The sequence below is a fragment of the Chaetodon trifascialis genome, chromosome 13 (genome assembly GCF_039877785.1).
Source record: "Chaetodon trifascialis isolate fChaTrf1 chromosome 13, fChaTrf1.hap1, whole genome shotgun sequence".
NCBI classification, from domain to species: domain Eukaryota; kingdom Metazoa; phylum Chordata; class Actinopteri; order Chaetodontiformes; family Chaetodontidae; genus Chaetodon; species Chaetodon trifascialis.
This window is the reverse complement of record NC_092068.1, coordinates 17,897,883-17,963,077: the sequence shown is the minus strand read 5'-3', so window position 1 is coordinate 17,963,077 and position 65,195 is coordinate 17,897,883. Positions and strand designations below refer to the sequence as shown.

The 65,195-nt window shown below is 41.3% G+C and overlaps 2 protein-coding genes across 2 annotated transcripts; both read left to right on the top strand.

Moving 5' to 3' along the window:
* Positions 1 to 22,068: 22,068 nt before the first annotated feature.
* On the top strand, positions 22,069 to 45,762 carry LOC139340990 (receptor-type tyrosine-protein phosphatase epsilon-like). Its single transcript, XM_070977177.1, has 21 exons — positions 22,069 to 22,368; positions 28,026 to 28,279; positions 34,564 to 34,635; positions 35,424 to 35,520; positions 35,965 to 36,038; positions 36,480 to 36,616; positions 36,790 to 36,880; positions 37,002 to 37,078; positions 37,156 to 37,192; positions 37,304 to 37,401; positions 38,021 to 38,140; positions 39,178 to 39,341; positions 40,009 to 40,144; positions 40,342 to 40,491; positions 41,018 to 41,111; positions 41,474 to 41,550; positions 41,689 to 41,823; positions 42,054 to 42,179; positions 42,342 to 42,493; positions 43,492 to 43,627; positions 43,757 to 45,762. The coding sequence occupies exons 3-21, from the start codon at positions 34,569 to 34,571 to the stop codon at positions 43,829 to 43,831; spliced, it is 2,043 nt and encodes a 680-aa protein (XP_070833278.1). The 5' UTR covers positions 22,069 to 22,368; positions 28,026 to 28,279; positions 34,564 to 34,568; the 3' UTR covers positions 43,832 to 45,762.
* A 349-nt stretch (positions 45,763 to 46,111) lies between these two features.
* Positions 46,112 to 47,113, top strand: gnrh3 (gonadotropin-releasing hormone 3). Its single transcript, XM_070977178.1, has 3 exons — positions 46,112 to 46,369; positions 46,539 to 46,619; positions 46,944 to 47,113. Exons 1-3 carry the CDS (start codon positions 46,232 to 46,234, stop codon positions 46,995 to 46,997), a joined length of 273 nt encoding a protein of 90 aa, XP_070833279.1. The 5' UTR covers positions 46,112 to 46,231; the 3' UTR covers positions 46,998 to 47,113.
* Positions 47,114 to 65,195: the final 18,082 nt, after the last annotated feature.

Here is a 65,195-nt window from a genome sequence, read left to right as displayed (position 1 = left end):
GCATTGTTATTGTTATTGCTATTCCAGATTCAGCTCTCACATAAATTACTAGTCAAACCAGGCTTCTCATAAACCAGCCAGGCATCACAGAGTGGAATTAATTGCCACTAACTTGATTCACATGACATGTGAGGAGTGTTAAGTGTCTGTGTTTTCACCCTACTAAAAAACTACTTGAAGGCCATTGGCTCGCCTGTGTCAGAGACATCTTTAAAGTTCCATCAGAGCACTCACTTCATTATAACCAGCACTGCAGTGTCTCCCTCATGCCATTGTTGCAAAGGGACCATTTGGAGAGCTGCCACATGTGACAAAGACCCCTCAAGCCCTTGGTGACTGCAGTGAATTAATAGAGTGAAGCTAATGTGAATGTCATTTGAATGTCATTGATATGCAGATTATGTTTATTCACATCAATTATGAAGTGTTGATATCTGGGATGAAGTTCCCTAAAGTCCAAACTTTGGATTTCTATGTGGATCTTGAGTTGGGGGGGGGGGGGGGGGGGGGGGGGGAGTCTGTAACTACAACTTAATCTACAAATGTGATATGTAATCACAGTTTACCCATGTAGTGTTTGAACTGGCACATATATATTAAATCTCAGTTTTGAGAATCCCAAATATGATTGCAGTGATATGTTAACCTTTGCCGGGATAATGGGGCTTGTGCATTAAACACAATAATGCTGCTTTTTGTTGTCAAGCCATTCTTCTAGAAATCCTATTTTAAAAGGACTAAACTAAATGTGCATGTAAGCAGCATATTCTGAATAAGACCTTAAAATGGAATTTATTACTGTCTTAGATACAGTGAATGCCAGCACTTCCACTGTTAAGCCCTGTCAGTGGTGCTGAGGTTGAAAGATGTTTATTTGAAGTCTCAATACCTGGCAGGACTTGCTAATGGAGAATAATCCTTTCACAACTTTCACATTCCTCTGTAAATCAAAATACGGGAGGATTTTTTTCCCATCACCCAGGACATGTCCTTATGTTAATAACTTGGTCGACCCACTTGAGAATGAAAAATGTCTTCAGAGCACAGTAGTGAAATGACATGGAGCATCATAATCCGTTCCAATTTGGGATTTTTTAGACCTTCAGTCTCTGAGTGCAATGTGTGCATTTCTGTGTGCGTGTCGTTTCTGTCTGCAATTTCTCTCTTCTTTTTCTTCTTTTAGCAAAATCATATATTTATTGTTTGCTAGCAGGGAGTCACTGAAGCTTTTAGCGTCTTCCCAAGCAGCCAGGTAACCTAAAGCCCCAAACTGTTTATGCAGCAGCTCGGTGACTAGCCCTGTAAGTATCCCTTTCACTTCTACATGGCTAATTCAGATACAGTAATCAGGTCCAGGATTCAGACGCTGCCTGACGTGACACGGTGCTTGAATAATGTTTACTGCTTTGCATAAAGTCAAACAAATCCTATGTGTGTGTGTGTGTGTGTGGGGAGGGGGATCACACCAGGTAATTCCAACACTGAGCTGCACCATCTTCAATCTCACCGCCCCGCTGTTGCCTTTGTAGGCGGAGGTGTGTCTGACAGGGGCATTGTCGGTGCATTACTGTCCATTGATTCAAGATGATCCATGCTGGATGAGGAGGATAATGTCTGAATACAGACTGGAGACAGGGCAGGTGACTGGTTGCTATATGAAATCACTGTTTTGTGTTTCTTTTTCTTTCTGCTGCATCAAATTACCTAGCGACCTCTCGGACAATGAATCAGTTGTTCTACTTCACCTAAGTGCAAAATACATACAGTAACTGCAGTGGAAAAAAGTAGCTGCCTGTGAAAATACTTCATTTATTATTACAGGCTAAACTGCACATGAGCAGCGGCATCTCAATGAAGCATAATGATAATTTTAAAAGCAGTGAAATAAATAGCATTGAAGCGAGAATCAATTACTTCTCTTTCTTGTAACTCTCAGGCTGTTACCCTTTCCCCCAGCTTTTCATGATGAAGGTTGGAAACAGAGGACACGTGGAACGGTGTTCCCCACGCTCGCTGGCAATCATTCATTGAGCCTGAGAGTCTATCAACTGAAGGTTCGTGGTGCATTTCAGACCCTCATTTTATCTAATGGTTCCTCTCACATGTCTTCGCTCAGCAATAACAAAACAGGTTCTTCATGTTCTTTGATATTTTCCAATAAATTTCTACCTTTCCATTTTTCTACTCCTGCGCACTAGATGTAGTTTGGTTCCCAGCTCTAACCTTGTTTCATTGAAATTTAGCCTACGTTAAACATTTATGTGTTTCATTTATACAAAAACAGGCATTTTGCACATTGCATTTTGTTGAATGTCTTCATGCATCATCTCCAAAACAGTAATATGAAACAGTATATGGAGGTAAAAGTCAGTTCATTTCATTATTAATAAACATTATTCAGGCTCCCATATGCTTTATTCACACAATGTACAGCGAGAGGGCTGCAGAAAGAGAGAGTTCTCTGCTAATGATGATTTTTTTCCAGTCTCAATTATTAAGAAAATATTACCGCATGAATGATATATGTACCTTGTCCTTTGATATAATATGATAAAATGGCCATATTGTTTGACGTACTGAAAATTGGAAATGTATCAAAACCTCTCAGAAGAATATCCTGTCAGGTACACGTTATTGATTTTAAGCATGATTCTGTATGGGATATCTGCATTAAGGTTTTGTGGAATTGAAGCATTGTGGTGATTTATTTGCTTAATATATCCCATAAAAGCAAGATTTATTTAAAAAACCTTCTCTCTCAAGGGTATGACTGAGGAGATATCTTCACCATATACTATATTGCAGCTGTGATTTGATTGTAAGTAAATTATTAATACTAATGTAATATAGAATGTAGGCTGTTGTGTTTCCTAGTTATTTTGGTGATTTACATCTAAATCCTTTTATCAGCTACGTTATCATGCGATGCCACAAACTGATTTGATGATGTGTACGGCCCTAGTGAGAATATAATGAATGTTCTACTCTGTTAAAATGAATATGATTGAATTATGTATTTAACTGGAATAATTTGTATATGGCTTTTATTCTGCTCTTTTTACATTTTGGTTACAATTATTTGGCACCAATGCTGATTGGAATTAGTGTTACTGTCTCTTGCAAAATAAATTTGCTGTATATCTCAGCAATGTTATCTGATTAAAATGTATACATGTCCTGCGCTTCTTACTCATACATTACAAAGCGGTCTTTTTACATTGGCAAAGAATAATAAAATATTGACGTGCAAATATTGGCCTGCAAATTTTCCAGGTTTTCTCCGTTAACTCCAGAAAGCATTTACAAATTGGCTGTATTTTGGTATCAAATTGGCCGCTGCCCTGTGACTTTTCGACTGACAACTCAGTTCGCCAAATAGGATCTTCCATGTCACATCCACAGCCTACAATAGCCAATGAGAGTTGAAAAGAAGAGCCTGCCCCTCTTTTTGGGGGGAAAGACTGAACCAAATATAACAAATACAAATATTTATGTGATGTATATAGTAATAAGCCCCTTTTTTGGACAAGACGTAGACATACCCATAGAAAAACATATGTAAAATATTCATTTTCTGAGGTATTGTACATATTCGGGCAGAAATTAAAACCTCCTACTTCAGTGTTTTCAAACCTCTATTACTCAATGCCAGTAGCACTGATAGGGATTCTGACTGCTGGGGATAAAACTTCAGAGCGTTACCTTTCAAAAACCCTGCATGTACTCCAAATGGTTGAAGAAAAGCTTTAAATTGACTTTGGGCATGCCTTGGATAGGTGTTTTAGACAGGGATGGGAAGACACACTTCAAAAAGTATCACTCTTTACTTTCTTTTTGGTTTTTATCTGCATTTTCTTGCTTCTTACACACTTCTTTCTTTAGAGAGGCAGAGTTGATAGAAGTGCTAATGTAACATTTAGGGATTCCACATGAGTCCTGTAGTCATTCCCCTTTGATTTGTGTAGTAGCTGTGATTCATGGGCAATTGTGCTGGCTGAATGTAAAAAGAAGTGGTTGTGGTTGGTGAGGCTGAGGAATCGTTAGGAATTAGGCCACTAAAGGTATGTGCTCAGTGTGCATAATGATCATGTAGAGTGCTGTGGGAATGTCACACAACTGGGAGAGAGAGCCCTGATTGCCTCTGTCGGTCATCATTTAAGTGCTGACCTCTGTTCAAGTGCGAGCTCGCTCAGCTTTGCAGTGGTGTAACACTGTTCTGTGGTTTCTTAGTTACTATAGGGCTTGCATCAGTGGTGGAAGAAGTGTTCAAATCCTTTACCCAAGTAAAAGTATTAATAGCACTCCATAGAAATACTGTAACAAGTAGACCTGCATGTAAAACATTACTTAGAAGTATGCAGGTAAACTAGGGACAATTACACAAAGTATTACAAGTATTCAATGCAGAGAAATGGTATATTATTATATATTATAGAATTAGATTATTTACTGATGTAGTTATTGAAATAATTCAGTGGAAAAACAAGAAATCATCACATTTGTGAAGCTGGAACCATGAAATGTCAAAACAGTTGGCATTTAATTTTTTATCAACTGGTTAATTGCTTAATTGAGTAGCTGATTTTGGTGTACTAGCAGTTGTGGTAGATTAATTTAAATCCAAACATCATATTTCATAAATTTTGAGTGCAAAAATCTTGTGAATTTCTTTCTGAAATGCTGTGGAGTAGAAATAAAAAGTGGCTCAGAAAGAAGAGACTCTAATAAAGTACCTCAAATTTTGCACTTGAGTACATCACTTGAGTGAATGTACTTACTGTAGTTACATTACACGACTGACTAACATTGTTTAAGTTGTGTGTGATGTTAGGTGTGAAAAGAAGCCTGGCGGGGTGGGGGTGGGGGGGGGAGCTAAAACTGTACATGAACAGACATAAATGTGTAATATTTTGATGTGTGTTTTTGTCTGTGCCACCTTGGGCTGAGGGAGATGAGCAGGTTTGGTATTTGCAAACTGAGCCCCACATGTCGTGATGTCCCACTGTGCAGGTAAAAGGGCCAGTTGTATTCAGACGCAAAAATGTTATGCATAATGTGATTACGGTCTCAGCAGAGATGGAATTGGAAACACGTCTCATGCCATTATTAGGCTCCCTACTCAAAATGCCTAGCCAGAATTATTTCTTCACTGCATAGCAAAGTGTTTATTGTTTTCTTTTTCTCTGGATTTCCATGCTGCTGAGAAGCTCTTCAGGGAGCAGCAGGTGTTTCTTGATCCCAGCACTGCAACTCCTGTTACTCACTGTGCCGCCTGTCAGAATGACACCTACCCTTGCTACTTGTTCTCTCTACTCTGGTCTATTTACCTGACACCGACTTTATAAAGCCCCTGTACTGTATCTTCACACCTGCTCTGAAAACCTGCGGTTGAGCCTGCTGTGCTTGAATTCCCCTTCCTGTTTCTTTTCCTCATAATAGATTTACAGTGAAGCGATTAAATGGCCTAGAGAGAAATAAATCTGAGTCTAATTTATACACTTACAATTCAGGCAAATGAATCAGTATCATAAAATGCACCGTGGAGCACCGATTGAAACGTATACTAGCCAGTAGAAAAACCATATTAGATTATTCTAGCAAACAATTAAACAGTTGCTTTAACCCTCCCCTAAAAAGCAATTATCCAATCACAGCCGAACAACTGTAAACACAGCAGGCCTGTCAAGCCACATGCTGAAGGAACAGAGATGCTTTGTTATTTAAGGGAAAGTGGTGTCCATTTTTTATCCTCTTTAAAAGCAAAAAAATAGAAAAGTGTAGGGAATGCATTAAACATTGTGTTCTGCTCTAATGAAAGCTGCAATTGTTAGCACGTCAGGGTAACTAGGTCACTTGGCCTTGCATTACTTCCAATGCAGAGGACCACGCATCATTTACTAAGTACATTAGTATGCAGGGTCATAAATTACATTATAAGAAGCCCCGCTCAAGACGAGCACACTGCACCACTGTGTAGTATTTCCCCAGTGTGTAGACACGGACCCTGATATTACTTTGTCACCGTGTAGGCTAACGTTAGCAGCTCTGTCCTTCTCTTTATTGGATTACACCCCAGCAACCCCAGCAAACGTTAGACTGACGGAGAAAGCAATATGTTTGCCAAACAGACCGTTAAACCTTTTCTCTTTTAACCTTAAAGGTTAAATCATATGGTCTAAAATATGAGCCCATCTGTAAACTACATCCAAAGAGGATTATGTAAGAACTAACAGTCTGTAATCTTATGCTTTCTTATCATTCTTCAAAAGGCCTTCTAATTAACTAGATCTACCCTGCAATAATGTCTTCTACATGGATCATCAGCTGGTGAGGATGATGACATTTTTGGGTGCAACATGCAGCTTTGGCCTCAGTGTTTCAGCATGATATCACGACGCCATTAAGTGCATATCTTTTGCTGACTCTTGTTTTCAAAAAGTCAGCTGAAGATGGCCGATGGAGATGGAGGGAGCTAACATTAGCTTATGTGTCTCGCCAGCTACAGCTGAGAAAATCTGCCAACAACAGTTGGCAGTTGGTTCAAGGCAGCTAGAAACAGAAAAGAGCCATAGTTAAAAAAAAAAAAAAAAAGACCATGAATTTCAAGTGGTACATCTTCAACCCATTAGGCTACTGTTGTAAACTGCTAATACGCAGTGCTTAAAGCAGTAACTAATGGAGGGTGAGGCTTAGCAAAAACTCGTCACTATCCCTGTCCTCGGTCTTTGGATCTCAAACCTTTATGCATACTGACAATAGCCATTTTGTGTGTGCGTATAGAATAAAACATGACAGTACAAATCCAGTTTGCTTGAATGTGTGATTGGCCAGTTGCCAAAACTTTCAGTGGTCAATATCTGCACTCATCATGGACTATTAAATGCACTGCAAGACAGCAGAGAGAGACTTCTACCTGATAAACTTGGCAGTGGACCAGTTCATAGGTTATTTGTGGAAATTAAATCTGAAGACATCCATTTTTTTTGCTTGATCAAGGAAAATATGCAACATTTATCTGTGGGTTTTGTTCTGCTGACTGCAGCTGACCTCTTTCATTTCCTCTCCAAGAAGTCCAATCAATATTTGATTGCCTTTCTCTTTTGTGTGAGATGTCTTAAGTTCACCTCAAGCGCATGACAAGGACTTTTGTCTGGATATAAGCTTCCTTCACTCCTTACTGAGGACCTAAAATATTAAGGTAGAGCAGTTAGTCAATTTCTCCTTCATCACGATTTCCTATTTCAAGTGAACACACTTACTGTATACTAATCAAGGAGAACAAAAAGCCAAAAAAGTAAAATATTTGCAGCTTATAGCTCACAATCCTGCCTGAGTGTTGCATTTTGGAAGCCCTGCAAAATGAAAGTCAGCTGTGTTGTTTGTGAGGCTGCTCCGGTTGACCAAAGCAATGACATCTAACTACAACAGCAATCCAAGTAACAGCCTTGTGATCAATAAAGCACATATTGTAGCTGAAGGGGAAATGGGTGAGGGTGGGGGGACCACTTGTACCTTAATGGACACGTGTTTTGAAAAATGTAATGGCTCACTAGGAGAGCAGAGAAAGGGATGTTCAGTCGAATCTCTCCAGATTTCAGCGAATCTGAAGCAGAATCCTTTTCTCCCTCAGCAGAGGACTCAAGCAGCATTATGTTGTTTTGCCCGAGTCCCCCCATATCCAGCGTCTCACAACCTTCTGACCTCAGCGCTTGCTCACTTGACGCTCTCAGACACAAACACTTGACCCATGCCCTCTTTCATGGTTTTCTTAGTTCTGATCGACTGTCACAGAAAGATATTTGACACTGTTCAAGGATGATCTATTGAATTCCTTTTGCAGATTAACAGTAGCCTGGAAATTACTTAAAAACCTCTCACTGCTCAGATGGAACATTAAAAGAATTGAGTATCCTCTCTCATAGGAAGTTTTTTTGAGATATCACCTTAATGTTAGGTATTGCAGGAATTTGCGAAATCTCATAAATGAGGAGGCCTTTATTTCCATGTGCTGATAAGTGACAGCTGCATCGTGCAGCGGTATAAAAAGAGATTTTTTTTTTCTCTTGGGAGACTGTAGTCTTGCCTGAGCTGTGGTAAAGCCGCACTGGAAATCCCTGCTATGCTGATGAGGGTTTAAAAAGGAATAGCTCATATAATGGGGTGATCCTGGGTGACTTATCCAAATCCCTCACTCATCTTCTTTTATTGCTGTTCACTTTGTCCCCTGTGGCCGCTCCGCACATGGTGGGTGAGCAACGCTGGAGAAATCCTCAGTGTACTGCCTGTTAATTTGATCTGCTCAGGTTATGTCTCGCTGGGATAGACAGCCACATTTTCTGAGTGATGATTTTGAATGCAAGTTTAATAATAACCAAAAATTTGATGAATAATGAAGTCTCCTGTTTGATATTTTATAACCTGTGAAAGATGTTCACGGTTAAATTATCAGCCCTGGAAGGACGACTGGAAGGTATGACAGGAAATGATGTCTGTATATACAGTGCTGCTAATTTGCAACAGCAAATATGTTTTGAAGGACATGTAACGTTGCCTGTTATTTATCATCATCATGAGGAAACATTAATTAACATATCTGGTGATATTTCCCAGCAAAATGTTCTTTAACAACTCTATTTTGGTACAACGTCCACAAGACACTGACTTAAAGCAAGGGACAGGACATGTTTACTTTATCAATATGTAGTCAAAACCATACTCTTGCCAAAGCACATTGCTTTAACTACGCAGAGGTGCAACCCCTAGTCCTCCTCTTTGGATATCTTGCTAATAGTTAAAACCAGGGACCCTTGTTGCATCTCATGCCCCTCTCGCTCTTCCCTTAGTTCTTGTCTGTGCTATCAGCCTTCCAATAGCAGCATAAATGCTAAAAAGAAAATCATTTCTTGTTTGTGGAAATAAAACTGCACTTATGCACAAAATTCAGGGAGCTACACAATACAATAATTTTACCACATGCTGGGCCAGCCAGGTAATTAAAATGCAGTTTCCAGGAACAGTGTTGCTACAGGTGATACACGAAGACATCAAAATCATTCATCTTCCGTTCCTGCTGCCTAACTGTGTTGAGCCTTCTACGAGCCATCTATGGCGATGCGTGTCGTTCTTTAATAGGCAAACAGACTCATTCCTGGGACCCCAATTTACTATTTTTGCAAGTCAGATCTTGAGAGATTAAATATTCATTTCACTGACGGCAAATGGTTTGAGATGACAGACACAAAGACGTCGTTAATGTTGTGAGCCTGATTGTTATGTTTGTGTAATTAGACTTTTGCAGGCATTTATCAGCGTGAGATGGTGTTTCTTCGTATCTCATTATATGCTGTAATTTCATGAATTAATCATTTTCACAACATATCTGCCTGATCCAATTACATTGTTCTTTGCATGACCAGTATTCAATTTCTCATCCTGACATTCCTCTTAGTCAACTTATAAATTAGACGCACAATCTTTAATGACGATTCAGCGACTAAATAGAGGACAATTACGATACCTTAATAGTATAAATTAAATTTGTCAGATTTTACCACCTTCAGGGCAAATTGTTGCATGTAAACATTCAAATTTAGAGTGAAAAAGACAGAAAAGAGAAGATGACGTACAGGGTAAGTATTATACCTACAGAAACAACACTTGACCTTTTTCACTCCGATATGCTTGTTAGCCATGTTTGAGTATCAGATGTATTTTGTATCGCTGATGATAATTGCTTTCATCATTGTCTGGCATGTTACAAAACATTTCTTTAAAACAATTATTACACATCTGGAACATTTGCAAGATGCACATCTTTATTTGTTTTGTCTCAAAGCTTTACGTGGTGCCTCACTCAGCTGCTTGGTCATGTCAGCCAGTTTGCACTGATTGCTACCGTGTTCCAGTCAATGGCTGCCAATCCATCATGTGATGTATTTTAGCTTGAAAATGTTGACCTCTGCAAGCAAGGACATAAAAAAAATGACATATGTTGAGTCACACTGTAACAGGAGAGGAGTAAACAAAGATTGTTTGACTTTTAATGACATGCTGTATATCTCTAAGCAAGCTGTAGCAACATGCTGCTGTAATGTTCACAATATTGCTGCTGTCAGCGGTGCTGAATTATGTTGTTCTTTACTTTTGTTTCTGCTTAAGTCTTATGTGTCATTGTTAAAGATGTTCTTATGTGCACCATTACATCATTTATATATATATATATATATATATATATATATATATATATATATATATATATATATATATATATATATATATATATATATATATATATATATATATATATATATATATTTATTTATTTATATATATAAAACAGCTGCAGTGGAAATAATACAAAGGTTTTATTAACTGTTGCCACATGAGGTTAACATGATGAAAGGCCCCGATCCAATCATTTCAACCGGGTGAAAGTCAAACATCACATTCAGCAAGATATGTGGAATAATGTTATCTGTAGACCTGAGTAAAATGCAAACATTACTGAAGTCCCGAGGAAGACGTCCCTTCGAGAAAGATTTGAATTTAAATGTAACTCCAAACTGGTTAGTTTAATTAATTCATCTTAACTCTGCGCTGTTACAAATATCAAATGACTTTGCTCGCTTTGTGCTCTAGTGAGAGTACGTGTGTGTGTGTATTTGTGTGTGTGTGTGTGTGTGTGTGTGTGTGTATGCCAGGGCACGTAAATGCCACTGTGTGTGTCTCACTGCTTGTGTGTGTATCTTATAAAAGAGACCTTTATTTATAAGAGGTACTTTGTAGCTGGATCTCTCAGAGGGAAGAAGACCGGCCACGTTTATAATGATAGTTGTCGATAGAGATGTTTTCTGTGTAAATAAATCAGTAAAGGTCAAAACCTTCCCTTCTCCAGAACTACAATTAGAGCTAGTCATGAACTCTGGGGTCTCTTGAGCACCAGGGCAGCGTGCCTCTGACCCACGCCCCCCTGTTTCCCACCAGCAGAGTGTCAGAAAACCAAGCAGAGAGACACTGAGTGGGAGGCAGATTCAATGGGATACTCTCACACTGTTTACCATTTTTCATACAACACAGAGACAGACTGGGAGTGAAGCTGACATATGCAGCGGGATTCTCTTCTGCTGTTAAAGCTTGGCTGACACATCCTGTATATGAGTCATGCATTGCCTGATAGTTACTTTATGGAGTTTATTGCATACTCCAGTGTTATTAGATGTGAAATCTATTCAATATTTAAAATCCTCTACAGCACACCAGGATCTGGCTGGCAAATATGGTCGTGATGAATAATTTAAAGGCAACAATTTACAAAGACTAGCCACAGCAGAAGGTTATGATGCTCTCTCTTTGTGTTCCTCAGTGGCATCCCTGTGATATGAGGGCAAGAAAGAGACCGAGGCAGAGGCTGTGCATGAGTGCTCATGTGGTATTGTGTCCATGTGCTCTAAAATATATGCTTACATATGCATGTGTGCAAGATAAATGTCTTATCCTGTACCATGGGGCATCAAGGGCACAACGGTATTGCTGCTGTTTGCTGTGAAAGCAATTCTATAAAGTGCCTGTATTACACAACAGTGAAATGGTGTTTTGTTTCTGGATAAATACTGATGAAAGCTGAAACCTGGGTGCTGCTTTGTTATCAAGATACCCAATGTCTTATTTTCACTTTTTTGTATTTTTTATGAGGTGGAATGATAAGACTGCTTCAGACTGGGTAATCGTTGTTTATGATACAGTGATGGTGCAGCTAAACATTTTTCAAGGTGAAATGCATATTGCAAAATGTTGTTTATCACAACAGGGGAAGAAGCTCTGCCAGATAGACACTGCTAACCTGTAAAATCTATATTCGTCTCATAACAAGCCAAGATATCTTGCTTGTAAAGGTTTACTGTAAAATGAATCTAAATGATGAAGGGAGTCACGGGCCAGCAGATTTATGAGAGATGGTGAGAAAGAAAGATTCTCTTATTGCTTTTCATGTCATTGATTTGTTCGCAGATGGAAATGGGAGTTAAACAGTATTTCATCAGAGTGATTAAAACTCAAGGGAAAGACTGAAGTCCTGTGTCTTTGTCTTTGCATATTCATTTCACATTGAAAGAATAATTACACATTGATTATCCATGTCCGACACCGAGGGCCAATCGTTACTGTGTGAGAATCTCTCGAAGACCACTAGAGTCTGCAGACCCCGAAAGACAATTATGTCTTTATCAGAAGAAAGTCTGTGATGTATCAAGTGGTGAAGATGGTAACAATGATTTTCTAATGAATATTCAGTGATGATTAATTCTCATGTTCACACTCAACCAAGAGTACCTACATAAGACGTCTTGCCTCAAGCAATCCGTGCAGTAAATAAAGTAGTAGTTGGTCAAAGAAATCACGTTGAAGAAAGCGGAGAAACATGAAAGCAGTAAAAAAGTAATCAAACCAAATCTTCTGTGTAAATGAACAAAGCAGCATTTAGTTTAGTTCTGAATAGCCTGGGTATGCATTTCACCGTCTTTTAGGCGAGGTGAGCCATGCTGCAATGCAAACAGCACGCTGATGTTAAATGCAAACTTCTGACACTGGTCACACTTCAGGCATTTGCAATTAAAAAGTTGTTTATCACAGCTCCCAGTCATTGTACTGAAGAGCATAGCAATGAGCTGCAGAGCTTTAATCAGACTTGTGCAGTGCTAAGAATTAAACTATCCGGGTGAAAGATGATAGCCACTGCTGCTTTTTACTATTAGCTTTATGACACCCGCTGAGCTCCACTGAATAATTTAAAGGTTTATTAATTACTATGAAACATTCCATCAGCTGTACGGGAAAGATTTCACCTGCGATGTTATTCCTGGCGGTGAATGAAGCAAAGGCAGGACTGTGGCGCCATAGCTTGAAGCTAGGCTGTAACATGCCTAAAGAATGAGCACAGTGAAGGGATAAAGACTCCTAAATTCACACAGCAGCATGAAAGGAATAGTCCAACATTTGGGGAAATGTGCTTAATCACTTTCTGGTGGAGAGTTACATGAGTAAATTCATACAACTCTGGTATCAGTTCATCAAATTTGAAGCTAGCACTCGCAGCTGGTTAGCTTAGCTTAGCATAAAGAATGGAAGCAGGGGGGAACAGCTAGCCTGGCTCTGTCCAACAGTAACAAAATCCAGGATAGTCCAGCACATAACTGCACATTACAAGCTTTACAGGTGGTGGGTAGATGTTGTCTCTGTTTCCTTCTGTCTTCACTCGTTGTGCTAAGCTACGTAACCAGCTCCAAACTTCATATTTAATGAACAGATATGAGAACAGTCTTGGTATCTCAAAAAACATTTCCCAAATATTGAACTCTTCCATTAAACTCTCACACTTGCTTTTGCTCTGTTTACCCAAATATTCTATAATGATTTACTTTGCAGTCTCTAATATTATTTTCTCTTTTTCATCTCCTCTCTTGCCCTCTCGGGACTTATCAGTTTACTCCAGATCTTTTGTGCAAAGCTCTGACTTGCAGCATACTTACTTTCTCTCACTTTTGTCAAGGACACATATGTCATCTGATGAGTGACTGTGTGCGTGTGTGTGTGTGTGTGTGTGTGTGTGTGTGTGTGTGTGTGTGTGTGCGTGTGTGTGTGTGGGGGGGGGCTTTCATTTTGTTTATATCCCTCCATTTGAGGATCTCTATTTTTAGTCTGTGTCGTTGCAGACTCACTTTGTCATGGCACTCAGCAGGGTTTTCTCTCAGCCAATATTCTTCATTACTTCAATTCTCCCCTGCTGTTTTCACCCTCTAGATATCTCTTTTTTCTTCTTACAAAGCTTGCCCTGTATTCCTCACCCCACCCTCTTCCCTCACACTGCGCTCACCTGTACTCCTTCAAGCTACAACAGAACGTCTGAAAATGCAGTCATTTACAGCTTAAACTCCTCGCAAACCCAAAGTGATCTGTCACTGACTTTCATTTTAATTAGCATAACATGTCATTTTCTGTAGCGCTGGGTGTCATTACGGCAACATGACATGAGACCAAAAGGGAATTGTTGGATTTTCCAGTCATATAAGGCAAAGGAAACTCACACAAGGCAAAGCTGTGCAGCTGACATCTTTAAAAAATGAAATAAACCTTAGTGATAGTTGATGCTGTGACTTGTGGTTCGCAATGCGTTTCAGCAGCAAATGTCTGCACATATGGTCATACTTCGTCCCGTTAAGCATGTGATAAAAACACTTACTCCTGTCGAGTTTTATGACTGCATAAATGTTTTCTTACTGGTGTTCAGCAGTTACGTTACGTTACAAAGCCGACAGCAACCCTTAGTTTAGCTCACATCTGTATTTGCTGAATACAAAATGAGTGCATCTCGTGTGAAGAATATACAGGTTTACATAACAAAAAAAACATCCAAAAAAACATTCTGCTTTGCTTCACTTCAAGCCGCATCTGTTACAGATGCATAAACATCAAGATTGTTCTGCCTTTTTTCAGAGGAAAATGTCAAAACTACAATGGAATGCGATACAAAGGTTAGAGTCACAGAGAGCACTTAGCCACACATGAACACCCACCCCCAACACACACACGCACAAACCTTTCCCTGCTATATTTAATTCATGCTGACTGAACAAACTGTCCAAATCATGCTGCACTTTGTTTATTTATGTGTCCTTTGAAAGAAAAAGAACAAAACTGGATGTGACACAGTTACAGCTCTTTCATCTACAGTCAGATAACACCAGATGTTGCGGGTTGTGGTTGTGTACCATATGCCCAGCTGCAAGTTTTTATCTTTTCTACTTTAATGCACACGAGACATCCATTCTACATCCATCTGACCGCAATACTGCAGCAGCTGCATTGTAGATGCAACCAAAAATGGATTCAAGCTGGAAAGTACAACACAAAGTTCTGACCCTGAGCAGTGCTGCAGCATTTGAAAAGCAAATGTCAGGGCAACAACTGCACTCAGGCATCAAAATCAAAGTGGTCTTCAGTGTGGACAAGCTTCTTCTCACAGGCTACTCTCAGTGTTACTCATGTAATAGGTTTAGGCCAAGCGGGCGACAAGTTAACTGATGGATGAGGTGATTATTTCCCTCTTTTCTCCACTCGAGGGCAGTCCCCAGTTCCTAATTGGTAAGAGAGCAGACGACAAGAGAAGAGACGTCTCCCTCTTCTCCCCTCTCCCCCTCTGTCCATCCCTTACTACTTCCCCAGTTCCCAGTCATTTAACTAATCTTGTTTTATCCCCATGTCGACAGGCGCAGGACTCAGGCAGTAAAATGGAGTGTGGTAGAGATAACTTGCATGGCAGGGCCACAGTAATTTAATGGGAACAGATGTTTCCTCTGCTAGAGTGACAGCAGATCCTTCTCCAGCTCCCTGAAGGGAGGAGCAGACACATTACAGATGGTTGTTGTGCCTGTGGTCATCATTACTAAGACCCAGGTTTAGACTGGGCTCCAATCCTGTTGAAGATATGAAAGCAGTGATCGACTAAAGAACCCCTGGATAAAAAACGACTTAAAAGGCTTGTGGCTTAAACATTGAAACAGAAGCAGTGATGCAAAAATATGGCAGATAGAGGAAGCAAGAGATGTGTAAACAGTGTGTGTCTTTGTAAGGGTGTCCTTGAACTCATTTTTCTGTGTTTTGTACTATATGTGTGTGTGGGCATTCCCGTATTTGTGTTTGAGAGTATGTGTGGGCATTTGAGAGACAGTCTGTATGATCTCATCAGCGGAGATGGCCTCCACAGACAGTGAGGCAGCAGACGCTGATCCACACGGGCATTGCACAACAAACAGAGGCAACACCAAAACGCATTAACACTCCCAGAGAGAGAGGGAGGAGAGAGAGTGAGAGAGAAGTGCCTGAAATGCATTCCTTCATGCCTTTTCTCTCTCTGTCTCTTCACAGTCAAAAGACGAATCCCTCTTTATAACCTTCTCAAATTGAATTCTTCTCTTTTATGTCACGCAAAAATGAGAAAACATTTCATCAACTGCTTGCCTTTGCATCATGCTTGTAATTCGAGTTGTCAGCTGTGCTCTGTAGGTCAACACCACACCACGTTTTCCAGGCCGCGGCGCTGTCATTTCTCCCTCTCACCAGAGAAATATCAATGTTTGTAAAATGTTCAACTTTTAATGGCGGCTGCGGATAACATTTGTCTTTTTCTGTTCGCAGTTTCCTTTCCATTTTCCTTGTGAATATCCCAAGTGTTTCTGCACTAAAAAAGGCCTGAGCAATGCAATTCATTTGCAATTCAAGCTCGAACAAATGAAAACAAAGTGTAAATTATAGGGATTGTGAGATGACATGCGCAAGAAAATATATAGAAAAAGCAGTCGTACTGTTATTTCTTTGATAAACATGATAGGAGTGAACTTGCACTCTAAAGCACCACTTATCAAGTGCAAAAATAGCATTTACTGTAAATCCTGTGGCTCCTGGTGAGGATACAAGTTCCAAATCAAACAGCCACTCGAGCCTTTTGTTTTGATAGTCCTGCCAGTTCATTCTGCGCTGATATTTCCCGGTGATTGCACATCCTAACAGTTCCACTGAAAGGTAATCCATTCAAGTAAACAGTGATTTTGGCAATCACTCCCTGTGCTTCCGTCCCCAGCCCCTCAGCAGAAATGCATTTTATGATACAATCTAACCACATTGTACAAAAGGAAACTGGGGATTTTATTGGTATGTACTGTGAACGCTATATTTTTCTGTGTGTCTCCCATGTGTGTATTTTGTCCTCTATTTTTCGAAGTTAATGTTCCAGCAACTCTTAAAGGCCAAGAGTTCTTATCTGGTTTCAAAGTGTTAACACAGTGAAATATTTTCAGCTTTCTACATCTTGTTGGCTTGGCATATTACATGTTAATGCAAAATAAAGCTTATATGTAGATCACCCAGCAAATTACAGCTTTAGTTGCTGTGCATGGCCATAGTTTATTCATTCTTCTACATGTATCTGTGTTCAAACTGAGGTTTAAAAATACAGTCTGGTGTTAATATTACATGACTCATATCTTTATTTATTCAACACACTGGACATTGAGTTAAACCATACATAGGCATCTATCAAAGCCATGTTTTTTCATGTAGCTGAAAGGCGAGCACAACGGGACCACCGCAAACTCTCAGTGATGCACCCGATGTCAAAAAGCGCCGCCATACTGATCGCACATTACAGTATGTTCTTGTTCCAAATACGCCAATAGGCAAAAAAAAGCAATTTATGTGCATATTAAATGCAAGATCACTCCTGGTTTTGGGAAAGAAAAGCTGTCATATTCGCAAGAGGATGTGCCAATTGGAAAGGTCACAACTGTCTATAGAGAACAAATGAGGCCGGTAATCGTTTTTCCTGCCAGGCTTCTACAGGCACATAAAAGACCAGGTGCTTGTCTGAATCTTGATGATCCCCTCTAAGTGAAATCATTGACGTGCATCCAGCTCAATTAAGCAGCTACTATGGTGAGCACGGAATGATCACATTCTTTAGTAGACAGTGAAAAAAGTCACACAGTGCCATGGCAGCATCATGAGGCTAAACTAAATTCCTGGTTATGATTGCCTGAAGTATGACTGACGACTCCGTGAGGAACTGTGGCGTTAAGAGAACTCTTTAAATCCTGCTTCAAAAATAACTTTTTCACCCAGAAAAGAGAGCAACCAGAGTGCGTCTGATGTTTATTATATCTCTGTGAGAACTCAGGAGCTGTTAAAACAGTGCATACTGTTACACCTCAAGGTCGTGTATGGCGCCGGGTGAAAGAGGATTACTGGGTCTAATGGACAGTGCTTGACTTTAATGAAGAGCCCTGATGAGGAGACAGATTGGACCCCATCGACAGATCAACCGCTGCCATTTCCATTTTCATGGGTGCCCAGATGTGTCACGGGGGGAATTTCACGGTGACTGCTGATCCCTGTGGACTAAATCTGCCTATACATACACACACATGCATACATGTGCAACATATGGGTGTGTCTGTGTATGTATTGGATGTATAGACCGTATGTGTCCACAGCTTTTGGGATTTTACAGTACCTCAGCTCAGACCGATCCATTTCAGATTACAGTGGAGAGTTCAGCCTGATTTGCCCCATTGAATTCTTTGATCCTGAGTCAGTATTCACACTCCTCCATGCCTCTAATCTCTAACATGTGCCACATTCAGAAACACAATGTACTGTAAATGGATTTCAGGCTGTGAGCCTGGCAGCCTTACACACATATGGCTTATATGAAGAGTAATCAAAAAGCTGTTAGCACTTCCTGATTAGAAAAAAAAAGGGATTTCTGACACAGCTTTTCTGTAGTGTGCAGAGCAACCAGGAACGTGAATTAGATTGTGGTTGAGTCCATGATACTTAATCATTTTCTTATCAGCGGCTGCTGTCAGAGCCCAGCTGAGGAATGACCCCAAAAGAAAGAGGAGAAATGAAGGACAGAAGGCGACTCATACTAGCTCGTCGTCTCCATTGAGCTCAGTCACACATGCCTATTGACACTGGTGCTTTATTCCACCTGAAATCCCCTCCTGATACCCACTCTGTGAAGGTTAATGGGGGATAAAACATTTTGTCATAAAGCTAGCAGCAGCACCTTTTCTCTTGGTCAGGCATTAGAGCCAACAGGCAGGGCAGAGAGAAAAATTTATATCACAGCCAGCGGTCACTAGTGAACAACTTGTCATCATGGCCTATTTGAGAACAATATACCCGCTAGTGCCAAGCTGTGGATGCTTCAGTACAAGGGCACAGTTTAAGATGTGTAGTGTGGGTTTGTCATTGGTTGCAGACAGGATATTTCTGCTCTGTGGTAAGCCTTAATAAATCAACTCGGTGTCATCAGTCACTGTATTGTAGTAGATGTGACGCAAAGAAAAAAAAAACCCACATAAACTGTCTTATTAAATGCTAAAACACACTTGAAGGATTCCCTCCCTCAGATGTGATAAAATGAAGTGATGAAGGTCAGATTGGGTTGTTTTTCAGGACAGAAGTCTATTTGACATGCAGGTGGAAAACATTTTCCTCCCTAAAGGTCTCCGCAGCCTTGAGGAAGCGAATACACCCATACAACATGGTGCCACACTGTCCATCCATGAAATGCCCTGCGCTGAAAGCCTCAGCGCTGTTTCACTGTGAAAACATGTTTGAATATTATGTGAGACAAAAGGAAAAAAGAAAAAAGAACTGAGTCACTGAGGGCCAAAGCAATCAGGTACAGTATTGACACACCGGTGCAACTTGTCAATTTGGAATTGAAGTTTGTTTGCTGCACAAAGCACTGCTGATTTAAACCTCAAACAATGAGAATGCAATTATTGTTGCTACACTGATGAAGGCAAAGATGCTCTTTGAAGACGTCACGTATAAGAGATCTTTTTCTTTCCTCTTTTTTTCAGCAGGCTTAAGTGTTTCTTCTATGGCAATTAACTTCAGCTGGGCGAGCAATCCGCATGATTCACTCACAATGCATTTTGGCTAATTGGAGCCGAGCATGACGCTCGGATCTCTTTTGACTTCAATATGGAGTGAAACTAAAATAACTCAATTATATGATGAGGTAAATTAGGTAAGTGATTGGGTCATTGTTGCACACAAACACACATGAAACTTCATGAATCATTAAGCAGTGTACAGCATGTGTAGATGTTTATGAAGTATTTATAGAGCAACACTGCCCCCAGCTGAAATGTGGTAGGTGCTACTGGTGCTACAAGTTCAGTGCAGTACACAAAAGGAAATTGCGCATATGTGATGTCCCCTAATGCACTACTTCAACATCCATATTTATGCAGAAATATGGTCCCTTTAAATGATTTCAGCCGATGACTGGACTATGTTTTGAAGCTGAAAACATGCCGGTACATCAAAAATATGGCTGAGTTTTAGCTGATAACTCACAACCAATGATGAAGCCGTGCAATAAATGGACTAGAAATTCTGCTTCAAACATTGTAGGCAGCTAAAGAGGGCTTACACTCCATGTTTGACTCTTTTGAAGACTTTTTCCAATCACCTGTAAGACAATACAGGACTGCAAATTATTTTCTAAGACAAATAGTTGATCATCTCTTGCTGTCCAAGCATGAGAGGCTTCAGCTGACTGTGGCTTGTAGAATCATATGTTTAGCAAACGCTGACAGACCCGTGCAAAACAACATATAATCACATCTAACAACATCTAATCATATCCATCTAATCATATCCATCATATAAAGTATGTTTTGTGATCTGTGTACTTAGCTCTCCAAGAAAATCAGCTCAGCTTTGTTCTCAATTAAATACAGGACCCTTATGACTTTGCCAACTGTCCTGCTCACTGCACTGTATTCTCCCACAGGCGTCCACCCCCGAGGCTCTGGGCCACATTAAAAGAAAATTCAAACTCCATTAATGTTAATAGTCTCAATCCACTTGATGTGTGCATAATAAATACAACAGAGTCTGAGTCAGTCTTTTTTTTTTTTTTTTTTCAGTGAAATGAGACAGTGGGATCAGTGTTACTGATTTATGACTTTAAATTGCATATTCCCTCACAGACAATTGTCTCTAAATCACAACAGAGTTAGTTAAAAAGCCAAAAAAAAACAACTGTGAAAATGTAATGTCATGCTGTGGTTGAGTGATCTAAAAAAGGAATAGAATTGTTCATTTTCAGGACTCAAATACTGTCAGCAAATCCTCCACATGCTAATTAAAAAAAAAAAAAAACTTGAACAAAGCTGAAATATCAAATAAAAGCAAAATAATACTGAACCTCCCACTCCCAAGACTGCACAGCTTGTGGATTAATCGGCTGAATAGATCTTTCAGTTTAGATCTTACACAGATGTCACATAATCGTTTGTCCCACCTCTTGAACGTATTTATTTGACAGCAGTCTATTCCCCCACTGTGAAGACCGAATCCCTCCATTAACTCGATGCAGCTTCCACAAGAGGTCAGCAAAAGCAGCACAGTTAGACTTCATAATTTGTTTTCAAGTGTCTGGAAAATCAATAAAACCCACAGAGGAGTGTCCCAGCTGTGTAAGAATCACATTTGTGTATGACATTTTATAACTGATATAAAACATGTTTTTTTAAAAAATGTATTCTTTGTGATGTTCAAGAGCCTCTGCAGACTTGAAATCCGCCTGCTCGGCTGCACGTCCTGGGAACAGAGGAGCTTTTATGCAGCTGCCCTTTACCAAAGCTGCCCTCAAGTTTTCCCTAAGAGCTCGTATTTCTGACTCACGCATGCAAATGTCACTTACTGCGCACAAGAATTTAATGGTAACAAAATCTGATTGTTTACATTAGTTGTGATGCAGCAGTAGAATAAATACATATAATTCATTAGAAATAAAATGTAAAATTTAAAATAAAGTAAAAAAATAAAGTTTTGTATTCTCTGCAACACCATCAAACATACACCTGTTTATAATATTACATTTGATTTATTTTTCCTCTTGAAATATTAACATGAAATTTCCATGCTGTTATTATAAGATCATGATCATATTTTACTCTTTGCTCATCCTATTTACAACGTTTTGTGAAGGTAGCATGGCAGGTTCATCATTGCCAGCAGATGGCTCTACTTACATCTAAGCTCTTAAAGTAATGCAACCTTTGGCCAGTTCACTGGAAAGTTTGTCCATATGAGTTTATGATGCACTGTTCTGAAACAATGTCTTTTTAGAAATTAAAATGAAGTGATCTACCCAATATGAAGCTCCTGGTCGAATACTAAAATACAGATTTGTTTTTATTTTATTTTTTCACATCATGTGACGCTACACACTTGCATGTTAGAGGGCATAAGTTTGATAAGGTCAATATAACCCCCCCAGGGGAACATTACAGCAAAATTACAGTTCAAAGCCTTTCGTGGCGTGTTGAGCAAACGTCATATGCTTAAATGTCAAGCGTAAAAACTATCACAGGAGAGAATAAAACAAGAGCAAACTGGATCTGTCTAAGCGCAGGCCTGCCCTTTATCGTCCAGTGATGCAGGAATGTGAAGGATGCTGAGTGTCCACCTGATACACTGCTTTGCGCCCGGGGGAGGGTCTCCAGTCTCCACTCTGGCTGCCATAACACCGCTCGGCTCAGGCAGGCAGGCAGGGGGAAGCGCATCCTCAGAGAGATCTGCTGGAAACCTGATCACCAGGGGAACATGAACGCATCCTTCGGCTTGGATCAGATGTTTCGACAACTTGGTGCGTCTTGCGTTATTCTGCAAAGGACATAACAGCCGAGGCAGGCGTCGGGTCCGCGCAGGAAAAGGCACAAGCCGACACCATCATCATCATCATCATCATCCGCTGCGCCGTGTGAGGCGAGGTCACCGCAGATTACCACGGTAAGACGAAAAGAAAAAAAACCCTCAGCGCTGAAAACCAACCGGGGAATCGCTCCATCCGCGTATTTATGCGTAAACACCGAGTCTTTTCTGTCGGTTCTACACCCAGCCTCATTTTTTTGCTGCCACTCAGTGCAGCTGTGATGCATAACGCTCCATGCATCTTCTAATTAGACCACAGTGCGTTTCGCTAAAAGCAGAAAATGCTCATCAGGGGATGGAAAACGATTGCAGGCCACGGACGCTGGACATGGTGCATATTTCTATTCAGTCTGCCATTCCTGTACACAGACATCATGGACTATAGTAAATATGGGTTAGTGGAGCAAATCCACCCGCCCTGCGACCACCAGGATGCTCCATGTGGTTATTTTTTGCTTTTACCAAATATTGTTTGTGCGTTTATTCTATAGTGATCTGATGAATTTTTGAGTTATTGTTAAAATTCCCTGGATTTAATGGGGAAGGGGCGCATTACCACCGGTATCACCGGTCTAGACAGAAAAAGCAAGGGGGGCGACTACACGTAGTAGCTCCTCATATATCAGACAGGCCTGTGTGCTGCATACTCACCAACCATCCTGGATGCTGTAGCCTCCACAGTATGGGCTGTTTTATATCCCCAACGGTCACTTCATTGTATTTTGATGCGTATTTTCAAATAAAATATCCTCAAAACACGCATTTCCTCCGTTTCTCACATTAGCAGGCGCTAATAGCAAATGTGGAACAAGTGAACATGAAAGGAATAGGCAGGAATATGGAAAGCTAGTTCATTATCATAGCTTTTAATTGGTTTGTGCAGCCTGATCTTAGTATGATGATAATATGACAATGACATGATGTGTAATTGTTGCAGCATGGGAAACTGATGGGAATGCCATGCGTTCATACATGAATTATAAACGTCCCTCATTCACCATAACCTCATTCACAATATCTTAACCTCCAGTTCCATCCCTGATTAAATGGCCCAGTAAAAGCTGATGGTAATTTTAGAATTACCTCAGATTCCTCATCTGAATATCAGGCTGCGTAGCCCACATCTTCCTCACCTTGGGAATACGTGAGCTATAGTTAGACTCATGCTAATATAAAGATTAATTTCTTGATGATGTGCTGTTCAATATCCTAAGGTGAGAGTGAGTCGTATGTTAAATGCATCCACGCCGCCCTGTTTAAATCTTGTGCTGTGAGGGTTGAACAGGAATGGATGGGGCAGTTCATGTAAACTTTGACACATGAATGCAGGACACTGATATGACAACAGCCTGTGTAGAAAGACATGTTGCTGGTGAGCCAACAGGATCCACTTCTCTTGCTTTAAAGCGACGTCCATCTGCTTGAGGGATAATTCAGAGGTTGCCATAGATGGACGACGGTCATAAAACCTACCTCGGTGCTTCTCCACCAGGTGTGACATCCTGAAAGAAGAACGGAGAAAGTCTGATAATGGCTTCTCATCTTAATTTCTAAACAAGCAGAGAGCACTTGAACTTGATTTATATGTTTAACATTTAATATCTTTACTACGCTGTTTTTATTGTCGCTGGCACATTAAGTCCTGTGGGCTAATCAGAGGTTAATTTAAGCATATAAAGTTGTCTGACTTTTCATACTGTTGCCCTCTTTGTCTTCTGTCTGTCACCATTTGCACTAATTATTAAAATAAGCGTGTGTGCATGTGTGAACTGACCAGTGTGAGCTGGTTGTTGAAACGAGCAGAGAGACCCCTCATAACCTCATGAAACACTGCAGCTGTTTTTGATTGGACTGTCCTCTGCAGTCTTGATTATGACACAGTGTGCTGGATGAAAATGACTTTGTTCCTTAAATATGCAGCTGGATGTAGGCCAGGAATGCTCTGTTCTTCAGCCTCTACATCCATACATTTTATTCAAGAGGCGTGCAATGCGCCATCACAATCCACAAAGAGGAAACACACTCAAGGTGAATGAGACGAGCAGATCTGAGCGTGGCCATATTAATTAGAACAGCAGTGTGGATTGAACTGCTGCATCACTGCTTGCTTGATTCACAGTCCCTAACCCACTCATACTGGACTCTAGCAAAAGGAGCAAACTTGTTACCCTTAGCTGAGCCACAGGAATGAGGGGTGAAGCTGTAATTGCAATCATTATTGTCTCTTATCCCCGGTTTCACCTATTTGTGTCCCAGAAGTGTCATTGTCAGAGTCCTCAAACTCGAGGCTGGAGATTAATCCACCCGTCCTCTTGTACGCAGGCATGAAAATAATGTTTCTCAGCTATTTCCCTCGGCAATAGCCACTTACTTCAAAGCATGGGTGTTTGAGGCTCAGCCTCTAACGTGCTCAGTAGACCAGTCAGTTAAGGTTCAGGATTTGTGTGAGTTGGAGGTAATATGAAGTCTCAAAGTGGCAGAACTTTACATGAACAGTAAGAAATGTCTTTTAATATATTTTGTACAACATGCAATTGCTTCACCTTGTCAGCATTAGTATGTTTTTATCTCATTCTATAAAAAGCAGCATTTTTTCTTGTTGTTAAAGCAGTTTCTTAGCAGGCGATCACGCAGATGGAATCGAATTAGCAAACATACAGATACTCTCCAAGCTGACTTGACAAAATACAGTCTAGCTCTGCACACTGAGCATCATGAATGAAGCTCGCTGCATGCATCTGTGCTCTCTGAAGACTTACAGTAGTCGAGCCCATTATATATGAACCCGTGGATTCATCAACTCAGGAAACCACGTGTGCCTCTGGGGCAGGAGCCATCAATATTGGATTTATGTGTCAGGAAGGCAGCCGTGTGAATAGCATGAATAGCTTCAGATTCATTGAGCTGACTTAATACGTGGGGTGTGTGAATAGCACCAATCAGATTTAGGCATGGGTTTCAAATATTTTCCAAAAAGAAAAAAAAAGTGAGTATTGAAGAATAACAACAACAATGGTATTTAATTCTGTACTGTGTAATCACAGGAAATAACTTTGCTTTGTAGCCGTGCTTAGCTACAGTACTCAGTGTTGTCTGTTTGGGTATGAATTAATGATTGAGCCTCAGAGTGCTGGGTGATGACTGCACTCCCATAAAACTTTAATGGCCTGCATGTTTCCCTTCTTAGTCAATGGGCAGAGAGGCACAGAAAGGAAGTCCTTGTGCCTGCAGTAATTGTATGCCGTGAGCATGTCTCCTTCTCTGGTCTAAATGTGCAGGGCTGAAAGCTGAACAATACTCTGTGTGAAAAGATGAAGTTGCCTCCATGAATGTCTCCCAAAAGACTTTTAGGCAGTTAAACTACAGTATGAATAACTTATAGTATATTTTTCTGTTTTTATACCTATTATCATTTAGTTCAGGCTTTTCAACAATAATAATAATATACACTATTACCATTGAATAAAGCCTAGCCTTGTCCTTTGAAGCATGTTATTACTTCAGACTGGCACGTTAACTAATTTATCTATCATTTAATATCCTTTTTTCTTAAAGCTTCTGTATAACAGCCAGCACGGAGCTCTACCTAGGGGCTGAAATGTGCTCACATCCGGAGAAAAATACCACTTCTACTCTGATTCATCTTTGAGTGACAGATTCAGTAACAAGATTAATGTTTGAAGGCCAGGTCAAAGGTCGCAGGAGCTGTGCAGTGACATACATTCATGGTATGTTTTTAGCTTGACCTTGTATCATCGGTGTATTTGTCAGTTGCACATGTAGAATAAATGCACCGTAGAGTCACCTGTTACCATGCAGGAGACGTGTTAGCTTAAAGGAGCTCTTGTTGGGGGGGGGGGGGGGGGGGGGGGGGGGGCTGCACAGCCTGAGAAAACAGTTGTATATGTTTTCTGTGGTTCAGGAGGGGCTTTGTCAGGTCCGAGAAAATTACATCACTTGAGGAATCTTTGCTTGGGCATGGAGTTTGAAAGACATGGGTGTTAGCCGGGCAGGGAGTTTCTATAAAGGAGTTACATCATGGTAGATGTAGGATGTAGGGTTTCTGGATTTTCAGCTATACTAAGGACTAAAAGTCAGCATAACTCGGCCTGTGCTGCATCTGTTTGGCCCTTTCTGGTGCGATGTGAATGAGAATCTGTAATCTGATGTAAATGTGGAGCAGTAAACACACTGCCTAAAATGTTTTGTTATTGTTTGTACTTTCACTTGTTTTGGAGATTTTCTTTTTTAATTTATGGACCGAAATAAACCCACACATTTGGAAAGTATGGGTGAATTATGGGTCTGGTGATTATTCAGACTTTTTGAATTTCGTGATGCTCTTAGTTCTGACTGTTTGAAAACACCATAACTTCGATGCAAATTGTGGAAAAATGTATGCCACTGAGTTTGAAAGGCTCCGCTGTGCTCTGTCTCTCTCAGACTTCAGTGAAAGTTGAGAATGTGTCCTTTAAAATGATACCAAACGCAGCTTAGCTAAACATTAATAAAGGTCCATACAACAAACCTAAGGAAGGATATGCACCAGTGTTAAAGTTCCAGCATTGAGGTGGGTGGGTGAATTTATGAGCTGATTACAGTAAAACTCAGCAATGGTTGTTGCAAAAATATTAACTCTAGATGTATGCTTTTTCCAAAATGTTGATTAGATTTTTCCACCTCGAGCGATGCCGAAATCATCTCTTCACAAACTTCGTGGAAGTGTAATACTAAACCATCTGAGCACATTTTTAAAGCCTCATTTATGAAGGATCTTTTGACGACGTTTACAGTTCTCAAGGTGAATGGGGTGCTTTTAATGGCAGATGTGTTTGTGCTCAAATGCCAAAGACTTTCTCAGCGTTTGGAAAAGTTGAGCACAGCTCTCGTGATACGGGGGAAAAGCGGTGTTTTCCATACCTTGTTCATTAAGTTTCCTCAGACTGAGCGGGCTCGTCCAGCTGGGTCTGGTGACTAATTCACCTCTTCTCCGCTGCTCTCTGCTCGGCTGTGCCACAGCGGCCAAGTGTTAACAATATGGCTTTGTGCCTCACACCTGTGGGCAGTGGGACTCTCTGAGAGTAGGAGTGAAGGGCAAAAGAGGGCATGCTTTCTTTCTCGGCCTCCAGCGACACGATAGAATAACATCACAGTAAAGCCTTTGTGTAAATAGTGAAGGATTAATTCCAACATACTTCAGTGCTTTTCTTGTACAGACACGTTCACGGACGGATCTGGGCCGTGTGTAGTGGTAACTTTAATTGGGCAACACTGATTGTGAACACCACTCACTAAGCGTCAGTGTGTGTAAACTCCTTGTGTGCGCCACAAACACTCTCTGGAAAGACTTATTTGGGGATAATTAGTTTTGCATGGTTGGAGATGAGTAGCTTGTTAATGTTTTTGCTCTGCAACATTGGCTTGTGTAAGTTGCAACAGAGGTTGTCGCAGAGGAGAGCACTTAACAGCACACGAACAGCGAGCATGTACTCCGCAAATGGTTGCACATGCACACGCACTCACCCAGTTGATCACAGATGCAGACTCCCACTCATTCCATTCCTCTTTTGTTGTGTATTCATACATTTCATGTTTTTTTTTTTTCTTTGAGTCAGCCTCAAACAGTGAGTCACAGAAAATCTGCCTCTGCTTAGCAATATCATGTGTTGAATAGCTTTTGGGTTTGGTTGAACTTCTATACGTTTCTACCGCTTGTCTTTTGCTTAATTTTCCAGATTCCCATCATCCCCTGTGCCTTTATCCCAATCTGAAGCTCTGACACACCTCAAAACGACCTCAGACGCCACCACCAGCCCCAGTCAACTCTTCATCCAGTGCTGTTATCGATATCTCAGAGAGGATGTGAGTGGGAGAGGGACTGAGGATAGGAAATCCAGATAAGTCCAACCAAGAAAGGAACCGGGATCACGTGGCGGCTATGGACTGACGGGTCAGCTGATACCAGATCACGCTGGCCTTGCTTGCAAGTGTAAGTTTTTAATTAATCCCTCTGACCACAAACCAGGTCAATTCTCTTTCAGGCAATCAATCGAAATGTAATCCATTAAATGGGAAATAATCCAATAATTACAGTGCCTCCTTTCTAAATGAGACTAATTGGATTTCAGATTATTTCTCGAGATTGATTCTTTTGACCTTAACTATGCAGCAGACAGAGATCCGATGAACCGGATTGAGCAGATGAAAGAAAGATGCAACGCCAGTGTTAGGTGTCTTTTTGAGTGGAGGTGTTGCACTGTGATGTTTTGGAAAGTGTACGACAGATGTTTTGAAAGGCTGCCTTGTTGCCTCCTTCATATATGAAATACAACATGAGTTACCAGACCATGCAGCTTCATCCTTTCTACTGCCTCTGTGTACTAAGGATGTCTACCATTATGGCTGTTATCTCTGAACCCAGAAACTAGACATTTATCTCCTCCAGCTTCACTCCTCTCCCCTCTCTTCTCATCTCATCTCCTCTCTCATCTTTCCTCTCCTCTCTGCTGCCACTCTTTACTGAAATGCGTCTGTGCTCTCGTTCCATCCTATTCCTTGGCACTTGACGATGGAAGTGGTGGTTGTTTCTGGTTTTTGCTTTGTCTTTGTTCTTCCTCTCCCTGGAAACCAAAAAAAAAAAAAAAAGAAAAGAAGAAAAAAGAACAACTTTTATCTGTCTGTGTACAAGACATTCACATCTATTCTGTGCCAAGCCCAAAATGTGGATCTGTCTTTGAGGCTGTATTGATCTCTGAAGAAGCTGAGACATGATTGGATGCAGCTATCTGTTTGATGTATTTTGTTATTGTTTGAGATACCCTTATAAACACAGCATTCTTCACCTTTGTTGTAAAGCAAGTCACTATCCTGCAGTGCAAATGCTAAATGCTATTTTTAACAGTATTCCTATTGTTCCTGACAGAAACATATGTCAACAGGCTTTATATCTGGCAATTGTGAATGAATATCCTCTACACAATGCCATTCATGGATTATGAATAATTTAGAAATCATGCATTTCTCAAATCAATGGTTTGTTTTGGGTACTGCCAGTTAATCAACATATAATGTAAGGTTCAGACAGAAATATGTCAATATTAAATGTGTATGGTTCATATGTGCCACCATGAGGTGAATGAGGTCTTCACAATTACTGGATGGGTTGCCATGAATTTTGTTAAACACATTTATGTCTCCATCAGGATGAATTATAGTAAATTTGGTTTTTGTCTCGCTCTATAATCAGGCCAAATTTAATTTGTCCAATGCTTTATAATTCAATTCATCCCTATCAGTCTCAGCTGTACCTTAGCGCTAAATAAGAAAAATAAAGGGAGGCATAGAAAAACAGAGCAAGTAGAACAAACTATACAATAAAAAAGATACAAAATACAATTAACGGTAGATAAAAAATGCCAATACCAAAGATATAGTGTCCTTGGGTTGTTGCTCAGTAATATATATCGGCCCTTTATATGTGTATATGTGTGTGTGTCTGTGTGTATCACAGGTACCACAGATGCAAAGATATTAGCATATGATGACATAAATTACACAAATAATGTATGCTAAGATACTAAATTAAAAATGGAACACGGTAAACATTACACCTGCTAAACATCACCATGTTAATGTTGTTGTTGTGAGCATGTTAGCATGCTAATGTTAGCTTTTAACTCAAATCACTGCTATGCTGAGGTGCAGTAGAGCCTTGTTTTATTGCACTGTGCTTAGCATCATGCTAAACTGTGTAGCAAATGGGAGTGTGCAGAGGATTATTTTACCCACATTTATGTCAAACCATATTCATTAATCAAGACACGAGGACATAGCAATCAACGGTTGGCTTTGCTTGTAGCTACGTGTGGTTTTATACAGGCCCTTTATTAACTCAGAACTGTACAATATAGACTGGAGAGATGTCCAGAATGCACGCAGCCTCCTGCCCATTGCATGCTAAGACTACATGCAGCCATAACCCTAAGCAGGATCTGATTTTGATTTTTAAATTAACAGCATAATAACAGCCAAGTGGATGAACGCTGGTGCCGTTTGAACAGTGCCAAGTGCTAATGTAAAACATGCATGATCAGCAGTGTTTTCAGTTTTTGAGATATGTTTCTCTCTAATTCGCAGATTTTAAGACTCTTTTTTTTAATAAGACTGCCATAATAATTACCAGCTGGCCTGCCACAGAGGCACTGTGAAGGTATAAACACTTCATTATTGTGTTTTCCATGTTTTGTCCATATGCTTTTAGGATAAAGATTTAAAGAAAGATCGCTGAGCAAACTACTCACTGATGTTCCTGGCTGTGAAGCTGAAATAGATTGAACACAAATACAGGGCTGCAGTTTATTGTCTTGAGTCAAACTAGTGAACTGTGACGGCACATATACATCTACGTTTACAATTTCAATGTGCACCTTGTGAGCCCTGTCCTCAAATGATGAGCCTCAGCAGTCAAATAAGACAGTGAAGTGTGAGTTTAGTATCTCCACCCTCCACCTCTGTCTCCACCCACCCCTCTGCTACTTGAGCAGACATGCTCACAAAACACACAAACCTTTTCTGTTTTGATGGCTACTGTATGCTACGCAAGGACGAGTGCTAATACACGAGTAATTCAGCCATACATGTTCAGATTTGTTTAGACACAGCCAATGGATAAAACATGAGAAAAATAAACGTACCAACATTTTGACTAACATTTGTGTTGGACTGAGGCTGTCATTGGTCCACTGCATTTCTAAGGTTAAGTGCTCAATCATGGTGTTGACTGCTTATTTTGCTCATTTTATGTGTTGTAGCATATAGGAAAAAAAAAAAAAAAACACCACATGGATGTGCTAACAAGGTTAAAAACCCGGGTTTCACTGGAGGAGGTCTTTAAGAACAGCATAAGGAACACCTCTGACCTGGGTTAGTCACCTTTTTATGTGTCTGGTTGGAAAATGGATAATAGATACCTTCTAATACCTTCTCTTGCACATTTTGCTCTGAATTAATGATCAAGATGAGTGAACAGGCTGCAGGTCTGGCACAAGAAAAAGAGAGATTTCTGTGCTTGGTGTTTCTATTTCTGATGTCTATTTTGTTCAAGTCAGTTTTCTGCTTTTTATGTGAGAGCCAAGGTGAGGGAGACGTTGAAGCGAAGCAGAACAGATTCATTTCAGGGTGCTCTGAGTCTTGGGATTTGAGACATGTACAGTATCTATTCCTGTTTTTTGTTGCGCTCAGGATTTTTCAAGTTTCTATAGCTATCGAACATTTAATGCACATCAGTGTGCTATTTTCATCCCGCCTATGTTCACAAGCACGAAAGCAAAGCAGATCAGTGTTGAATAATGCATATTCGTGCACAAAATATTAAAATTACCCTCAAGGTTGAACCAGCATGTGATGCATTCTGAATGCTACCATTGCATCATGCATGGATGGGATGATTTGCTTCTGCACTCCCAGCTCAAGTGATGCAGTATAATTTCATTCCCTGGAACATTTATGCCGAGCAGGTGCTGGAGGTTGAAGTCATCACATTGTTGTTAGTATCATTAAACAGACAGAAAAAGCAGGGATCTGGACTGAATGATGCATTAGCTGGTGGTGATGGCAAGGCCAACTATAGCAAAGCATATTTTTTTTCCTTGTTTAAAATGTGTTTCTCCAGCAAATCCTCTTTCATATGAGGGTCAAATGATGTCATATTCTAATTAAGATATAGAAATAGTGTATAGTACGTAGTATGAGCCATAATGATTTTGTGCCACAATGAGGCATGACAAGTTTCATTAAGATTAATGCAGATATTTAAATTGATAAGATCAAAATCATCACAGAAATCAATGTTTAAATGAGGGTTCAGTCATGAGTTACTTTTACTGAAAACAACCCCAGGGAAACGAATATATAAAGATTATGTCTATAATACAGGATTTTTGATGCCTTATAGACCTCTTATTAAATGCTTTGGTCAGTATTTTTTATTTTACATATTATCTCTTTTGAAAAATTACCTTACACTTATTTGGATGATGCTTCTGCAGAATATAAAGCAACTTACAATGTGCATTCATCCCTTATAAAGAAACTAATAGTGGCCACACTGTAACGGTTCCAGTACAGTGCACTAAGGTATCGACTATTGCTTCCTCTGCTGAGCAAAACAAGTTGTGTCATCAATTCCCTCTGTTGGTCAGATGGCCACACTGCAGTACCGACTGTACCGAGAGATACATCTCAATTCTAATTATATTTTTCTTTTTTACACCTTCTCTGTTTCTCTTCAGCTTCACAGGAAAACGTTCAATCTACATCAGAGATAGCATTTTTTTCATCCGTCAAAATGATAATATATTTGACATATTTTGACATTTCACTTCTGTTGTTCTTTCATTTCCTGGCTGTGTGCTTTATATACTGGAGCTGCCAGGAGATGACAGATATGCTGTGGCCTGTGCAGTGACCCAGCATGCCTTGCAGCATAGAGCTGTAGGATGGCTCTGAGTGAGTGAATGTGACTTGCCCAGTGGGGTACAGTGGGGAACAGGTGCCGACACTGCCAGCTTGTTAACACTGGAGAGAGAATTGGCTCCTCCAACCGAGTGTGGCACATATGCAACACATAGCCTTTGGCTGTGGGACGTATGTGCAGGCATGCATACATGTGAAGTGTGAAAAGGCGGTGTATGTGTCGATGTGTGTTGTGCATTTTGCACACAGTTATGATTCTGGGAGATTTTATTTGTTTGTCCAAATATTATTAGTGTGAAAAATAGACACCAGGCTGGAGTGAGAACATTGAATTAATTAAATAAAATGTGTTCAGCTGGTGCCACCCTGATTACAAAGTCTGCAAATGTGCATGTGCGCAAATGTGCATGTGGGTGTTGTACTGCAGAGAGAGACTGTATAATGTGCAAAACACAGAGCCCCTAATTTGTTGTCCAATGATACTTTATAAGTTTTGACATAAATTTAGTTTTGAGCACATTGTTAGAGCGTTATTATGTTGCTCCGTTTTCTAAAAAGCTTTGGGAGATATAGTTATATGAAACCCCCTAGCGCTATGTGCATGAAATTCTCTCAAAGATCACAAATTAGGCCCCTAGATGACCCATTTCTAGAAGAACTAAATTGACACAATGAATTATTCCATCCAGTCTTGTGGCCTCTATAACGAGAAGGGGACTTGGAACAGAGGATAAATTAGGACGCTCGTTTCTTGCTTCTCTCATTTATTCCATCAAAGCCATTTAGGCAGATTTGCCCCGTTTGCCCAATTTATTCTGTGATTTCTTACCCTCTTATTTGCAGGATGGGGGGGAAGAAAAGAGGAAATGGATGTGAGTTTGGAGAAATTGGCTGCTACATTTTTGAGATAATAAGACACAAGGATAATGTGTCAGAATCGATTTAATTCTGGTGTAGTTGCGAGGAACTTGGCGTTTCCCTTTCCTTTCAGAGAGGCACTCACGGAGCTCTGCCCCAAATAAATCACTAATAGCTTCCAGCAATAACGTAAAAGGGAACAGTGAGAATTTAGAATAAAATGATGGTTCACTGCAGAGGGATGGAAAGAGAGAGACAGCATGATGCAGGGAGAAAAAAGGGATAAGCTGCAGTACAAGGAAAACAACACCATCTGGCCCACTTCATAAAGCCAACAGTATAACCTATATACATATGCTAGTTTTCACACAGCACTTTAAGCCTGTTTATCAATATTTCTGTTGCCCTGAAATCATAGTTTTGGCCATTTTACTGCATTTTAAAACAGCCACTACATTGAGGAACAGTGTGCATGTCTTATTGTCACTGTGCATGATGCTTTGCCAGGCTGCACAGCGCTGCACATCAAAGACAACACAGCAAAATGAAATGGCTTCTAACAAATACTACGCTGAGCTCAACTCCACTGTCAAATCCACAGGGTCCACAGGGGGATATGGTTACTGTCACCTGTGGGTTAAAGCCTCCTCTCTCGTTTGATGTCTGAATATCAGGTTTTTGATATGCTACTGCTCTTTCAAGTCTGCCTGACAGGACAAGACTGCAAGCAGATTTCCCATAAGGACTTTAACTGCTCAGCAGAGAGACAGACATGGCTCTCAAGCCTCATCAAAGCTGAGCTCTCCTTTCAGTCCTCGGTGTGCTTCTCCAAGCTGCAGATGTGTTTCCTTTTGATTTGGCGCCTTCTAGTGGACGTTGTGAACAATTACAGGGTTCCATCTGTTCCTCTATTTTAAGTGACTGTGTTGTTTTTATCCACAGTGACAATGGTGTTGTTTCTGATTGGGATCTCTATTGCTGTGAATAATTCATCTCATGAGAACCAAACTGCAGGTAATTTATGCAATTTTACTTCCCATAGCAAGCATCAAATGTTAAAGGGAGACTGTGTAACTATTTAAAAATTAAATATATATTTCTTCTCATCTGTACACAGATGAAAAGTTGAGCTTAATAGAATTAAATCACACCCTTACTCACTTTAATACACTGAGATTTTGCTGCTACAGCCTTGCTTGGTCTGGTATGACCAGATATGATACAGTGGCTAATTTTAATAAATATTAGCAAGCTTTAGACAGATACTGCTGTGCAACTGATGTTAAGTCAGTTTGTTGACTTTATAAAGAATATTTAGACATTTTAGAAAATATCAAGGTTTTGCTTTCTTGCAAAAAGTCAATCGATACTACTGTCATATCTGCTGATTATAGCTTTATCTTAGCTTAGCAGTAAGATTGGAAAGAGCTAGCCTGGCTCAGTTAAAAAAATAAAACAATTTGCCTACAAGTACATCTAAATCTCACTAATTAACACAGCATATCTTGTTTGTTGTGCAGATGAATCAAACAAGATATAATGTGTTAATTAATGAGCTCTGAAAGTGCTGGTAGGCAGATTTTCTACCTTTTGGACAGAGCCAAGCTAGCTGTTTCTTCTTGTTTCCAGCCTTTGTGTGCAACTAAGCTAACCAGCTCCTGACTGGAGCTGCATATTTAATGGACAGATGGCAAGAAAACCAAGACTATAATGATATTTCCCAACATGTCAAACTATTGCTTTAAATGTCATGTATCAATTTGTCTGAATCTGTTTTATCTATCTGTGTGTTCTTTATCCAGAAAATCCCACCCATCAGGGTGCGCACGTGCTGCCCTCAACACTGGTCATATCCCTGCTTCTCATCATCGTCGTCCTGCTGACCATCTATTGTCTACGGTGAATAAACCTGCACACACATTCACAATTTACTCTGCTTGTCTTTAACTGCTTTCTCTTTTCTCCCTCTTTCCCTTTGAGCATGTGTGTGAGCGTGAGAGTGTCAGGTCAGGGCATCAGGGTGGGGGTGGTTTGGAAACAGGCGGTGAGCAGTGGCTTATGGGTAAACAGCTGCACCTCAAGTAAGACAGCAAACAAAAACAGCTAGGTCAGGTCAGGCCGCAGGCACTCATCCACCGGCCAAGCTGACGACGGCATGAGGAGGAACAGCTTTGCCTCTCTGAGATGGTTGATATTGGTTTTGGTATTTGTTGTTTGCCCACCTTATGTGCTTAACAGCTCTTTTCTGGAGAAATCGGGGGCACATTCTTCAATACAGATATCTGCCCTTTATCTTCTCTGATGCATTTGCTTTTTCTGCTTCTCTCTCTGTCATTACTGTAGGTTCAAAAACCACAGGAAAGCTCTAGTTACCTCGGTGGATAAAAAGATCCCAAATGGCTTCTTGGACGAACAAGGTACTGTTGTGCTGTACTCAATATAACCGCCAGTACATGAAAATATAATTCAGCCTTTTACTTTTTATTTCTTTTTTATTTTAATTGTGGGTTTATGGTCTTTATAGACTAGGAAAGTTTCACGATCTGAAGTCCAATGTAGCTGGAAAGGTCTTAGAAGGCTCTTAGCTTTCCTAGCACGTAGGGAGCCATATAAACTTTGACTTCAAGTAAAAAATAAATAAATAAAGGGAAAGGCCAAATTCTGAGTTAAGACAGTTCTGTGCAGCAGCAGCAGCAGCGGCATGTTTATGACTCAAGAAATCATTTCTGTCATGTACCCACAAAAGCAGGAAATCTTAATGGCCATCAGGCTTGTTTTTGCAGGTGCTATGAGAGCTTGTAATGCTCTCTATTGGGAAACGTTAGTGGCCTGACCGCCATATATTCCTTTAAACACAGGAGAGCAGACAGTGGTCCTCCTCCCCAGATCTCCCTCGCCATCCAAGAGGTACTTTCCCATCCCTCTGGACTCGCTGGAGGAGGAATACCGGATACGCTCTGCGGACGACGGCAAGCTCTTCAGAGAAGAGTTCAATGTAAGCTTGAGTTTGTGTCGCGTAGACTGTGCAGCGCCGTCTGAATCTGACTAAAGATCTTTGTCCTGCATGCATAGAAGCAGCGCAGAAGACAGTAATAAAATGTTTTGCTAGTAGGCTGTGTGTCCCTGGCTTTATTTTTATCTCATGAGGATTGCCTTCTTTCTTTATAGTCGCTGCCATGTTACTACCACCACGGGTCCTTTGAGGAGGCGAGCAGAGAGCACAACAGAGAGAAAAACAGATATCCCAACATTTTACCATGTGAGTGAGGATCTATAGTCTGCAGCAGACAATATTAATGTAACCTTTAGTTTTATTGATCACTAAATCGTAAGGAAAGTTGATGCAGGCAGTTGGCCTTTTTTCTTTCTCTCTTCCACAGATGATCATTCAAGAGTGGTGTTAAGTCATCTTGATGGACATCTATGTTCAGACTACATAAATGCATCTTACATCGAAGTGAGTCCTCCTTATAAATCAGCTTTTAATGCAGCTGTTTGGCAAATTATGGTTAATGCTGTGTTTTCTCCACACAGGGTTTTAAAGAGAAGAACAAATTCATTGCAGCTCAAGGTAAAACTACATTACACACATTAGTTTTTGAAGAGGTTTTGCACATGCAAGCAGTTGAATTTATGACTATTTGTAGCATGTTTTTTTATACTTTTCTTGATTTTGCTTCAGGCCCAAAGCTTGAGACAGTGGCCGACTTCTGGCGGATGATTTGGGAACAGAAGACAGCAACTATAGTAATGCTGACGAATCTCAAAGAAAGGAAGGAGGTTTGTCTAAGAGTCTTCTCCCTCTGCACTGCGGCCTTCTAACGCTACCAAGCAGGGCGCGTTATCACGTGAACCTATGCAATCTATACGCCTCCAGTGCGGCATTAGTGAAACCCTTTTGTATTCTCATGACCCAAAGTCATGGGCATAATTTATTTGACCCCTTTCCCAACTTAGAATCTATACTAAGTGTCACCCAGCAGATTATTTAGCATCGCATTAAATTTCGCCTCAAAGGGATGATCAATTGAGAGCTCAACAGCAGGTTTGATAGGGCAGAATAGAGGCATTGGGGATCAATGACGGAATAATTGTTGATAAGATCCTGAGAGGCTTCATGATAATTAGTCTGAGAATCTAGTTAATGAGTTGAAACGTCACGGTGAAGATCTTATTGACTGACTGAGTCGCACAAAGTCCCTGTGATTGCCTTTGAATTGGATTGCGAAATACACAACGTCAAATACACGTCTCCATCCGTACACATACGATACACACAATAGATGCTGCTCTACGACCGTTTGATGTTTGAGTTGCAATGCTGTGTGTTCTTTAGATACCTAAATTGTCTTCTAGTTCAAAGAGAATAACCTCTTTATTGTCGTGATTCTATTACCAGGACAAATGTTTCCAGTATTGGCCAGAAAAAGGCTGCTGGATGTACGGGAACGTCAGGGTGGCAATGGAGGACTTCACTGTCCTGGTGGACTACACCATAAGGAAATTTTGTGTTCAATATGTAAGTAAAAAATATGGATTTACATATCAGCGTAGTAATGACATTAATGCATTTTTTAAGCTAATTATCAAGAGTTTATCACTTTTAAACACACAACAGCGTCCCCTTTGGCACAGCACAGAGTTTGATTTACCTCACTTCGCATTGATTATAATTAAATTTAAATTCTACTGCACATTAGGAGCACTGACAACATTTATCCAAAAAATGACCTAACATTGAGATAAATGTTTATTTAGTCACACACATGTTCTGAAAATAATAGTGGTTGTAGTAGTAATAACAGTTCTTAATATAGTTCTTAATTGCCATGAAAATCTATAATCATAATAGCTGGATGCTTATTAAAAATTAACGAAGAGACAGAGCTGCATTGAGATGGTGTAAAAAAGTAATGTTCCCCATGGGGAAATTGAAACATTTCAGTAAAATGTTAGAGGATACAAAATATAATCAATTAATGAAAACACATTAAAGAATATTAAAGGATATGTGTAATAAACACAGTCAAATTATCAATATGCAGGTATATTCAACATGCAGTAAATACTGCACAAATCTTCAAAACTCGTCTTTAGAAGTTCAAACAGTACGTGTATTTCTTTTCCTGTGCTTTTGACTACCAAGCTCAGTGTACTGCGAAGCCCTCAGATTGCAAAATTCACTTTGTTCCCTCTCCATTTGAAGCCAGAGAGGTGCAGATATCCTCTCTGACTCTGAAAACTGTGACTGCGCTCCAGCGCTGCAGTACAAGCTGACTGTTCACATTCGGCTCTCTGAACGCAGAGCAGCCGAGTGTTCAAGAGAATGAAATTACGTCCTCTTGAGAGTGCATTCATAAGATATGAGAGCGAGGCAAAGGAAAGTCAGTACACATGTTTAATAATTAGATTCTGTCGCAAAGTGGCGAAAAAAATACAAATTGTTCAGTTAATTTTAGGTTACTTTTCCTGCAGGTTTTTAGTTCACTGATTTGTGTCTTCACAGTGAACACAATCCGGGCACAGGTAAAAACTTTGTGTGTCTGTGCTTCACAGCAGGGCAGCGATGGTCCCCGAGCTCCCCGGCTGGTCACCCAGCTCCACTTCACCAGCTGGCCAGACTTCGGGGTGCCATTCTCACCCATCGGCATGCTGAAATTCCTCAAGAAGGTCAAGGCTGTCAATCCGTCCTACGCTGGACCCATTGTTGTGCACTGCAGGTAGTAAATGTGTCATATAAAGGAAGCCAGAAGAGGGCATCTAAGAGAAGCCACAGACACGGAGTCAGAGTGATCCAATTCATTATTAAGAAGGAGAAAACACGTGCCTATGTCAAGAGCACAAAGATGCCCTGTTAGAGGTGTATTTCATTGTAAGTAAAAGCGTCAGTGAATTATGGTATGTGCATATCTTTGTCTGGCTGACGAGTGTAAAGCCTCGCCAAAGAAATCTGCAGCCGATTGTAGCAACTGCTGCGACAGGTGCTCAGGGAGAGGGCCTGCTGTACTTCAATGGGGCCCATTGAAGAGGCTTCAACACCCCGCTGTGGAATCCCAGCTCTGTGCTCCCAGAGGTGCCGTCTGCTGAAATGACCCTTGTAAATCTATTAGGAGTGTGTTTGGGCTTCAGAGGTGAAGCACTTTTACACATGTTTGGGGATGTCCACAATTGACGTCTATGTTAAGAATAGTGGGATTAGTATAGCAATTCTTATTCTGTTACGGGAGAAAAAACTGATTTCTTCTATTGCATTCTTATGTTGCTGTGGTTGAATTTTTACTATATAGATACAACGTCGTGCAGGGCTCTCATTTGACGTGTTTTGTTTCATAGCTACACTCGGCTGTTTGTTAAAGACGAGACCTTGTGCCTTCCTCTTTTCCACAGCGCCGGGGTGGGGAGGACTGGGACGTTCATTGTCATTGACAGCATGATCGACATGATGCACATGGAACAGAGGGTGGATGTCTTTGGCTTTGTGAGCAGAATACGAGAACAGCGCTGTCAACTCATCCAGACAGATGTAAGTGTTGACCCTTTCCGACCTGTTGTACCTCGGACTGACAGCTCAACTCGCTCGCTCTTGTCGCGGCACAAACAAGCCGAGGACGTGGCAAACAGCCGTGCCTGTGATGCGAAAATAGTAGGAAATAGTTTGGCAAACTAAAGCAGCTACTTCTGCCTCTTCGTCTCCTTCACTTCCTCTGTCTTCCTCCTCAGATGCAGTACTCCTTCATCTACCAAGCGCTGTTGGAGTACTATCTGTATGGAGACACGGAGCTAGATGTGTGCTCTCTGGAGGGCCATCTGCAGAGGCTTCACAACACCAGGGCTCCCCACGACAGGCTGGGCCTGGAGGAGGAGTTCAGGGTAGGAAGAAAGAAGCTCACTCTTAAACATTTCAGTCAGTAATGAATCGTCCCCATCACCCTGTGCCCTGCATCGGTATATTTTCATGGAAAACTTGCCCAGGGTGCCACTCCTGGCAGTAGTAACATAAATAACAATGCTTTGAATCAACTAAAACTTTATAAGGCACCACCATCTGCCACACAGAATTTACTGTAGCTTGTTGAAAATTTCTCATTTTTGCTCCCTCTCAGTTCCCAACACACGGAATGGAATTATTCCCTATTGCCTCTTCTTCCTCTTCTTCTTCTTCTTCTTCTTCTTCTTCTTCTTCTTCTTCTTCTTCTTCTTCTAATTCTTCTTCTACTCTGCTAATAAGAGATGTTTTTATCCAACTTCTGATTTTAACTAGCTGCATTTAACAAAAACAAAACGTCCATCTCAGCATCATCAGCTTTAAAAACCCCCACCTTTTATTAGCATTGCACCACCCTGGGTGGACGAAAACAAACTTTTTGATCAGTCCACTCGTGTTTTCTCCCATCAGAAGCTGACCAACGTTCGCATAATGAAGGAGAACATGAGAACTGGAAACCTTCCTGCCAACATGAAGAAGAACCGTGTGCTTCAGATCATTCCGTGTATGGACTACTCTGATACTCCCAACAGTTTCATAATACATCACATCCAAGTAACATCAAAGTATCACGCTGCTGGTGATTTTATAGATAGCCATACACAGATATCTGGATAATCAGCGCATGCCTGTGTGATCAGTGACATTCAAATCTTGTATCTTAATTTAAAGTTGGGAGTGGAGTGGGAAAGGAAAGCCTGGGTACAACTTTTTACAGTGAAAATTGATATCGGCTCTGGCGTGTTTGGCCTCAATAACACAGCTAAAGTTTAACTTAGCTGTTTTTCCTTCCATCAGCCTCTTCAAACTTTTATTTTATTAGGAACCACTTGCGGAAAGTTTCATTTTTCCTTTTTTCTTTCACAGATGATTTCAACCGAGTAATGCTCTCAGTGAAAAGAGGACAGGAGTTCACAGACTACATCAATGCCTCCTTTATTGATGTAAGCACTCCCTCATGACCTGCTGTATGGATTTCCCATACAAGTATATATAAAGCTCATTGTTTCCTTTACAAACAATGCAAAATATTATGTTTGCTGCACTCTCAAGTGTTGTTTACCGGATGATCTGCCCTCCAGGGCTACAGGCAGAAGGACTATTTTATCGCAACCCAGGGCCCCCTGTCTCACACAGCGGAGGACTTCTGGAGGATGGTGTGGGAGTGGAGGTGTCATTCAATCGTTATGCTCACCGAACTCAAAGAGAGGGAGCAGGTACAGTATGGTGCTCTTGCAAAAGTACAGACTGGAAAGTGGAGTTGCACACTTAAACTGTCTTTTTTACTCCGTTATGTCATTGTCTTATTTTTTTTCCTGACAGTCTGTGTATGTATTTAATGGTTTTATATTGTTTTTGTGGTGCACACTGAAAATATAAAAGCAAAAAAGGATATAAATCAGTCAAATGCAGCCTAATTGTATTTCCATCTGACCTTTCCAACCAGGAAAAGTGTTTCCAGTATTGGCCATCAGAGGGCAGTGTAACATTTGGAGATTATACTGTTGAGCTGACTGGAGATTCGCTGTGTGAAACCTTCACTCTCAAAGACATGGTGCTCACCTACAGACCAGTGCGTACTGCTTTTTATACCAGTTAAAACCTGTAAAATTTTAAATGAATATATTTGCCTCCCTGTTTTGTCAATGCTAGCCGTTCAAAGTTCTGGAAATGTCATGAAGTCTCCCATTTTTAGCTGCATGAGAATAACAGAGTAAGCCCTCCATCTCACCAGGAAAAGCAGTCACAACACGTCCGACACTTCCACTTCCACGGGTGGCCTGAGATCGGAATACCAGCCGAGGGAAGAGGGATGATTGACATTATTGCCGCTGTGCAGAGGCAGCAGCAGCAGTCTGGAAACCGTCCCATAATTGTGCACTGCAGGTGAGGAATTTGGGTTTGGCTATCCTGCAGCATGATGTGCACCTTCAAGAATTCCATACAGTGGTGTTTCTGTCCACTCATGCTTTTAATACAGCCCTTTTCATTTTCACTGTCATTTTCTGTCTTTTACTACCCGATCACCTGAGTCTCTCAGAGTGATATTTAAAGCAATTTCAATTTTTACGGATACATTTTTCTTATGTCTGTTACAATAAATTCTACATTTTGCCTCAGTAGACCTGGTGTTCTATGCCTAAACCACTTATGTGATCCCTTATAAAGACTTAGCTGTGAAAGCTTTGATCAGAACCTAGCTTCAGGTGAAGTGATTCTAAAGCAGCATGCCCCTGTGGGATTGATCCAATCCACTGATTCACAGTCAATTAAAACCTCTCAAAGTGAAATCTCCTCAGACTCCCACTATGATTAATCTGATAAGATGAGCTAACGACAGGAAATGGTGTCATCACTCTCTTCTATTCCTTCATCACCACTTGTCTAAGAAGGGCTTTTTAAAGCTTTTTCTCTGCCCCTGGGAAATGGGGCTAACCCGTTGCAATCCCCAACGTCTCTCTACACTTCTCCTCCGAATCGCACATCACTCTCGCACTCGCTCCCCGTCTCAGCCTCTCTGTCTTCCTCTCTCCAACCCACCATCATTGTAAACATTGACTCAGTCAAACACTGAGCTTCCTAACTGATTAGTGTTAGCGTTTGGATTAGCCTCTCTTTAAGTGAGGATGATTATTAGCACTATTACACAAAGGTCACCTTTTTTCTTGCAAACTTTTTCCATTAAATGGAAAAAGGATGTGCTGCTAAGATTACAAGAGCTCCATGGCAGTGTTGTTGTGAAGAAATGGGGAGAATTTTAAACTTTCTACATCTGCTTCTAAGCCACAACTGCAGTTTTATGCAGAATCCCACCATTTTCAAATGCAGTCTGGTGTGTGCATTGTGTGATGTGGTTGCTGATGGTTCTGTCCTTCGTCTTTCAGTGCTGGTGCGGGTCGGACCGGTACCTTCATCGCCCTCAGTAACATTCTGGAGAGGGTGAAAGCTGAAGGCCTCCTGGATGTTTTTCAGACAGTCAAGAGTTTACGCATGCAGAGACCACACATGGTTCAGACTGTGGTAGGTGGAAAAAGAGATAATATCAAACCCGCTGTGCAAAAACTGTCAGCTTATTCACGTTTGTGTTGTTTGGAACCATTTCTGCACATACATGCATAGTAATACTTTTCCCTTTGCTTCCTTTTCCAGGAGCAATACGACTTCTGCTACAGAGTGGTTCAGGATTTTGTTGACATCTTCTCCGACTACGCCAATTTCAAATAATGCCTGTCAGATACTGTTCTCAATATTTCTGGCAAATTAACTAATGCATTTTTTCTGAATGTTATTTTCTACAGCAAGCTCTTTTTACATTTTGCACTTGATTACAGATCGGGGAAAAAAAATGTAACACACTGTAATATAATTGAAAGCATCTGTGCTCAAGGAGAGTCTGCCTCTTTCAGGAATGCTTGATCTTTAAGTATCCCAATGTAAGATAGAGAAATTATAGTGGTTTACTCAATGGGTTGGCTGGATTCTTCAATATGTAGAAAAAATATATGAGATTTACGTTGCTTAAGTCCAACAATGTGAGGGTTAATAAATTGTTTAAGAGGAAATATTCCAAAACTGTATTCCAACTTTACCTATATAAATAATGTATATACGTATACATATATTGCAGTATGTATTGCTCACTACCTGAAGTGCATCACTAACGTCCCATAGAGTACATGCATTCTCTTTTATTTCCGCTTTATTTGTTACTGACCACAATGCCTTTGCTTTCCAGTAGTCTTGTATTTTATGCTGCCCACTCAACACGTTTGATTGCTACAAGGAGAATAAATTGTCTGTTTGATAAGTAGGGTAAGCTGATTAATGCTTTTGCTAAAACGATGTCCTGTCTGAATAATATTTATCGATCTACTTTCTAGCTCAAACAAAAACATAAAACACATAAGACACATTTCACTCTGTAAGACGCTGCAAATTACCTCACTTCTGTCTGTGAATAACTGAACAGCTGCTGCCTGTTGCAATTTTATTCAACTTCACCAACTTTCTTTTGTTGCCTGTGGCAATATTACTTAGTGGGTTGGCATTGACGCTGCAAAATGCAATTAGCCCACATTGGAACAGGCAGACAATAATGTGCTATTACATGAATCCAAACGTATCATTCTTACAAATGTTTTGCAGGCAAGCATCACATCCTGCTAAAAAAAAAAACAAAACATTTTTATACACATTAACAAGCCAACTTTACACTTGCATATGTGCATAAAGCAGTGCCATAATGATTAGAAAGATGGTTCTAATCACGAAAACTTGTCACTAAGTGACAAAATTTTAGTACAAATAAGCCAGATGTTTATGTTTAATTTAATAGGATAGACACATTTAAAAAAGTGTATTGTTTTTGAATGGTGGTCCCTGTATGGATCATTAATTCATTGTTTGTACAAACACTTCTCAGAATATTCTAAGGATAGCAAATACACCATAATTGCTGTTAAAACGAGTGTGTAAAAGACAAGAAGAGAAACACTGCAGAAATGTTTTGTTTTAATGAAAGAGTTGATAAGAGATGCTGCTGAACCTTGTTCATCTTCAGGAACTGAGATGAAAAATGTCTGGGACAGTGACAAGCATCCATATCAAGAAGCAGTGCTCAGCCAAAATATAAAATATGCATGCACAAGCATTTTGACATATTTTGACGACGATAGTTAGGCTTTAGTTTCATATTTAAACAAGGAAACCCCAACATTGCTGCAAACTCAAAAGCATATATTTTTGCAAGGCTTCTGCTTACTTCTTTGTAGAACAGTAAGCTTGGAAGTCTTACGTTTGGGTAAAGAACTTTCTACTGTGTTTGTACTTCCATTATTATAAAGTCATAAGATAGGTTTATACAAGACACACAGATCATGTTGTTTATTTAGTGTACATACATTCCTGCTGTGGTCATTAATCATCACTAAGGTTTCCTGCATTGTTGACTTCATTTTAATGTGCAGTCATGCTGAAAGAACAAGAAATTGGGGTAACGACAGCGAGGCCTTGCAGCTGATGTTAACATACAGTACATGCACAAGCATCTTGTTTCAATGATGTTTCTGCCTTTTGAATCTGTATGGGATTGAACTGCTATTTGTTTGCTAAAAGCTGATTCCAATAAATTATAGATGGAGAGAAATGTCAGATTTCATCTTAATGTTGTCTGTTTTTCTACCTCTGCACAGATGCATTCAGTACAAACATAAGGACGTTTTTGATATATATTTAATGCTGTTTGAACCCTCACAGTGATGTCAGCATAGCCGAGCACTTAGCCAGCTCCATTAGTAGTGTTTTGTGTCCCATTAGTCAGTAAATGTGTCACACCTGCAGAGAGGGGATTATAATCCTGACAGCAGCCTTCTACAACACCTATAAAATCCCCCTCTGGCTAATGCACCACATGCTAACGAGGCAAACACAGAGGTGAGTCAGTGCGCAATGAAGTTTGCTCAATGTTCATTAAATTAGATTCCTCTTATTAATTACTGTCTAAAATGCTGTTTACTAATGTTGGACAATGCTTTATAACCCCTGATCTGTGAGCTGTGGGGCCGTGAGAGAGAAGACTGTGACATTATTGTTTTTATTGCAAATTTGGGTTTGTCTTTAGCTCTAATGGAAGCGAGCAACAGAGTGATGGTGCAGGTGTTGTTGTTGGCGTTGGTGGTGCAGGTCACCCTGTCCCAGCACTGGTCCTATGGATGGCTACCAGGTGGAAAGAGAAGTGTGGGAGAGCTGGAGGCAACCATCAGGGTGAGTGTTTTTTTTTTAATGTGGACTTGTCTGCATTTCAGGAAAGGTGGTGTCTTGATGAGATTTAATGTCAGTTAAGCATGACTTGCTCTCCTCTTCTTTTACAATGCTGCAAATATTCTTTCAACATTGGTTTCATTGTCTAAAATCTCTGTTTTATTGTACTTAGATGATGGGTACAGGAGGAGTGGTTTCTCTTCCTGAAGAGGCGAGTGCCCAAACCCAAGAGAGACTTAGACCATACAATGTAGTAAGTGCTTATTATACATAATTTATCACCAATGTCTACTTCAATTGTACAATATTAATGTACACTACACCACTGTGTGCCACTGTGTTCCAAAGCAGCAATGACAATATACAAACTGCTCAATGACTGTTTTTATTTTTCCCTTTTTGCATGATTGAATGTGTGAATGCCTCGTTTTATCTTTTTGAATGTTGGCAGATGCAGATGTAACACTAATTTGCTTAGACTTTGTTTGGTTCCATATCTACAAATGAAAATGAAAATATGTCCTAGATTAAATATTTAAACAGCAGATCAACTGAGATTTCATTTCAATCCCTTCAGATTAATGATGATTCCAGTCATTTTGACCGAAAGAAAAGGTTCCCTAATAACTGAAGAGCTAAAAAGAAGGAGGAGAAGAAAGAGAAAAAGAGAAATAGAGACTGTATTTACATCATCATCAGCGCCAGTGATGGATCGCCTGAGCGCAGGACTTCAACAAATCATCACATTTATGGCACAGATGTCAATTACATATATGTCTGTAACATTTCAATCCTTTTCAAATTGTAATAAAGGTTTTGAAATCTGATGAACGATCAAATCTTTTGTTCAATCAGATTGTCAGAGTGTCATCTCACCTTGTAGATCCAGCCATTCGAACCGAAATGGTGCTACTTACGCATAAAATGCTCTTTTAAAGCCTTAAAATAGATTAGATTGTCTTTGTAGAGCCGCCACGACCGACAAGCATGACAAACTTGTGACACAACAATCTTAGCATGACAACAGCTGGTGATTAAGCCAATTTATTAGAAATCAATGACTTAATTGAATTTGTTACAGTTTTGGTAATTCCATTTTCTGCCACACCAGCCATGTGCATACGTGATGAGGAAAATTACACCAGCTGATTTTTTGTGCTCGTACCTGAATGTTGATTAGCCCCCAAACTGAAGGACGCTCATCCAAATATTTTCTGCTTGTGGTGTCCGCAACACCTTCCCGCTGATTTAGGATAACTGCCGTCATCCAAAACAGAAAAAGTGCAAAACTTTTTTTCCCCCCCTGCTCTTCATATACAGGAAATTGGTGTTCATTATAAAAATTGGAATTTCATATCAGGAAAGGAAAAGAATCAGCAGGGGGCATATGTTTTAAAGAGAACTCATTTTCTGGCAAAGCCCCACAGACAGAGCACCATACTAATCGCCTGGTGCATAAGGGGCCAGGATTCATGAACTGTGCTGACACCGTGGAGGCCCTGCATTGTTAGAGCGCGGTTGTAATGCACACCAATGAACCCAAACCCGCTGGCACAACTGGGAAAAGGTGAACATTATAAAAGCACATAGAATTAAAGAGAAATTAAACCACATTCCATTGCACTTCCAGAACAATGCTTGCTCATTTGTGATACTTCACATCGTTGGTTTAATATTCATGGTGGTAATTTGCATAACACAGTCATTTCCTTTGATGAGGAAAGACTTCAGAATTTTTTGTTAAGCACTGTATTCTGGTTTACATTCTTTGACAACGTTGACAATGTTGTCCGGGGCATTTTCCTCGGAAAGTCACTGTGAGACTTCCTTGAATTGATTTATACTTTGTCTTTATGGAGTTTTCAATAAGTTTGCAACATCCTCATAAAAGATAATTGTGCTTTTATAACATTTCCTAAAATATGGTTTTAATTCAATTTGCTATACTTGTGTGAGAATAATTAATGTTTACAGATAAAGCATAAAATCCCATAAATTCCCTTTAAATAATCCCAAAGCATTTGCCGTGAAAGCCAACTTTCTCCCTCCCAGTGTCCTCATCAAGGACCTGCCTAATTGCACGTATATCAGGACAACAAAACCTGCTGGTATCTATGTTTCCAAATTTGATTTAACCTCACTTTCTCCTTCCCAGACCCCCTGGTGGATATTCACTTTGTTTACCTCAAATTAAACTTCATATTGTTTACAGCCTCCCGGTCCCTGAACATTTTATAGCATTTTAGAATTATTTCTTTATTTATTTTTTGTAATGATTGTAGAGTTGGGATTCATTTGAATGTTTCCCTCATCTGCATGAAAATTATATAATTAACTTTTGATTAACCAGCTCAGTTGAGTTGGTTCCCCCATGCACACTGGTGAATAGTACCCACCGCATTTTAATGACTGTTTTCCAATTGAGTGGCGACCTTTTCATCAAAGAGCCACAACTGGGGCTAAACAACGGTAGAAAATAATCACGGTGAAGACAATAGTAAGAGGCCGACAGGCTAGGATGTCATCCTTAAATATAACAACAAAGATGAAAGCAACCTTACTGCACGTAGTGGCTGTGGCGAGAAGCCAAGTGCTTGTGCTGCTGGATGGCCCATTGTTAAAGCTGTGGAGGTCACGTCCATTGGCATATAGAGAGGGAAAGCACAGGAAGCTGAGAATGGTCCATTGTTACATGTCCTTGCTCAGAGGGAATTCCATTATGAAGGGCAATACATTTTTGATACTTTGATTTTTGTGCCATTCATTTGTTTGAAAAACAGAACATATTTGGATAATGACTTCAGGAAAGAGGGGTCTCAGAGCACCTCCATCCAAGGCTACAGCGCTGCATTAACACACCTGCCAATCAAGCGCACCCGAGCAGATGTGCATCCTCGCACAGCCTACCATCAAATAAGCATTCTATCATATGCATAATATAGTTTTCATTTCATCACGATTATGCTCCGTGCGCCATGTGTGTGTTTCCGATGGGTCATAGGAAACTTTTATTGAAGCAGAGTGTATAATAAAGTCATTTTCCAGGTGCTTGTTGTGGCTCTTATTATGAACAGAATGATAATTTCCCCTAGAGGAATCTGGCACTGCATATCAATTGAAGTTTAGTGTGGGTCTTATTATGTTCCCGCAGGCTATAGTAGAAGGCAAAGTCATCTTCAGAGAGAGTCTAAATGTCAGGGAGGTCTTCAAACACTTTTTTTCCCAGAGCCTTACTGAAAAGGGTCTTTGGATGTGCTGTGTCTTGGAATTGATACGGTGGAGGTGAGGTAAAGAGGGAGGCTGAAGGCTTAATGTAAAGCAGTTGACATGAAATTTAATTGGAAAAAAATATTTTAGAAAATCCAAGGAAGGGGTCACGGAAGAAATGAAAATATGACCGCTCTTTCTGAGCTGCGTTCTCAGGTAAAACATTTGCTCTCAGTGCTGCTCGGTTACCGTTTTGTCGTAACCACATGCGTCCACATGGTGCCACTCTTGAGCTGCGTGTTTTGAATCTGCTCCCGGCTCTCCGTCTCTCAGCAATTCCATCACTTTAAGTTGCAGAAACTGTTATTCCTCCAAATCTAACACATACTTCAATCAATCATCTCTAACTCTGCAGAAACTGTTAATTTTGTTGCGCGCTGACTGATGGCGTTTGTGTTTATAACAAAAAGTGTTTTGTACAGTTTTGCAGCAGAGCCGTGCATGGCCTGAAACCACACTGGCTGTGTAATGTGCAAATTCATATTGAAGAATTTCATCTGTGGAAAGTCATGAATTTCTCAAGTGTTCTTAGTTTTGCATTTGCAAGGCATTAATTTATTTTATTCTAATTTTTTTCTCTTTTTCTGTGAGTGATGTTGAAGTACAGCTATCTATATGGTAGCATGTACAGTACAGTAGCGGATTGGCCTTCCTTCTCCTTCTTGGCTGGCAGGGAACCTTCCTGTTGTGATCCGACTTCTCTCCTTTGATCAAAGAACAGTGTTAAAGCACTGGGAGAAGGAGGAGGTATGAAATATGAATGAATACAGCTGTGTTTTGATGGATATGTCTCAAAGTATCCCAGTAAGAGACTGCTAAAGGCCAGGAAATCTGTTTGTGTTGTGGAAATAGGCTCTTCCTCGCCTGTTTCTTTACCAGCTTCATCTTGGGTAGCTTTTCACTTCATATTTTAGAGATCCTTTGTTAGGAAAGAGATCAACCCCTTATCCATGCATTTGTAGGAAACTGTTCTAAGAGGCCCTAGTTCATAATATATATGATTAATGACACCATTTCCTTTGTTTGGTCTTGAAACCACCTTTTGAACAAAACGAGCGCCAGGCATGAGAGGAGGATATTTATTATTTTTCTAGGGTAGACCCAAAGTTCTCACAGATGGAATGAGATCTTATATGAGGTGATGGAGGCTTTGTCACTAGTTATGTCTGTGATTCCACTTCCTTTTCTAAAACCCCACTGGGACCTGTGACTCATTTTGAAGTTGGAAGTTGATACTGTGGTGTAAAACTAACGTTCCCATCTGAATTAAGAAACTATCAGAGCTCGCACAAATCTCAGATTTTCAGAGTTAGATGAACTCATCTCTCACATTACACTTCTTTAATAAACAAAGATAATAAAAAAGATAGGCTCATAAAAACACAATTATTAGGAGAGAGTGTAAAATCAAAATTGGCGTCTATAGATGTCTTTTACGCCTCATCACAGCTCCGTTGCCTTATTAATAAGCATTTAAAGACCCTCTTCAGTCATTTAGGACTATATTAACTAAGATCCAGCCTTTGGACCTGTGGCAGGACAATGTCTCTGGACGGCTGGAGGTTCAAAACTTTCTGCCCGGGCTTTATTAGCCTCACTAATAGCTGGGTTCCCCAAATGCCAGGGTCCACCTCTGCTGGGAGTAAGGGCTCAGATCCTGTCAGAGAGGGGTCGCATTAACCAACTGTAATCTTTAGGGTACTCCACTCCCGCTGACCCACATCTAACGCCGGTTCCATCCCCCCCGCTTACCCCCAACCGCTATCCTTTCCCTCCCCAATCTGGTCTACCCATCCCACTTCAGTTATGCCACCCTTGGCTCTCCCTCCCACGTCTTACCACCCTTGTGTGATAGTATCCCCCCACCCAACCCACCCCATGACTGTTCCAGCCTCGTCCGGCTGGCCACAGCGAGGAGCATGCCTTATCCTGTGGTAACGGCAATTAGCAGTGCAAAGCAAGCTGTGGAGAAGACTGGATCCCTGTCCACGTTTCAACCCCAGATCACGAGTCTCCAGCACAACTTCAAGGCAAACCATGCAATTAGCTACAATAATGATAATGTGTTGTAGGGGAACAAAGAGAGGGTAAAACAGACTACTGGTGTGAGGGAGAGTGGGGTGCTAATAGTAGGGGGGTTATTTGAATACCCTGGTGCAGATAGGAGACCAAATCAGACTGATTATCAAACGTATGATGAATTACATTTTTCCTCTAATTATCCATGCCTTTTATGTGTAAACCAACTGAGTGAATTTTGCATTCTAGACATCTACGGTCAGTGGTCTTTGGGCATCACACTGAGGTTACATCTTTTATTTCCTCTAAGAAACATACAAGGAGTTACTCATGTGGCTAAGCTGATGGGAAGAGGGGAGAGATGTACTGACAATTTTCTTACTTGACTTAATTAGATACTTTCAGAAATATTTGGCAGCGGTACAGGAAAGGAAAAAGGGGAAGTATGTGGTTTGATGTTTGACTATCGCAGATGTGTTGACACAGAGTCAAAACATGCTGGAAACAAACCACAAAACCCAGACCACAAATAAGAACATTTCAAGTCAAGGTTGTGAGTAGATACAGTCGAAAAGCAGACTCGCTGCCTTGGTTGGAACACAAAAGTGCAGCGCCTATTCTCTCCGCTGTGAGCAGAGACCATTCCTACAGTCTTACATCCAGAGGTTTATAGAGGATATTTTGCTGGGTGTTGTGCAAAACGAACCGTGTCCCCAGAGCAGCAGCAACTTCACCTTGGCGGAGTAATGCTGTGATATTCTGTTTATTCTTCACTCACTTCATTTTACTCAGAGGAAATCCTCTGGAGATGGCTTATCTTGGAGCTGGAACAGGTGCACTCTAATTTACTCCTATTGCTTGGGGAGCCCAGGGGCCCCTGTAGAGAAGAAAGTAGCGATGTAGCACACTCCACTGTAAAACACAAACAGCCAGAGAAAGAGCATTTAATCGAAAGAGAAGAAAACTGTGAGCTTTGAGTGCAGCCGTATCATTTGGATGCAGAAAATCTTTCTCTCTCTCGTCTCGTGTTTTCCTGAGGAAACACGACCCGTCATTTCATTTAACTTTCATTTGTTCAACACTGTTAACTTTGCTTGAAACTGTCATGCTACACTTGGCAAAGCACCACATGACGTGGGGGACCTGTTGTATTACCCCTGCATAATAAAACATTTCCTCACCAGTCATTGCTGAACCACCTGCAGTATTTATGGTTAAAAAATGGTTTATAGCAACTCTGATGTGTGCCACTTAAGTTAAAGTGTACGTAAATGTGCATGCTATGGCCTATTTGTTTTGGTAATGCTGCACATTTTCAGTCAGGAAAAAGTTTATTTCATCTTTAACCCTTATCCCTGCATTCGCTGTGAAAGAGCCAAGCTTTCAACTTTGAATTTACTCTCCAATTCCTTTTCTTTAGAGAACTATGGTTTTGAAGAGTGGAGCTGGTATGTTATTTGTTCGGTATATTATAAGTCTGAATTCAGTCAGTATTTTTGTTTTGTGTTGTTCGTCTCTTGGGAATTATGCAATCAAAGCAGATGCCTCAAGCAGTCTAGAAAGCGCCCCTTGTGAATAAGAGAAAATCTTGTACACAGCATTTTTTGTATGTGTGTATGAGGAAGGGGGGCATGACAACAAAGCAAATATATGGCATTGTTCTCTGTATACTATACCCGCATGCTGCACCTTTTTTTTTTAAAGGGAATACAACCATCACACCTGTATTAATTTTTTAAAAAATGTCAGACCATTTGACTCTATTCAAATGATTACCCGGCACCACTGATGAAGTGCATAGCTAGAGAATGTGCACCACTTTGACTGATGCAATGGAGGTTCAACCGTCAATGCACTGGATCTCTAATATGGAAAACAAGGTTTGAAGACTGTGTTGCTGGTGGAATTTCACAATGTATAAACAGACATTTCTCACTCAAGAAAACTGAAAAACAAACACCAGAGAGACAAAGGCTTTGGCAGAGAGAGGAGTAAACACAAAGAAGACAGAGCAGTACAAGGACAAGAAAAATATCATATACACTTTTAATGAGTGTGCCTGCCCCAAGCTTCTGTTTTTAATCACCTTTCCGTGTGACATAATTTGCTGCAAGATTGTATATGCTTGAGGGACTTTCAGTTCTTGTCAACTCAAGAGCATTTGAACCAATCAATACCTGTCTATCCTGTGGCACACTCATAGTTGGCCATTAGGAAAGAGCTGCTTAAAGTAAGCTCAGCCAATACCATTAGCCCTAGCCTAAGGGCAGTTCCATGCCTTAGTCAGGGTAGGCACCTGCCCCCATCACCCCCACCTCACCCCCTTAACCTCCCTCCACCCCTCCCCCTACCATTAAGAACCTCCCCTGAGACATCATTTGGACACATCGGCCAAAGAGCACTTCTTTATTCCCTCTCTTTTCTTTCCCTGGCTCCACCAAAAATCAATACATCTCCCCTTTTTCTTATTTTCACAATTTTGCCTCAATATTATTCTCTCCTCTGCCAGAAACCAATGGACTATCCTTTTTTTGTCTTTTCATCTACAATTTCCTGTGACTAATGTCTCCACACCTCATGTTTTGGAGGGAAGAATTGGAAAATAATTAAATTATCTTGTCATGGTGATATCAAACAGGGGTCCCACGGTGCACTGAAACATTTGAAAAGCAGTGTGGCGGTTCTACATTGAGCTGCTCCCATTTTAACCCTATAGATTGCTCCATTTTTGTCCACAACACATTTTGTGTCATCCTCCCAGATGCTTTGCAAACTCAGCAAATTTAGAAGTTGTGCTTAAACCTACTCATTTGTTCTTGACATTCAATAAGGGAGACATCAGTGCTCAGATATCTTTGCAGTAATGAGTGAACTTCCTCTGTGTCAGTGTTTTTCCTGCTCTGACCATGTCATAATACCAAACCCCAGAGAGAGCGGAGCAGCGTACACGGTAATGCTTCCTGACTGCTTCTAATTTTATTGCGAGGCAATGACTCCACACAGCGCAAAGTTTCAGAACAAGTGATACAATATAATGTCCTTAGAAGGGCCTCAGTCAGTCAGTTATTGCCCTCCCAACCCTTTATTTCCAACAGAAACAGCAAAAGTGGGGTACTGCCCTAAATCTTGCCCAGTGCTGTTTACGATAATAACTCTGAAGAGTGATAGCTGGTTCCGCAGCACTGGCGATTTCTGTGGCCGCCTATATCGATCGGGGGTCCTAATGAGCAGCAGCGGAGCTGTGGCTAATGGTGTTGTGTCTGGTGTCCGGAGTAAACGCCCACGTTGAGATTATCATTCCCAGGGGGGGCTGAGAAAGGTTTTGCCAGCCCAAGCCCTCAGGGTGCGAGCGACACACTTCAGGGGTCAAGGTAAACTATCAAATGAACAGCCTGGCCTTTCCCTCCTTTGCTGTAAGGACTATACCATACTGTACTACACTGCTAGAAAAAAGCCTCGATCTCCATACAAACCAAGTGGTGCAAAGGCAGAACACCAGTCGCACTTTTCTATTTTTTCTTATTTCAGCACGTGTACAAGAGGCGATTACAACTTAAGAAACTTGCCACCCTGTTGCAACCTTACTTTATCACTTCAGTTCTTTGTCTAATTTCTCTACAGTAGTTGTAAAAAGCTATTAGCAGGGCATTGATTGAGACTTCACCAAACTGCCTAACTGTTATTAAGAGACCTCAAATGAGACCTGGCTTGACAGACTGATAATGGCTTATTTGACTTCAGAGATCGCCCTGGCACAAACACTCTAGCCCCCTTCACACACCCATGGCAGTCATTGTCCTTTGCTATGCACGGCCATTCTGGCAGTCTTGAGTGACATCCAACAAGTTCAGCAGATTCAGAATGTAAGTGCACACCAGACAGTACATAGTATCTTCAAAGAAGGAGCTGAAACAGTCGCATTGTAATGAAGGGAGTTGTTGCTCCCTTCATAAACCTGGCTAGGAAATGAAACCTGCTGTCAACTCACATGTGGGAAGGGAAACTCTTTAAGCTATGTGGACAATTAAGTCTAGATAAAACCGCAGCAAAAATGCATCTTCATTACCGCAGCCACCTCTCTGTTTCAACAGACAATTCCTCCATGGATTGTGCTTGATGGTATTCAGCTCAGGGTGCGTGCGGAGCATTAGTAGGGCACAATAATGAAGTCAGCCCAACGCACAGCACCTCTCCGAGTCATGCCCTGTTTGGAGTCACACTTCCATGTCCTGGCAAATGCTGAGCATGTAAAACAGAACTGTCAATTATTCAACATGAACAGGAGGATGTATGGAGTGACATGGGGGGTGGACAGGGGCCGACTAAGCCTCGGGCAGATAGGGGGTACCACTTTGATGTGAGTGTGTGGGCCTGCAGAGTTGAGCAAGGTGCACTGGGTAATCTGCTAGAACATCCCCACCCCACCTCCAACCCCACCACTCCTTCGTTTTCCTTTCCCCTCCCTCCCGATGCTGAGCCTCTCTGCACCCTTTATGTCCTGCTTCGTTTTCCCCTCTGACACACACTCCCTCCCTCGCTTCATCTCTGCTTCACACATACATAAACAAACCCACACACACACACTCACATGTACAGTACATGCACATGTGAATACACACACAGTGACATGAAAGCAAGCTTCCTTTGTCTGTTAACCAAACAAGAGCTGGCAGCACTTGTTATAGATAATAAAGTTGTGAATGGCTGATTTTGGTGAAATAGCGTTGTTGCACTGTCACAGGAATGGCATTACTCATTTATACAATGAATACTAAAAGTTCCTCTCTCTTGAGTCTCCTCTCGTAGTCATACAATAGCAAGCTTAATTACATTAAGTTCTGAGAAGAGGGAAGTTAATGGATGACATTTTGCTACACCATGAGTGCTCCTTCCAATAACAATAGAAACCCAAATAAGACCTAATTAATATGCATAGCAGAGCCAATGAACTTAATTGTCAAGTTGCTTTTATCAACCTGTCAAAGGATTGACAATTAAAACAGCCTCCGTTAAAACTTTAATGAGAAGCAAGTAGGAGAGAGGGATGATGAGGGAACAAAAAGACGCAAGCTTCATCCGTCATGAAAGACGCTACAAGACAACTACCCATTATTATTTCCTATCAGGATAAAACTATGCAAATCATATTATGCATTTTTAAATAATGAGTCAATGAGTAATATTTAATTTATTACCTATACTCTTAGAATGAATATTTAACGCTGTTTTTAAGCTGATGAATTCATTAGATAATTTAGTGGTGAGCTGTAACAGCAAGTTCTTTTTTCTTTTTCTTTTTTTCTACTCTGAATGTCCTTCAGTTTCTGTCCTGAAATCCAGAACAAGTAGGTGTCAGTTTTCAAGTTCAACAAGTTAACTTCCTAAAGTCTCTTCTCAAGGAGGCCACGGCGCCTCATCATTTTCGATGGAGCCTGAGCAGAGCTGAGGTCCGTACCTGGACCCGAACTGAGGGGAAGGCAGCATTTTGACTTGAGTTTTCATCCAAACATTGACACCAGCATGTCTGTGTTCCAGGGGGGAGTTAAAACTGCTGACTCACTCCCACTGCGCTGGTTGTTGTTCTCCCTTACAGATGTGACCGTTAATAGGCCTGCATCCATAATCATTAGTGTGTCTCAGTGCACAGGTACCCGATGGGCCCCGTGCGTCTGCCATTTGGTCTCGGTTCACTGTGCTTGCCTGCAGATGTGAGCGAGACACACACCTGCTCAGGGGCTCTCAAACAGACCGGCGCCATCCGTCACAGCTCACGCTACACTCGCTCTGTCGGAACAAGGCCTTGGTTCCGGTCCAACGGCCCTCAGACTGTAGGTCAGCGGCCGTCTCTCGTGATGAACCCACCCTACCATGAATCATATCCTCTCGTCTCTTTATACCCACTCCACTCCATCCAACCCCAACCCTCATTGCCCCTGTTCATGGTTCGCTCTTCCCTCACACAAGCACTCAAGCGCACTGAGGTAGTTCAGGTGCGCCAGGTAAAGACAGCAACTTAAAGGGAGACATAAACTAATGATCATGTTTTCCCACATCATACACACTCCCTCTGCCCATAAGCCACAGTGCACTGTATAAAAAAAAAGAAAAAAAAGAAAAAAAAAACTTTCGTGTGGGTCTTTCACGGGCATCAGGCCACGCTTCACACTACATTTGTTGATGTGTGCATGCATGTGCACGTCTCATGCCAGCCCGCCTCCCATCAAGTCCTAATGAGGCCAGCTGGCTCTGTGCTCGGACCAAACCAAACTGGAGAGACGGCACAGTCCTGGCTCACTCCGCCTTGTACACCCCACCTCCCCAAAGCCTCCCACCCACCCTCCCTCTCCTCCAGATATCTTGGAGAACCATGGACGGCTGAGCACACACGGCAGATTTGGAAATGGCCAGTGTGTTTGTTAAAATCTACACTCTCTCCCAGATCCCTTGGCCAGGGCCTGAATTAGAAAGTCCACGGCTGCAGCCCCAGACCTGCCTCCTTGGTTTCATACCACTGCCGTGTTTTTTTGCATCTACAACAGCAGCGGTGATGTTCAGGTCTGCTGTAGAACAGCGGAAAGGAGGAGATATACCCTGAGGCGCAGTCAAGGGAATGTTGTTCTTGACTATGGAAACAGAAACACAGCCAGTGTTACATATACCTACAGTAACTACAATAAAAACCCAGACAGATAAAACAGATCCTGGACAACATGTCGTAATGTACTTTCCTAAAAAGCCAAAAAAGCCAACAACACACATTAGTAGCCATAATTCAACTTTAGTGTCCATGATCTCTGAGCTGCTGTCTTTTTAAATTTTTTATTATCAGGAAGATAATTTCTTATTAGGCCACAGCAGTTAATTTCACTGCAGACTAATTAGAGGCATTTCACATTATTAACAAGCATTATTGTTGATAAGGGCCAAAGAGGTCTGCAGAGAGACTTGTATTGTCCAGGCTGTTACAATACTTGGCATACAGTTATGTCCATGTGGGTGAGTAATTCTAGCTCCCTTGCAATGTCTCCTTGACAACTAACGATAATATACCTCCTCTTAGTAACACAAGAAGCCATGCACAGCATTTGTATATGCACAGCAACATGTGCATGTGTTAGCAGGTACACACACGTGCTTGTGCTCACACATGCATAATGCGCCCACGCATGCATAAGCATGTGTACATCGACATTAATTTGTGCACAAATGCACATAAACGATGCAAAAAAGCAAACTCCTTGTCCCCCTCATCCAATCAGCAACCAGGTCTTGTTCACTGTAGACTGTAGACAGCAGACTGCATGTGAGTTTTTTGCCCAGGAAGAGAGACTGGACCGGGGGGAACGCCTTAACAGGTAGCCCTGGGGTGCTTACCAGAGTTCGGGCAGCCAGGGGGAGAGAGTGGCTCTGGGAAGCCGTACCACCACTATCCTCTCTGTCCACTGATTATGAAGCAGGTCCCAGACGGGTGCCTTTAGGAACCCCCCAGGCTACTCACAGCCTCCCTCTCCTCTGTTACAGGATCTGTCGCTGGGGGATTCGACTGAAGTGTGAAGAGGGGTGTATGTGGGAAACGTGCCGAGAATTCTGAGTATGTACGTGCTGATTTCATTTGTTGTCTCTCTGTTAAGTTTTCTTCTGGTTACAGATTTGATGAAGGAAAAAAATTGCTGTGTTCATTGTCTGCGTGGGATTGATTTCAGATCGTTTGGATGTGACTTGTGTATTCGGTATTTCTCAGTTGTTGAAATAGTCAAACTCCAAACCAAAAATGTCCTGTTTTGTATGTGCTACAGGAGCTGAGAGGGAAAGGTCTCAACACTTGGACTCAACTATAACCCTGTCTTGAGTTATGACGTCCCAAGTTTGCAAAAGCCCTCTGGCTTCAACTATCTCTGACATGGTGTGCGTGTGCATACGTGTGTTTGTGTGTGTGTGAAACTCCTTGCAAAGTCCAAAAAAGGAAAGAAAAAAATCATAACTAATGAGCCCATTTAGCGCCCAGCACCTGACTTTGGCCCGTGATCTCCGGGAGACATTAGAGGCAATTTGCCATCGACTTCAGGGCTCATGTCCCAAACGTTATCAATGAGCTTGTCAGGTAGAGACCTAACCTCCCTTTGTTTCCTCCTCCACCCCCCTCTCTGCTCCGGTCCCCCAGCCTGCTCCCCGGGCCCCCGAAGAGGAACCAGCGGCATGATGTCACACACCTGTTTGGCTGGAGGCTGCGGCCCGGCGATGCTCGCAGCCGTGGGTGTCGCGTTGGCACCCCTCGCTCCCCCCTTGTCGCTGCCTGCTACGCCCCGTGGATGTGTCAAAATGGCAGATGATGGTTGGGGTGTGTGCAGCTGCTTGGGAAGAGGAGTGCCAAGGGCGCTCATTTCCTGCGGTGAGTTTTAATTTGCTCTACCCGCGTCTTCTGAAGAACCCCCCCCCACACACACACACACACACACACACTCTCACACACATTCATCTACTCCTATAAACACAGATCTTACTTCACAGTACACACACTTGCAATAAACACACACATACTGTATACAAATCTGCCACCACCCAAGGGGGCAAAAGCCCTGCATGCCCAAATAGAGGTGACTGCAGGTGGGAGAACAGGATGGTGCCAGACTTCAGTTCTGGAAGCACACTTTTCTTGAAACTTGAATAAAACTCCAAACAAAAATGTGTGCTCAAATGATCTAACCGGTGCATGTACAAATCACTTCTCAGAGGCGTTCAGCTGGGTAAAAAGAGACAAGTCAAAAAACCTGCTGATAGAATATGCGGCTAGCATTGCTACGGTATGCGAGAGGTCTATGTCTCTTGACATCTGCTATGCAGTTGTCACTGGTAACTTAAATCCCCATTGATCAGACAGCGAGAGTGAATTTGTGTTGCTGTTTTTTTTCTAACTCCCACTTTGCGAACAAACCCATTTTCACACGGGGCACACGCATATACCTGACAGTTACACCCAAACAAGCCTTGCTGTTTACTCGAGAACAAACACATAGACGCCAACCAGCAAATCTATTCTCAATACACACATCACCCCAGACGTAAAGAGATTCAATTTTCGCCTACCGGGAGTGTTTCCATTTTTTTACGCAACAATTTTTTTCTTTCTCTCCTGTGTCAAGACAGCTGCCTTTGATGTTAGCATCTAATATACAGGGCTAAAAAACTATAGTTTGCTGTGAGCTGACAGATAAAACAGTGCAAGACGCCATTACCCTGCAAAGCGGAATAATGAGGAGACCTGAACACACAGAAGACAGGAGCCCAGTTGAATTACCGTGGTCTCTCATCCAAGGTGGGAGCTTTTTGACAGCTTTCCAGGCAGCACAACACATTACCATACTGACGCTGCTCTGTAGTGCCAAAGAAAAGCTTTGATGAAAACATAACTGGGAAACTGGGAAATCTTTATATGTGTGTGAGCGCGTTTGTGTGCGTGCGCGCGCGTGTCCCTGTATGCGCTTGTGTGTGCACGTGCATGTCGCGCGCATGTGTGTGTGGGTCCTCGCTGAGTGTGTTTGTGCATGTCTGTAAGTGCCTGTGTGTGTGTGTGTGTGTGTGTTACAACAAAGACAGGACAACAATGGGAAACCAAGCAGTGTCAAGCTGCAACTTTATGTTCTCTAATTACTAAGTGGATACTGTATTCTTGAGAGTGCTCCTATTGGCTGAGATACAAGGGCTTATTTTTTGATTTATATTCATGTTGATGATTCAGTTGAATTATCAAAGTACCAAATCCAACTGACAATATGCCTAAAAGAAATTCTTCAAGTGGAGAGTAACGCTGCCAAATATATTCTGCCATTTCATTAATGTGGTTAGCTAGTTAGTTATCCATATTCTAACAGAGTAGGCTTGATGTTAGATCTTTGGCAAGGACACCCTGTACTGAGTTTTGGCACGGTACTGTGCCGCAGTATGCTGCTGACTCTGGGTCTTAACGACAGGCTAAACGAAGCGGGCGTTACGGCCCCCTGGATAGGTCATTACTCGTCCGTGGCCAAGAGCTAAACTGGAGCAGGGCTTTTTAAAGAGGGGAGCAGGTGTGTTTCACCATAGGGGCTGGAGCCGGCCCAAGACCAAACAGCCTTAACGGTCTTTATCTCCTTCATAATGAGGCCACGCTCTCCACACACCCGAACTCTGCCCACATGGGCTAATGCTGGAGGTATGGAGACCCATCCCTCCCCCCGGTTAAATGGTGACACTTTCAAAATGACCCGTGCCCCAAGCAATGCAGGAACAGTGGCATGTCATGAATGTCTATAGACACAAATTGGCAGGGCACTAAGCCATTTTAATGTGTGTTTCTAAGACTTTCACCCAGTTAATTATCAAAAAGTGGCTTCTAAAATGCAACCCCCCCCCCCAAATTTGAGGATACAAGCAAAGTGCTAACCTCTTTTTGTTTAAAGGGAAAATGTTTAAATAACTCTGTGAGCAGTAATAGGGTTCCTCGGCATGTGTGTGCTTAGGTGTGTGTTTGTATGTGTGAGTGGCTGCGTACGTGAGTGTGTCTGAGTGGTATTGTCCCTCTCCTCTTTCACCTGTCTGAGTAGGTTCTCTAGTACGGTCCCTGTGTTCCCCACAGTCTTCTCAGCCCTGTCAACCGAGTTGAACTTGATCAACATCAAACGGCATAGCATTCAAAAGTATTAGTGTTCTCTGTTGATGGGCCCTCTTGCTATCACAAATCAGTCCCTGAGCTACTTCATTATTTATCTCTAATTCATCAGTGTTGTCTCCTGCACACGGGCAGTAATGCACACACATATACTGAATGTGAACACACACACACACAGGACACACATTGCACATGAGCACATTAATCTCTGCTTACCTTCAGCAGAGGTTTTTGTTTTTGTGATACTCCATGCCATCACAGCGTAGTTAAAAAAAAAAAAGCTATATTTTTCTCATATTTTTTCTACCTTTTCCCCAGGTCAGTGCAAAGCAAACATATTCCTGAGGAGTGATTAGGCTCATGCTTGTACTTTCAAAATGCTGATTATTGCACAGACCCGACAGGCCTTGTGTTTTTCTCCGAGCATTCTGGGGATGTGAGTCCGAAAGTAGCCCCATGGTGCCGTGACCCCTGACCTAGCGTGGGCGATCCCACCAGATGTGGAGTGTGTGCTGGGACAAGTGCGAGGGGCAGCTCGGTCTCACGCGGGGAGGCCCTGTCTCCCCAAACTGCCACAGAGAGCATGGCCAGAGGGGTTCTGTCAGCACCGTTATCAATCATACTCCCTCCCTGTCTCTCTCTCTCCATTTCTCTCCCACTTTTCCTTTCTCTCACTCTCTCTTTCACACTGTTTCCTTTTGCCACTGTCTCTCACTTTGCCTCATTCTCTGTCGTTCCCTGTTCTACTCTCTGCTTTTGTTTTTCTATCACTTTTTCTTTTTTTTTTTTCTTCTCTCTCAGATATCCTCTTTTCCACTCAGGCTACCAGCTCTCTCGTTTTTAGTCGCAAACTACACACACCTTCAGCTTCCCCTCTTCCCTCACATATACATGCTTTAACCTTCCTAGTGTGACATTTTTTCCTTCTTTCACCCTCTAATCTGTTTCACCCCTGCCTTTCTTCCATCTTAGCGCACACGTTTAGTCTAAAAATGTTTTTTACTTGTCCTTCAGATTGACAAAGCAGATGCTCTGGAAGAACGCGATACCTTACTCCAAAAGGAATACATAGCCCATGATTTATCATACCCAGGGAATCAGATTTAAGTGCAGAGGAAATGGAGAAGTGGACAAAAGAGCAAATAAAAAGGACAAAAATTGGAATCAGCAAAAAATATATAGAGGACACCCAGAGGAAGCATTCACAAAGATTAAGTTTGAAAATAACTTTTGCGCGTGTGTGTGCGTGTGTGTGAATAGTGATGCAGTGTAATGGGAGATGGAGGCAGGGGTCATGGTTTGAGGAATAGATGCCAGTTGTCCCTGCCATCCGGTGTGAGGTGTTCTCTGACACATGGCACTTTGAAGGCCCCAGTCCCTCCTATCGCTGCGATCCTTTACATCTGCAATCAGGGCAAATGGGTTACAGCCAGCACAACAGACAACAACTAAATAAACAACATACCTGGGGTGGATCCCCTCCAATTCCGGACTGCCAGTCTGGCTTTGGTGCATTTTTAAAACATCACTAGGTAATTGAACTCGAACGTTCACACTGACACATTTGCATGGGGTAAAGGGGGGTTGGTGTAAGCAATGGAGCAGCTGGTACGCACCAGTACGACTCCGGCTCAACCAGTCCTTCTGACTTCATATGTAGCACTTAATTGGTTCCCAAGGCAAGAATGAAATATTTAGCTCGCACGTCCTTTAAAATGCGATTGATTTTGATCTGACAGCTGTGCCTGTCCCGCGCGAGGGGGAGAGTGAGAGAGAGTGAGAGAGGGAGAGAGAGAGAGAGAGAGAGAGAGAGAGAGAGAGAGAGGGTGAGGGCTGTCTGGGCTCGTTGCCTGAGCATAGCGCGACAACACCCACTCAACCGCACACAAACACCAGTATATGGCCACTGAATGTAAAGGATCACTCATGGATGCCATATGCTTTCAACTAAAGCCTCCTTTTAAACCCCCCTATTTAACCTCTAAGATACAACAAGCTTTGAGATTTGGACGATCATGAATGAAATGCTGGAGGTTTTTTTGTCTGTGCAAGTTCAAAGCACAAATGCGCAATGTATAGAGTGCATGCGTCCGTGTGTGTGTGCAATCTGACACACAGCCAGAAACATAATTAAATTTCATGGTTAAAGTCAAAATTATCAGGTGTAATAAAAAAATAAGAAATAGAAAATTAAATAGAGCAATGTGAATTTTTAATAGCACTTATAAACTTCACTTGATCACACTTAGCAGGAGCCTTGTCTATGTAGGTGCAGATTCTACTCAAAAGTAATGCTCGAACCAAAGTGAGGCAGATATCCAATCAAATTGGATTAATGTCACTAATCATGTGACAGAAATGAGCGTTGAAAGGCATTGGTGTGGTCACGCCATAACATGATAGAAATGCATTAAATGGAAACCTGCACGGGATCCATGGCCGGGAACCTCCCCCCTGTCAAATTGACTAAGCTGCAAATTACGTACAAACGGATATATCCTTTATATAACAGCAGTGATTTTCTCCACTTTATCCTACCTGTCAAGCTCAGAACATCACAGGCTAATTCTTTATTAAGTGAAAGGGCATCGGGGACCAGATGATCCAATTTAAGTACATTGGGCAGAATAGAAGACTAATTAAAACCCATATTTTTACATTATTAATTTTGGAACTTCACTTTTAATGAATGTGAAAAGACAGGCCTTCCATTTATACACACATACTCTTTGGGCTGCTCAACAAGGGAATAAGAGTTACGGGTATACTGCAGGGGCTAAGAGGAATTTTTAAGCATCCATGACAGACTTAATATCAAAGTTTAGACAAAGGTGTGTGTAGCTAACTTCGGCATCATAAACACGGCTGTTAAATGAATGTATAGGATTTGAGCCTTTG

Excerpts from the sequence above, each read along its gene's own strand:
- LOC139340990 (XM_070977177.1), top strand. The coding sequence starts at position 34,569 with ATGGTGTTGTTTCTGATTGGGATCTCTATTGCTGTGAATAATTCATCT. Across the intron at positions 40,492-41,017 it reads GCCTGGAGGAGGAGTTCAGG|AAGCTGACCAACGTTCGCAT; the intron begins GTAGGAAGAAAG and ends TTCTCCCATCAG. Across the intron at positions 42,494-43,491 it reads CCCATAATTGTGCACTGCAG|TGCTGGTGCGGGTCGGACCG; the intron begins GTGAGGAATTTG and ends TTCGTCTTTCAG.
- gnrh3 (XM_070977178.1), top strand. The coding sequence starts at position 46,232 with ATGGAAGCGAGCAACAGAGTGATGGTGCAGGTGTTGTTGTTGGCGTTG. Across the intron at positions 46,370-46,538 it reads AGCTGGAGGCAACCATCAGG|ATGATGGGTACAGGAGGAGT; the intron begins GTGAGTGTTTTT and ends TATTGTACTTAG. Across the intron at positions 46,620-46,943 it reads GACTTAGACCATACAATGTA|ATTAATGATGATTCCAGTCA; the intron begins GTAAGTGCTTAT and ends CAATCCCTTCAG.